Source organism: Aythya marila (assembly GCF_965140915.1).
Source record: "Aythya marila genome assembly, chromosome: 3".
NCBI lineage: Eukaryota > Metazoa > Chordata > Aves > Anseriformes > Anatidae > Aythya > Aythya marila.
Window position 1 is genome coordinate 37,172,976 of NC_139044.1, and position 50,600 is coordinate 37,223,575.

The 50,600-nt window shown below is 42.8% G+C and overlaps 1 protein-coding gene across 7 annotated transcripts; it reads right to left on the bottom strand.

The window, feature by feature from the left end:
* Window positions 1–13,619: 13,619 nt before the first annotated feature.
* Window positions 13,620–46,779, bottom strand: SOCS5 (suppressor of cytokine signaling 5). 7 transcript variants are annotated; one of them, XM_082756293.1, is made up of 5 exons: window positions 42,497–42,608; window positions 41,242–41,342; window positions 28,884–29,415; window positions 25,399–25,491; window positions 13,620–23,011 (listed from the first exon to the last, which is right to left on the bottom strand). In XM_082756293.1, exon 5 carries the CDS (start codon window positions 22,997–22,999, stop codon window positions 21,389–21,391), a length of 1,611 nt encoding a protein of 536 aa, XP_082612419.1. In that variant the 5' UTR covers window positions 23,000–23,011; window positions 25,399–25,491; window positions 28,884–29,415; window positions 41,242–41,342; window positions 42,497–42,608; the 3' UTR covers window positions 13,620–21,388. The 7 variants fall into 7 exon arrangements, with proteins under 7 accessions (XP_082612419.1, XP_082612418.1, XP_082612420.1 ...); XM_082756292.1 differs by lacking the exons at window positions 41,242–41,342; window positions 42,497–42,608 and adding an exon at window positions 46,691–46,762; XM_082756294.1 differs by lacking the exons at window positions 41,242–41,342; window positions 42,497–42,608 and adding an exon at window positions 29,880–29,896.
* Between the last annotated feature and the right edge of the window lie 3,821 nt (window positions 46,780–50,600).

Consider the following 50,600-nt stretch of genomic DNA (forward strand, 5'->3'; position numbering starts at 1 on the left):
TTTTCCTACCAAGGCAGCGGCAGGGTAAATTTGGACTACCTAGCACAGCAGTTGCTTGTGCCTGTTACCTTACTTTTGTTATGAACAATGACTTGCCATGGGCAGAATATACACTGAAATCACTAGCCTTGAAGAGAACAGAAAACAACCAAGCAGGCAAAGCAGAACATAAAGGAGAAAAAAGAAAAAAAAAAAAAAAAAAAAAAGAGTATAAGCAAGGATGAATCTCACAGTGCATTCACTATGCAGTCAAGCCTATAAGCAGGTTGTATATCTACGGGTAGGAAATCACAAAGACATCTCCTGTTCCCTGGAGGAAGGTAAGCAACTTCTGAAATTGCCTTCATAGACTATTATTAGAACCACACCGAGGCTGAAGTAGCCTTTGCCCAAAGCCACATCATGCAAACACTGTGTACATAAAAAGAAACACTCACAGGTCTGCAGTTAATAAAAATGTTGGGCCCATGCTCTGGTACCAGTGTCGTTTGAGAAAGCTGCTGAACAAGTGACGTTCTGGAAAGGACTTGCAAAGAACAAGCTTGGAAAAGGCACAATAATCCAGCTTGAGGGCTGAGGTCAGTAAGCACACATTATTATATGTATTTATTTATTTGTTTTTAAGAGTGTAACTGTTTTTGTTTCTTACTTTACTTATTTATTCATTTCCCTTTTAAAGGGAAATATCAAGAAATTCTAGAGATGGGAACTTCATCTCTGCTCCCAAAATAACAGTACTTTTCTTTTGACCAGAAAAGCCAATTTGGCAAAGGGTGTCAGAGCAGTTCACAGTCTGTTTATGTACCAAAGCTCTGTATACAACTAAGAAGGAAAACAGGCACTGTATGAAACTGTACCTCCAGTCCTCAAAATGAAGAAAGGAGCCAGAGCATAGAGGAGAGAAGTGGGAAGGAGCCTTCTTACCCACCCCACAGCCCTGTAAGACTTTAACAGAAAGATAAAGGGTAGATTTGAGCAATTCAAGGCAGCTGGAAGAGAACTGATGCTCGTGGGTTGCCATCTTCATTATTTAAGATGAAGTTAACAACTGCACAGTGCACAAGGTGCACACATACAGGGATGTTCCTGCTTGCTATGAGCTGACAGTTTCTTAAAAGTGACATTTGTGGTTGGAGTTGGTTTTCTGACAGGCAGTGCTGCCTCCCCCCCCCCCGACTGTTATGGTGCTCAGCTTTTCCCGGTGTCTACAACAGAGAATGGCACATTCCTGGGCTTTGCCAAATCTTTAGCACTAAGAATTGGATTCCAAACAGTTCAGCATCTGCTTTAGCCAAAACAGCTCAGCCATTTCCAGGAATATTATTATGGGAAAATATATTGCTTGGCACACGTTAAATAAATCCAGACAACCTTTTATATGAGGATCTCTAGCTTCAGAAGGGAAATTTTGAAATCTGGCAGAGAGGAGGCCTTTGTGGCAGAAATGTGTCTATCCATGTTAAAATCTACCCACATTTGGCCAGATTACGGAACAAGTTAAAACTGCAGGCAAGGGCTCAGTAAAGGCATTTGAAAACAGCAGTTGTCTGTTACGTCTGCTGTGGGCAAAAAGACCCTTACTTCCTGCACAGCTGCAGGAACATGGCTTGATCTGAGCTGTGGAGGAGGAAGAAGGACGCAGCCCTATCGCATCAAGAGGGACAATTAAAGACCAAGGAGCTTGGGAGCAAGAAAGAGACACAGCCCGATGCCTTGTCAAGAGGAACAGCTGGCAGAGAAGACACCAAAAGAGAGAGGTTTCTTCGTTACACAGCCCAGGTTCAACCTCAGCATAATGAGCAGCAAACAGGCAAGGGGCCGCTGCAGGAAACAAGCTGTGACCACATAAGTCAAGACACTTGTAATACTTATGTACACAGCTGGGAGAATTAATGTCAGGCAGAAAATTTAATTGGTGGCACCTCCGAATTTTGAAGGCTTGAATGTGCAACCTCAGTAAAACTCTGGAAATGGAGATTGCATGCAGTATAGCAAGACTTTCTGGAGGAAACACAAACATAGTCCATAATTCTGCAAAATTTCATTCACTGAAAGCCTTGCACTCAGCATCTCACTGACATTGCTACAAAACCAAGGCCATCCTCTTTAAAAGCACAGACAACAGCATCTGTTCAAAGTGATGTAGTTGTGACTGCAGTAGTTCATTATTCAGACACTTCTTCCTGTATCATGGAAATACAATTTGAGGAGTGGCAGATAAATGCTCTTGCGTGTAGAAGGAAAATATCAGTATTTAAACTGTATCTATAGTCTGAACTGACTGCTGGTCTATGAGAAGGTATGCTTGCAAGGCCCCCATTCATCTCATACAAACGGGTTAAGAGGATTTGAGGATTTACAATGAAAGTACTCGACCATTTGGTAACATTGCAGCATTTCACTAATTCTTCAGTCTTGGCTCCTGGAAAAAGGAACAATCCACCTCCATCTGAATAGGCGTGTTAAATAGAGTTTATCTAGACCATGCTGTTCCTTCATCACCGCCCCCAGGAAACTGCAGCCCCAGGCAATGGTTTCAAGACAAACAAAAAGATACGTGCAAGAAACATGAAGCAGCCACGGGATGAAACAATCGCACCTTTCACAAAAGGGTGTCTTTTCCATAGTCTTCAGCAGACCATAGGGTCCTTCCTGTGGGACCTTAGAAGTTGTTCTTCTTGTACAGAGAGCTGGCACATTAGTGTCATGCTAGAGGACAGGTTCAGTTCCTTAACTGCTGCTGGGAAAAAATTACCATCCCTTTAACCAAAAAAAAAAAGGTCAGGAGTAGCTACGAAGGAGGAATCAAAGGAAAAGTTAACATACCTCAAGCCCTTTCTCCAGGATACATCCACTGTTCCCTTTTCTCATCCCCAAAGCGTCAGCAACTTCAGTCCCCTGATGCATAAACACACTGGAGGTGCAGCACCTGGTGAAAGCCAGGCACGGAGCAGGCAGGCTCAGCAGTGCTGCTGTTCCTGTGGGAGAGCAGAGCCATTCCTCCTGCAGAAGGCCAGGACTCCACGCTGTCTGCAAAAGACACTCAACAAACATTTTTGCTTTGCAATATTCCTACTTGGTTAATGATTTACCCTAAGCAACCAAGCAGAGAATAAAGGCAAGGAATAGGAAAGTTCTCTTTCCAGATATTTGTTGCATTAAGGAGAAAGGGCTAAATGAGGAGCCAATGAGAGGAAGAAACTTCACATCCTAAAGTGCTGCAGTGAAGCCTTCCCAGGAGCACGAACCAAGTTTGTGTGTCACAAAGCAGGAGAGGCCGGAACTAAGGAGTCAACCCAGCAATATGTGGACCTTGCATTATGTTTTTCATTAGCAGAACCCAGATGCTTTACACTGTCATTCTTACAAATGCAGAGGAAGACTGAGGCATAGAAAGCACTGTTGATAGATTTCCAATGGTCAACTGAAGAGCTATGATCACAGCTAAGACCTGTCCTAGCCCCAGGCTTGGGGAGACTGCAAAATCCTTCTTTCGTTTTCTACCTCTGAAAACTGTCTACATGGTTAAGGCAATGTGGCTAGACATTTCTCAGCAGATTTTAAGAAAGTGACATGTTTGTTATTTACATGTTTTTGCCCATGAGACAACTTTGATATGCTTTGTGAAACATGTGCTCTTACAGAAATCTGAGGAGGAAAACCACATAGCCAAGCATTCGGTGAAACATCTTTCTGTTTGCAGCAGGCAACTTTAACAAGCTGGTTTTAATGGGATGAGGATTTAGTAGATATTTTTACATGCTGGCAGCAGTTTTTGCTAGACAGAATTTTATTATATCATTCATTGTATAGATTGCTAATCTACTAGAATAAATCATTTGAGACTCAGCAAAGACTGTTCTGATGGTACAGAAGTCCTGTGGTTTCCCAGATGCAATTTGGGGAGACAATGGCATGAGGTCAAGCCAGTCCTGAGCAAAAGGTCTCCCCAGAGTTTAATTCTTCTGGGTCACATACACCTCCCCATTTGGCTGTTTGAAGAACAGCTTTAGCTTTCCTGTGCCTCCACAGAGGATTGCACAGAATGACCGTGCTCTCATTCCCTTTTGATTTAAGAGTTGCATAAGCACATAAGTGATTCCACGTTCAATAACTAAAATTAAAATTCCCTCTGCCCGTCGTCTCCTGCAGGAATGTGACTATTCTGCTTGAGAAACCACATCCTGTTCTGCATGATATTCAGATGGCTTTCTGTCAAAAGACAGAACCCAAGTTCAACAACCTTCCAGGACTGCTGCTGATCTCTTGGAGTCCACAGCAAACATTTCTGTGCAGTCTCGACAGCTGGGTCAGATCTGACGAGATATAGAATTTCACATCAACCAGGACTGACTTTTTAACCAGAGCAGATGCAAGGGTGTGTTTATGGGCCAGATAGACTCAGGATCCCCTAGGAAAAAGATTTTCTTTTTCATACTCAGAACTTCTGTCCAGATGTACAAGGATTGTCCATGTATGCTTCTGTATGTACAGCAGAGGTTGGAACCATCATGCAGTAAATCCACTCAGGCTTATGAGCCAGCTGGGAATCCAATGCACACACTACAGTGCATATATTCTGCTTCTACAGAGGATAGTGTAACTCTTCTGGAAAGTCTTACTCCACACACAGTTCAAGGCTGCATGGCAACTTTGCGTAAGTCTGATCCTCAGGGAAAGTGAGGCTTACTGAGCAGGTAACAATTCCCACACAAGTAATCAAGAACCTCCCAAAGCATCAGATAATCCACGGAGCACCTGAACCATACTCCTAAATCAGGCAAGAGAGATTTGGCATTTCTTGGACGAGGTCCTGTACTTGCAAACTCAAACAGGTATTAGTACAAATAGTAGCAAACTGGAGTACATTAGCTGACTTGACAGCTTGAAATACTTTCAAAAGTTTTCCCTCCTACTCCCATGCCTTAGCATGTAAGAAAATCAGAGTGAAGTGCCTGACTTCTGCCTTTGGCCAGCTGGTTTGCACAGACCTAAAGCTTTGCAGCTGAGCACCTCCACAAGTGCAATCAGTTGGCAGGGACAGGCAGGCAGGGTGGGCAGTCATGTTGGCACCACAACGATGGATCCCTGGGCCCCACCACACTTCACTTAGAGGGCGTATCATGGATATTTTGACTTGAAGGTGATCTTCATCCCACCTGATGAGGCCAGCAACAGACTGAGGGTCAGGCTCACTTCCCAAGAGTGTGTAAACATCTGCCAGGAATGAGGCAAATGGGGTTTTGCTGTAGAAAAGGAGTCTGACTTTGAGGTCTGCCCTAGCTATCAGTAGGAGACAGAGCTTTCGATGCACAGGCTGCGGCATCACTTCACAAGCAGCTTCAGTCAAACATGTCTATTTATGGTGGCAAGTTAAAGGTGCTATGACTCAGGTGCCAGAAGAGGGATCTCTAATAATACCTTCCAACTATATGTAATATGTAAATATAATCTGTGGGCAGGAAATGAATGAAATAATAAGGCGTTTATTATAATTATTTTAAAGGAACTTTTAAAATATTTAAGTACTTAAAATTTATTTACAGGATGGCAAAAGCTACTGGGAAGAGAGCTGGCGCTGGGTAACATTTTTCCCTAGGTTTCTTACTGGCCACCTGGCAACATGAGATAAACTCTATTTTTCTGCCTCAGTTTCTTTATTTTTACAGCTACACCAGGCAATACTTGGCTGCTAAATAAACTGACTTGACTTGATGGAAAGGAATTTACAAAACCTGCTGTAACTTATAACAATATAATACAGGGATGTTTAAACTGTGGTTTCTCCTGACAAAGCAGACAAATTTCTAGTTTGGTGTTTATAGCACATTAACCTGCATGGAAAAATGCTGGAGTGACAGCAGAGAAGTGCAACTCTGCACCAGCACACGTGGCTCCAGACATGAGCAGGGCTGAGCAGAGAGCCAGGAGCACCGTGGGCACTCCCTGACCCCTGCATGCCCTCAGGAGAAGGTCCGGGGTGACAACAGCCATTGCATGGCTTGGGTATCTGCTCGGCTGAGATCGATGCCTATGCCCATCACTGGCCAAGCCAAAGCTCCTTGGGGACATCCCGCTCTCCTCTCCCCTGCTCTTGCCTGTGAGCAAGCAACATAGGACAGCAAACACCAGAAAATCCATCCAAAACAGCCGCAGCATGGCTGCTTAACAGAAGGGGAATTCCCAATAATGGAGCAGAGGACATTCAGGGGTGTTGGAGGGTGGTCTCTTTTAAGAAGGGTTTGAAACTAAGGGATGTTTTTGGACAGTGACTCATGGTGCCCAGTGCACAGCTGGAGTAGGACTGCACATACGATTACAGTTATTAAATTCAGTCATCTATAAACAACTGCCACTTCAAAGTGGGATCTCAGAAACCACACTTATTTCCCGTTCAAACTGTAGAAGAAAAATGTGGTATTTTTTTGATGCCAGCATGCAGCAGTGTTTGCAACAGCTGTACATGTTCAGCTGAAAGGGAAATGATGTTTTCTGAAAAATTTCACCTCCGATACTAAAAATATGATCAGCACAAGAAGATCCATCAGACACGAGATATATGCATTACAGAGACAACTTTCAGGCCCTTGCTCTCAGGGCAAGCTTTGGACCACTGATGTAGTCATACACCAGTGCACCATCTAGCAAAACCCAGAGTCACCTGCCCCCTCCTTTCTCAGTTAAGGAGAGAACAAAACTCACTGATAGAACTATAACTTTCTAAAGAACAAAATAGCTGGGGAAAGTAAAGCATGTGAGCAAAACATCTGTTGAGGTAAATTCTCAAATGGAACCAAGAGAACCTTTGACAGCAGCTGTGGCTTCAAATTCCTAAAACAAAGAGAAGCAAAGTGAAGCAGTCTCATACCTGGCTCCTTTCCAGACATGCATCTGGATAACTCCTTGGAGGGGGCTGGCATGAAAGCTTCAGTGCAGGTTTTCCACTCAGAGGCCTTCCAGCAGGCACACTGCTGAGAAAAATGTCCTGTACCTACCTTGTGGACTGGACAGAGTCATCAACCAAGAAGAGGCATCAAGTGAGAGGCTTAAGAAACAATCCGACACAATGTGCTTGGGCCTGCTAAGCTTAGGTGTTTCTTGTCCAGTTGGCAACTGCACCTACACTTTGGGTTTTAGCATTTCTAAATAGCTGGTCAAACTGAGATAGGGCAAGGAGGAATAGTTTGAAATAACAGTTGTGCCTGTATCATGCTCTCCAGGTTGCTCTGTGTAAAAATGATCCCTTTTGGAAGGCTTACTACTATTTCTACTGGCCTAAAAACCTGGCTAGGTACAACAGCTACTGAGCTGGACCTTTTACCCCATTAAATTATTTCAGGATCTGATTTTGTTTTGTAGGAGTAACACAAAACAGGTAAACAAAATTTGAAACTTTGAGAAATGTTATTCCAAGGTACTCACAGGAGGTTTTACAGCGAGTCTCTGAACATTTTGGCAACAGATTGATTTTGATGGAGCAATACACTCTGCACTCATTTAGCAGTCCCCTGTTTCTGTTTGGATTTCTCAAAGTCGTTTGGGCTTGTGGGGATTTGAATTCTCTCTGGGTTCTGAGGGGAGGGAAAAAAAGAAAAAAAAAGCACTTTTCTCAGCATTGAGCTCATAGCTCATTTAGCCACCATAACAGGGACAACAGCATTCCTACAACAGCATTACATCTCTGCTTATCTCCACACTTAGTAGAAAACTTTCTCCTCTGCATCAAATCATTCAGCGTATCTTAAAGTATAAAGTATATTTTAGCTAAACCACCCAGGTTCTGCCCTTCAAGTTATCAAGACTGAAGATAAATGTAATTTTTATGTGATGAATTCAGTATTTTCAGGTCTTGCTGGCTTCAGAAGAGACTTTAAAATTTGAAAATAATGCAAATTGCTGTAAAAATAAAAATAAAACTGTGAAGTCTGAAAAAAACACAGTTGTGGGGGTTTGTGTATGTAGAAGCAATCAAGGTTAGATCAGTCTGACTTCGTTCATTATCGCAGATCTCAAAATTTCAACATAAAGACGGCAAATATTTAGACTGTTATCTCTAGTAGCTGTGATAATAAAAATGATTTGGTTAATTCATTTTTTTCCCTTTGTATTTTACTATACAAGCCACTATGATACATTAGTTTTAATATGTTTCTTTACAGATTAGACTTTTCAAGTGTTGCCATTAAGAGATATTATTGTTTCACATGATAAATAGGATTTAGAAACAGTAAATTTCATCACAAATGAGAAGTCTTGTTACAAATGGAAATGTGGGTATGTCACAATTTACAGTGCAAAGCACTAATGTAACAGCTGCTAATTTATAGTTTAAAAACACAGTATCGGAAAGTTTTCTCTTATGTATCCATTTAACGTTTTTAGGCAAAGTAAATTCTATGTAGAGCTTAACTAAACAGATGTAAAACAAATCCCAGCAAGCATCACCACCAGAACAGCAAGTCTAGCCAGTTTAAATTTCAGCAGATCACGATATGAAAAAAAAAAAAAAGAGTGAATTACTTACACTGTCTGTCTCCACAGCATCTTCAAAAAAGTTCATTTTTAAATACATCTACATTTTTAGTCATAACTATACACATAAAGCACAGACAAGAGACATGCAAGGCCTCGTTCACAGGATAGCATGTGGGCGAGCTGCCATGGTGAATGTCTTCGTGACCTGTGGTAATCATCTTCATGAGGCCAGCAAGCCTTTCTGTCACACAAGCAATGGCTGGGATCACGATCAAAACTCCTTGGGGCATGTTCTGAGGGAGGCATTTACACATATCACAAGTACCTAAAACATCAGGCACGGCATTACTAGCTGGGCAAGGGAAGGGATTGTCCTGCTCTGCTCTGCACTGGCGCGGCCTCACCTTGAGTACTGTGTGCAGTTCAGGGCTCCACAGTATCAAAGGACATAGAACTATTAGAAAGTGTCCAGAAGAGGGCTACAAAGATGGCAAAGGGTCTGGAGGGGAAAATGTGTGAGGAGCAGCTGAGGCCCTTCGGTTTGCTCAGCCCTGAGCAGAGCAGGCTGAGGGGAGGCCTCATGGCGGCCTGCAGCTCCCTCACGAGGGGAGCAGAGGGGCAGGCGCTGAGCTCTGCTCTCTGGGGACAGCGACAGGACCCGAGGGAATGGCATGGAGCTGGGACAGGGGAGGGTCAGGCTGGGGGTTAGGGAAAGGGTCTGCACCCAGGGGGTGCTCAGGCACTGGGACAGGCTCCCCAGGGAAGTGGTCACACACCGAGCCTGCTGGAGCTCAAGAAGGGTTTGGATAACACTCTCAGACATAGGGTTTAATTTTTGGGTGGTTCTGTGTGGAGCCAGGAGTTGAACTTGATGACCTTTGTGGGTCCCTCCCAACTCAGGATGTCCTATGATTCCCCACCCTCCATTTGCTGGAAGACAACAGACCGAACCTTTGGCCATCTCAATACAATAACAGTATCAGTTGAGCATGAGGTTTTTGTTGTGGCCAGGTACAACTCTTATTGATTAACATGCTCCAGTATGACTGCCATGTATCATTTGTTCAACTATAAAAGCCTATGAAAGACCTGAGAGAAATGGGTAACACCTGCACCCAATCCTGATTGATTTGCTGAAGGCAAAGAGGTAGCTGACTCAGTCAGCAATGTGATAATATTACAGAGGATGAACACAAGGCAATGTGACAGGCCATCAAATATTCCTGGGTTCCAAGCCAAATGTGGTGAGCAAAGAATAATGGAGGCTCAGGCTTTCCTCCAGCAAATGCAAAACAATAAATTTCTTATTTGGATAAGAAATAATATATAAAATATAAAATAACTTAATGTTAACAGGAGACAAAGCACGACTGTGTTCCAGTGAGACTGTGTGACCACACAGGGGGGGCTGGGAACAGTACTTCTGTTCTGTGGGACATTTTGAGGAAGGAGGTGAGCATGCACCATCTGTAGTCACGTTGCCCACATCATGACATCTATGCAAACAATGTACAAATTCACAGGTTGAAAGGTGCAATAATTTTACAGGCTATATGATTAGGGAACAGGGGCTGCTGGGTGCACCCCAGGAGGTAACCAGTGAACACTCTACAGCCTCAGACAGGCAGTGCTGCATAAGGCAGACCACTGTTTCTGAGTCTAGCTACTCAAATTCCCAGAATAAACCAGAACACCCTCTCAAAGATCCTTCCTAGTTTCCCATTGTAAACTCATACTAGTTTCTTACCTCAAACAACAGCATTTAATTACTGTAGAAAGAACCAATTAAGTTGTTACAATACACAGAAATAATTAAAACCTACAGCTGCAAATTCCATATTTCTAGAGCTAGAAGATACTGTACAGATAGCTGCAGGTGACATGCAGACCCAGTTGTGATTGGCACTTCCAGAATATCACACTGTTTACAAGAAGCTCCCACCTTGCCATTTATACCCACCGCTGAACCATCACACAGATGCCTTCACTATTCCTGTGACCATTTACATGCCCAGCAGCATGCACTTTGCTCACCATGCATCTGGAGCAGGTGCAGTGCATGTATTGCCTCCTCATTGAAGTCACTCTGATTGAATGTATTTTCAGAGCAGGTCACAGAAGCAAGGTTTTGCCAGGAGCAATGTCCAATTCTACTGACTACTCACATGGTAGACAGCCTCACTACCCCTTAGAGCTGCACAAATGATGTGTCTAATGTGTATTTTGCAGCCCTTAGAAGAGCAGTGAGAAGGGTACTGTTCTGCTGAAACCACATTGTACCCGGCAACCTCCACAATAGTACTCTCCTTGGTAAAGGTACAACCACAGTTCAGATACATGCTTTCCTCACTCAGTCACATCTGAGTTTTCCAGCTTTGGTGGTGGCATTTTAACCACATTTGGTATTTCCATCCTCTTATTTTCATTATAGATGGTGTCCCAACCAACTCTTTGTTACCGCAGCCTTTAGATAAAATTGCAGAGCCCTAGGCAGCTGCTGTCGAAGGATCTTCCAGACAGTGTCACAGTGATCAAACAGAAAACAAAAGGTTACTCAATATCCAAGATACAATGTGAGGATTCAGGTAAAAACAACTGCAGTTTTACTAACAAACAAGAAAGAACAGTAATTAGCACAAAGAAACTTACCTCCGCCCAGATAGAAAAGTAAAGGAAAAGCAAAAACTAATTTTGTCAAGATGGAGACAGTACAGGGTGGGTCAGCTGTAAGGGTGTATATTGCTCACTCTTTTCATTTATTTGACAGCCATCAGGAGGCCTGCCATGGCCTCAAAGATCTGATCTTCACAGATGTCTAAACCAGTTTAAATATCCCCTGAGGAAATAGATTTTAAAGTAACATACAGAGGGAAAGGAAAAGAGAACGAAAAGGAATGTTTCTAAATCCTGAAGGTTTCCAGTCATCACAGGATGAAGGTAAGAATCAGCGTTTGAGAAGCAAACATGGCTATACACAAATTTTTATCACACTAAAACACTAGACAGCATGCCAAAACAAAATGGGAGGAATATGTCCCTGGGGAAAAGTGATGACTAAACTTCAAGTGGATAATCCAATTACTTGGTTTTGCACACTGTGGCATTCATTACTACTGTTAATTATGATATCTCACCACAGAAAAGCAAAGCCGTGAATTTACAATGAGAACTATACAACTCATAGACTGAGCACAACGAAGGGGGCTTTGAGTGGAGATGGTGGCTGAAGATCTGTGAGCAGATCTGAAATGCAATGTCAATCACTGCTTGATCAGTGTTACTGATTGGCAAATTGCTCAGTTAGACAAAACCTGTTGCAGCAAAACTAGGGTCTAGGGCAAGCTCTGGAGGGCACCAATGTCTACTAAGTATGTAGTCCAGTAAGTGATGACCTGCTGGAAAGTGACTTCCAAAGCATCTACCAAGAGCAGCAGCCAAGTGGTGTTTCAGGGCACTACTTAACTTTTCTGGGCAACTGTATCTCTGGAGCTGGTGCCAGTCTTAAATTCATGGGAGAGATACCAGACACTTGAGAAATTCAGGAGATCTTAAAGTGAAACAGATACCAGTCCTGGAAATGGTTCTTTCGAAGCTTGTGCTGGAATTATTTGCCAGTACCCTTTCCTTTTGCCTCCAAAGTAAAATAACCTAGCTAAGGTGACCAGGCGTAAGGATTGACACCGTAAAGCATGGAATCAAGATGAAACTAAAGTCTTCGGGAAGAAAAGGCAAAAAAGCTGAAACTGTGGATGCTTCTTAGAAGCTCTTGGCTTAAAAACCCCAGTCACAGAATGCTTCCCATATGCTTTTACTTGATTTTTAATTAATTTATTTTTTTTTATTAATTACAAACACCATTTACAAACACTGGCAAGATTCATTTGACGGTCAAAGATGGCTGTGATGTTAAGAATAGCTTAAACCACAGCCATAGTGCAAAGCCATGCCTGCAGGGATGAGAAAGCAAATTTTCAGCTAAAAGACAAGTTTGATAACACCAACTTGACTGGACAGTTAGAAGAACAAAGGGTGAAGGCATCCTCCAACCAAGAGCACACAGCGCGTATGCCAGCCAGGGGAGCAGGGAAGGAGAGCACCTTTACAAATACTGCTAGGGCAGAAGGACTTGGCTTCGCGATCAGGCACAAGCATGTCCATAGTGTGGTTATACAAGCAATCGTTTGAAGGAGAAGTCTGGCTTTTTTCTTCTTGGCACATAATGAAACTGAAGACAAACGGTGTATAAATAAAACGGCGTGCTTCAGTAGTACAGAATGATAACAATCTCAGCAATTCATTGGCTCATGCCAGGAAATTCTCCTTGCACACAGCTTGCAGGTTATCAGCTTTATCAGATTGGATACAAAAAATAAAATGACAGAAGCGAGGAGTCAAATATAGTGTCTCAACAACAAAGCTTGCAAGGAGAAAACAACACTTCTCATGGGAAAAAAATCATTTGACAAAGGGCTAGGTTAAGAAATAAAGGGCATAAGGCACACAGAACCCTACATACCTGTGTATCACATACATCAAGTCCATAGCAGTCAGCTACCACTTGATCAGAAACATTCAATCAAATATTGAGTAGCCACACGTCAACCTCAGGTCTACCGCTCAGTGAAGGAAAGGTGTCAGAGACTCCCAAATTGCACAGATCAGTTCTATTATGCTGCTCATCGCTGGAGCTCCAGGTCTTTCACAAATGGATCAAGTATCACTATCATTCTTCCTCTGTTAAAGGGAAACCTGAGACAGTGAGCAGCAACATGTCCCACTTACCCCACATCTAGGAAGTCTGACCCTTGGCAGCCCTTTGTGACCTTACAAAGATCTGTCTCCCACTCTTACAAATGAGATGAATTTACATATTCCATCTAACGTAAGAGATGAGAGCTACAAGTAAAACTATTCTGAAAATTAGAGAACCTATATATAGTACTTACTATCCACTTCAGTTAAGAAGAGACTACAGAAGTCCTACTACAGGTTTTTAACCTTGACTTCCCAGATTTCATGGGACATCTGGTGGGACAGCAAAGTGAGAACAATCACAAACAGGTCTTGTCAGCACTGTTTCACCCACGCCTATCCCATTAACTTCTGGGAAGCTCAGATGTGGAGTCATTTTAACACTTTTCACATCGCCAGCTGCTTCAGACATGAAGCAATACCACAATCCCTTTTTTTTTTTTTATGAACTCATTTGTCCCGGTCCTCTGGGTTCAGTGGCAGTAACGCTGCATCAGGAATCTCTACCGTGCAGATTTGGGTGTCCAAGTAAATGTGGACAACTGGAAGGCCCAGGAATATCCCATATAGGTACACGTTCTCTTCCACACAACTAATGCACATAGCCATGTTCATTCTAGGACCTTTCCAATATTTACTGTATGTCTCTATATCCTGTTCTACGTACTTACGGACCTCTTGTTCACTGCACAGCCACAACATGAACAGCTTTCTGAAGTGGACTCCCTCCTCTAGGGAAAATGATGCACAGAACTGATTACAGAAATCTTTCCTTCAGATTACCTGGTGTTTCAACCCCTTTTGAAATGTTTTCGTAAATTTCCAATACAGAACTTAAATATTTTGAGTGTTCAAATAATCATTAGTATTAAGAATAACAATCTCTGCAATAAGTCTAACAGAATCATAGCCTCATGTTTTAAACATGCCATTACAAGAGCTAAGTTAATCTCTCTAACTTTCATTTATTAATCAGCAGTGGATTTATTTCAGCAGAGGTTAAGACAATTAACCTTCCGCATGTTTCAGAGAAGCTAAAACCACAGACAACCTCTACTTAAAACAGCTGAAAACACAGTTTTGTTTTTGGGCTTTTGTTTTCTATGAGTTCATTAGTGATGATCAACTAACATAGGTAAAGGAGCCTAGAAAAGATGTATTTTCAGGAGCAATTGCTAGAAAAATACAATAAAAACTTGAGAAAGCTGAAAAAGTTGCACAGAAAAACTGATCATACTTTCAGGGAATGTCACATTGCCCATGTGCCCATTTACAACTCCTCACAAAGAGGATTTTGCTCGGTTTTCACCATCAGTCCCAAAGGCAAACCTCCCCCATTTTGCAGGAAAACAGCTTAGTTTGTGCTAGCTAGGGTTGTACGCACACATGTGCATCCCAAAATCATGTATACACCACCCATAACTGGGGGGGACACAACAATGACACAGACAGACACTGAGATCTGAGAGAAAGCTCACTAAATTAAGATCTTGCTGGGATAAAACTTCTAAAGAGGATAATTATTGGTCTCTCAATCTCTTCGCTCATTTATTTCAGAAGCTACAGAAACAGACTGATATAAACATGAGTTACTGATTATTTCAATCTAACAACTACTTATCCCTTTGACTGTACAGCAACTAAGTATTTGTAGAAATATCTATTCACAGCATAGATATAAAAGGATTTCTTTAAAACCACAACTTCTTGCTCCCAAACAAACATAGAAGGAAACCAATACGGTAGTTTATACCCCGTTTATTAAGACAGAGCCATCTATTACTTCATACACTGGTTGGGTAGCCATAAATCACATTATTTTCTCACTATTAAGATGCAAGACAGTTCGGCAACCGGTTCACAAAGACAAGCTGGGCAGGATGGAGAAACATTTAAGTTGCAGTGGGATAAAAGCCACCAAAGCCAGCAGGGCCTAGAAGAGCGCCGTCACACGAGGCGCTGGTATGGGGCGAGTGGCACCGCTGGCGCAGGGCGGCCGGGCGATGCCTGGCACGCTCTCGAGCCAACTCCTCGAGTGCCCCGCGGGCCTGCCAGGGCCCCTGCAACTGGAATGTCGGGAAAAGGTCCAGGGACCGTCTGGGTGCCGCGTTTTTGGACGCCCACCAACGACTGCATCACCGAAGCTACAGATTTCTGTGCGGGGATCGCATAGTTTTGTAAGAATGAAGGCTTCTGGTAAGAAAGTTTATAGTGCAATCTGAATTAATTTGTGCCCACAGTGTCATTATTCATTCTCCCAAAACAGTTTAAATATAATCATGTAAGAATTTGCTATCTCCATAAAGATATTACAAAGTAGTGCTTAAACAGTTAGTGACTACACATACTCGTTCTTAATAAATCTCTCATCGTGCTTTTTTGCAAAACTACAATACGAAAGCAAGGAGTGATAAAGCAGCAAAGTACTCTTCTATCTTTCAAAAGCTATTAAAATTCTCAGGACTCTAAAAATATACCTTATCGCACAGGAAGCACACACAATGCTCAGTTTAACAGCTCCTCAAAGAACAAAACCTCATTCTGCTTCCTCTTTGCCAACGTGCCACCAAGTTAGAAATCCTGCTGAGAAATCAGAGCTTGCTTTTCTCCAGACAAGCAAGTTCAGATATGTTTCTGCTTGTCAGTGTAGCTGTGTGCTTTACAAGTATATCTGTAACCTGACCTACATCACACACGCACAATTATGCATTTTTTTCTTTCTGCTGAAGACAGGAAAAAGAATGGTCGAGCACCATAAGCTTCAGCTCATAAATACATTGTGTTGGCCCTCAGAAATCTGATAACAGCTGAAGTTTTAATGCGTATTTACAAAGTGCACACCGAACCAGCTTAAAGAGCAGATACACAATAGTTACCTGGATAACGATGAATTTAGAGAGACTTATTCAGGTTAATGTCCCACTTATATACAGGATTTGTAAATGGAATAGTGTACAGAAACAAGAAAAATGGCAATGCTTCATTGAAATAACAGATTTAAATTTTGCTTCTTAAAAGAGATACTATCGAATCAGTATGGCAACGTGCAAGCAAATTAAGTGAAAGAACAGATTTATTTTTATTCCCTAAATATAAGGTTAAAGTCATCAAGAAGCTTTTCTGGGAAAAAAAAAAAAAAAAAAAAAAAAAAAAAGAATGTTGGTTTAATTCATAGCAAGAGGGGAATCTTAAAAAAGACTCTTCCAGAGATCATTACCTCATAGCAAAACATTTGCTTTAAGTATCTTACTGTGAAGATATCAAGCTATTTTCTTTTTCTAAGTTCTTGCTAGTAGCATTTTTAATGAAAAAGGAAAAAAAAAAAAAAAACATAAAATTCAGATATCTGAAGCCAACTGCATTTGGTAGATGCAACCAACGGCCGAGTTACGTGATTCTTTGTACATCACTTGTGAAAGGGAGAGCACTTGGTGTCATAACATGCTTTGTAAGAATTAACACTTTAAAAGCCAACTGATCTCATTTCTGCCTAAGAATATTTTTCAAAAAAGCAATTAAGAACAAAAAAATCTCCTTTGGTTACAGGCAGGAGACAACTGCTTATAGAAGGGTGGCAACAGCAGCAAAATACACCAAGCTTGTAGGTTGTAATATATAATTACAAGTGAAAGTGCAAAGAAAGTAGTCCTTTCATTTACAACATATGCAAGTTAGGCACAAAGTAAGAGAAATGTATTTAAAAAACAAACAAACAAACAAAACCAACATATTAATGCTCAGGATATTGGTGTGCTTCAGGTAGCTTTTAAAAAGACCCTCACTGCACACATACCTATCCAGGGGCTATGCAGGTTTTTGAAGACCAAGATTTGGTACGTATCATTCCACAGCCATACTTCAGAAGAATGGGAATCAAAAGTATTTTCATCATTTTAAATATGATTTGTTTTAAAAAAAGAGATAAATAGCTATTTTAGAAATAATCACAGAAAATTCGGTTGAGAAAAAGCAGCATGCTCCCTGCAGAATCACTCTGTATGGCACTCAGCACCTTCTGACTTTACACCTCCAGCCCTGCAAGCAATTTTACAGCAGGTACAGGCTTTAAAGCACTCTGCAAGTATTTCGTAGAAGCCTGGCTTGCACGTGGAGACTAAAGCAAACTGGGTTTGTATCAAAGAAAAGCAGAACGTTTGCTTGCTTCCAAATCGTGCAGAACCTTGAATGCAGACTTGGCGATGTGAGCGACTGACTGTCAGGATGAAGTCTAGCACAGGAGGGGGTTACGCAGATACACACACGGGTCTTTCACAGACCGTATGCATCTTACTTACAAAGTGACAGTCTAACTTAGAAGTCTTCAAATACACACAAAAATTTAAGTACATAAACGCAAAAGATGTCTTTATTGCTTAAGATAAGTTTAATTCTGACAAGCAAATTATTTGGACCTGTCCTTATCCTTAAGAGTACTTCCAGAAGAGTTGTCTGCAAAACTGATTCAAAAACTATAACAAAAGACCCTCAGATACAGTCAATGGACTACATTTGTCCAATTCCATGGGTACATGAAAAGAATCCTAAAAAGATTTAGATTTAATGCCCTATTTTTTAAAAAATATATATTATAATGGTCTTCTACAATGATCTAGTTAGAGTAAAACCCTCCACACACATTGTCATTGCCATAGCGATACTATTCTATTTACACAATTTTCCAGTGTAGGGTAACATTATATGGAAATTACAATTATTACAACTTCCTTCTCTTGGTAAAGTAGAACTGCTGCGGAGTTCCTGAAGTATTATGATGGGCGCATTTACACGTAACAAAACCACCAAGTTGTGCTAGTATTCAAAGATCCAAACTCCCACATAGCAGCACCACCACCTTGTTCTTTTTAAAGATGGTAAGCCCACCGAGTAAGCTCTACCCTTATAGCTCTTTCTACAGCAAAAAGAACCACCTCCAAGAACACTTTATGTCATTGAGTACCAAACACTTATCTGTCACGTAAGCAGATCAGATTGGAATCATTACATTGAATCTCTCTGTAAGGAAACTGGCTGCTTGTGCCCATCTTTTTAAAAGGACTTTGTAAGATTTTCTACCCAAAAGCAGAACGTTAGAGCAGAGTCCTTGAGCAGAGGTGCCAAGTATTTGCATTCTCAACATACCAACGTTTCACTGACTTTAGATCTGAAAATAAATGAAATAGTTGATTAGAAAAATAATCTGCAACTTAAGTCAGTTATATTTGTTAAAGTCTGCTTATGCAATTTTTAGCATAAGCACACTATCAAGTTATTCTGTATATTTCAGTGAAGCAAAGCTTTAAAACTGTTGTAGAGATATATATCATTGTTCTCATTTGTGTGTGTCTGCGTGTCTGTCTCGAGGGAGCAATAAATCCTCTCTGTGAAGACCATTTACACAAATGAAAGCCAACTTTGAGATTAGTTTTTATTACCAGTATTTTTCTAAAGATTCACTACATGATTAAAAAAAACTGAATGAATGTGTATTCCTGACCACGTTGATAATGTTGTAACTAGAATCGCATCAGCTAGTTTATGACAAGCAACTGCAACAGGTGTAAACAGAAACCAGGCCCCCACACTGGGACAGAACTTGGTTGCAGGTTGACTGAATGGTACTAATATTAAAAGCAAGATTTTTAAAGTAAACTCGTCTGGAATTCCGATCCGATCAAGGGAACAGTGAGAATGACACGGTGAAGGTACACTTGGGTGCAATTTCATGCTGGTGACTGTTTTCCTCTTTCTACGCAGGTTTTAAACCAGGAGTTGCATATCCAATGACACACACAATTCCAAAAACTGAAGTGACCATCAGCACATTTGTACACATACGTACATAAACTCAGTATTTATATACTTTAAACAAAGCTTCATTTTAACAGTTGAAGTTTTAACACAGGAAAGATCATCTACTACAAAGAATGCATAACGGGATCACAGATTTTCCACAAGCATATAAACACGTCTTAAAGTGCTTCCTGGGTGCTTCAGACGAACCCCTTTCAGTATAAGCTTCTATGTAGTGCTGTTCCAGTCATTACAAAATTATTTAAGTCATTCTTCTTTAGGTGCATTGTGTATTCAGGAAAAAAATGACGACACGGTTGACGTAAAAGTTTTAAGCTCCACCAACATAAATGTATACACTACATAAGTTCCGATGAAGTTGTCAAATACTTTGGTTTATCATAGTGTTTATCATAGTTTAGGATAAATATTTGATAGAACAGAAATTGCACCTCTCCACTCTGATTTCCACTACAAAATACCCCAACGTAAATTGACAGTATTCTTTGGTAAAAACAGGACATTTGGCCAGTTTGTGTGTACATCTATTTATTACAATAGTCTAAAAGTGAACAAATGCCACTGCTGTACTGTCAATTTAGAGGAATAACCATTCCTTGCTCAGTGGGGAGTATCAAAATATTAAGCTTAGCAGTTAGCTATATAACAAGCTAAAACACATTCAGCAACTATTACAGGGGATCAATAATGTTTTAGAATATTTTTTTTTGCTTAACATTTATCCTTTACAAAAAACTTTAAAATGCTCTATGCCTGCGGACAAGTTCATTATTTCGCCGTGACTACAGAAACATTCAATGGTGTACACCGTCGGGTTTCTGATAAGCAACGTAACAAAACCCAGGCAGGAGCATGGCGTGCTGGCCAATATTACCTACACTAAGGACTAAGAAAAGCCTATTAAAAACTCAGTTAACTGCTACAGGTTACGTGAATATATAAAAACAGAGCAGATATACAAGTATAACACTGAACATACTGTACTTTATTAGCACAAAAAGCCAGAACAAGGCACAGCAAGCAGAAAAATACATCAATAGAAGGGTTAGTGTAGCATACAAGAATAACGTTTATTGTACTTGCAGCCAAGATGTTCCCTACCTCGCACAGGTCACTGCCATAGAGAAGTAAGTAATAACGTACTGTAGCAGCTGGTAAAGAAACTAGGGAGCACTCGTAATTGGTACAAAACATGAAACGGGACAGGGCATTCCAACAAAATTTTAGTGCAAAAATGTCTAAGACGGAACTATTTTAAGTCCCATCTCCAATTAAATAAGCAAACAGAACTTAGAATTTTGTTTCCAAGTAATCTGTTGAAACTATTATCAGTGCATATTACTTTAAAACATTTAAAAAAGCGCAAATGGAAAGATATTTACAAATAAAGTGTAACAGTACCTTTGAAACCTGACATTTATTTCAGATATGTCAGATTTTGTATTCTGATTATAATAATTCAACCACTCGTAATTTTCTCCATAAAAATATCAGACACTTTAAATAAAAAACATTGCTTCTCTTCACTATTACCTTCCATTGTAAATGACGAGTGGTCAGGCCACCAAATTCTGCTTTAGAAAAACACACAAACTGTTGTTTCATGGCAGTAATCTAACTCTGTGCCCTGCCACCGAATCAATAATTCACGCTGGAAGGTATTTAACTGTCCAAGACAGCATTACTTTTGCTAACAATGCCACTTAAATCTCCAAGTGTTTAAAATAGAATTACAGTACTGAGCAGGCATATTCAAGTCTTAACGATTAGGAAACCCTATACACTGAGAAAAGCATGATTCATCTGCTAGCATCAAAAGGCCGTTAACTCTTAATGGACTGCAGGCCATCCCTGCTTCTAGTGAACTGCTCTTGATTAAAAGAAAATACTCTTATTCACTACTATCTGCAAAATTATCCGCGAGCTAAATTAGTACTTTGAGAAGTGAAAAGTTTTCAAGAAGGTATTTTAAAAAAATACTTCAAATATTAGCAAAAATGCTCCTCCAATAAAGTCTTTCTTTATTAGCATCACATGAATGCCCCACGGAAAATGCCTCATAGTTTCTTCATCCAATTACTACAGCTATAAAAACAAAATATTCAGGAATTAGCAAAAATATTTTCATTAGGCCTTAATGAAAAACGTGCAGAATTGTGTCTGCTTATTGTTTCCAAGAGGCATCACAACTTAGTTTGATTAACAGCAGGCAGCATCTGACAGGATACTAACACTCAGCTTAAATAGGATATTGCAAAAAAGCTAGACGTTGTTGGTGCGTTCGCTGCAGTTAAACTGTAACACACAAGAAAGCATATTCTGTAAGCTTATTGGGGATTCTGATTTCCGTTTACTTTGCTTTTATAGGTTCCCGCTCCAGCCATCGCACCCTGACTTTTTGCTTATAGTGATACTCCTTTAGAAAGTCCTGCAACATTGAAGGTAGAGGAAGGTCATCGATTCCATCGTACGTAGTGCACCTGCAGATTACTGCCCGGCAGATATACTGCAGACTAAAGGGGAAGGTCCTGTTCAGGGACACGGTAAGCAACGGTTCAAAGAACATGCAAGAGCTAGGGTCTTTGTAGTGTTCCAGAAGCCCTGTGACAGTTGAGGAGTGAAACACACAGGGGTCGTGGGCATCAAAACTGAAGTTGTGATTCCACTGCTCAATGCGTGCGTGTAGCGATCGGTTATAGCGACGGAAGCTCACAGAGAAGAGGTAGTCCTCTTGCGCAGAATCCCTGAGCAAAAAAGTGCCTTCGGGTTTACCCTCCAGAAGTGCTTCTGCCTCGTAGCGGTCCATCACGCCCCAGTAGCAGGGGTTACCTGTGATCTGCAGCAAGTCTGGCACAAGGCAATGGATGTAGTCGATCTGAGTGTGCACCTTCCAAGCCCCCTGCCTGCTGATGTGGCCGTGGCTCTCTCCGGACATCTGACGCTGCTTCTGCCTGCGTGACTGCAGGCAGAGCGTTGTCGTGTCCTCCTCAGAGTCGCAGTTTCCTGGAGGGGTTAGATTTTTGTCCCCGGTCAGCTCAGTCATACCAGGGGCTAGCTTTGGTCCCAGTTTATACAATGGATTAACCTGTGCTGTAGCTTCAAAAGTGTGTATTTGGGCATTGGGAGGGGGATCCACCCCTTCTTCGATACTGAGCCTGCGTCTCTCCCGCAGCCGGTCTTCTTCGTCTTCCGTGGAGACCAAGGAAGGATCAAACGTATCAAAAAAGGTTGAGTGTGGACTCACCGGAGCTGTGTGCTGTTTGATCAGGTGCCACTTCTGAGCCAGATCGGAGCCTGCAGGAAAAGGGCATTTCTCAAGCATCAGTTCAGAGAGGTGGATCTTTCTTTTGTTAGAGAAGAGAGGTTTGGACTGCTTGCTGTAAGTTCTCATGGGAAAGCACAGCCCAACAGTATCCTGGAGACGCTGTCGCAGGGAACGGCTGCCTACTGTCCTGTTCGATACTGCATCCATATCATGGACAGAACTCACCCCATACCTTCTCTCCCGCCTCTGCAAACCACTTCGCGTTCTACCAAATCTCTTTTCCGTATCCAAGGAGCTCTGGGTTTTGGTAGAGCAGGAATGTTTCTTCTTCCCACCCCAAGGAGCATGCCGAGAGTAAGAGTCCCTGCGAGCAAGCCTCGCTCCCGTGGTGATACATGAGTCGTTCTCTTTCTCAATGCTTATTTCAACAATCTGAGGAATTTCTGTGACACAGTTTTGGTTCCGCCTTGCCGAATTCTTGGAAGGACTTAAACCTAGTTGCAAAGCAATGTTTTCTCTCAAAGGGCTGCTGGGTTGCTGTTGGGCCACACCAGTTATCTGGATAGCTTTGTCTTTAGCAGATGAGCAACTACTGGCATTCACAACCACATTTTCACTTTGGCTTCCACCTTCATGACTGAAGAGATTCTGGCACCTGTATTTGAAATTGTTCCACATCTTTCCCACTTTATCCATGGATTATGTTATCTAAATTCAAAAGAAGAAAAAATATTGTAATAGAACTGTTTGAAAAATGAGAGCACACCTTCAGTTATCAATTAAGTTACAGACTGAACACACTACAGCTGAAGTGCCCTCACACTTGCACAAATACGTAGCACTGGCAGGCATCACACCGTTCTGAGACTCAGAAAAATTACCTAGAAGAAAATGTTTTGGAAATTACAAACATTTGATTTACAGCCCCCTCTGTACTTTCATCAGATGATTAAAAATTTAGGTGGAGCTGCATAATTGCACTTGACAGACAGGAAATACGATCTCAAATTCTTCATTTTAGGTGTCACATTTAACATATGACTGCCTGATAAGCTTCAAGTAGGTAGTAATAAAACAAATCCTGACAAAGAACAATTTTGGTGACTCCTAGCTATGAGAACAGTTACAAAAGACAAGATGAAATTGCACAAAAATTGAAATTTGGAGTGTTCAGCATTCACACAAAAAAAAAGTAAGCAATAAAGTATCAGCAAAACTTTAGAATTATAAAGCCTCTAATACATTAGTAACAGCCAGACAGACATCTATGCGTACATACATCTAAAAAACATCTGGCTTTATTACTCAAGTCATGAAAGAGCACAAGAAACTCTTCAATCTTTAGTAAGAGCACTTAAAAAGAAAGCAGCTCTGCAGCAAAAACAGTGATAGTGAATCATGGAGATACAGCAAAGAGATAAACACATTAGCAGTGTGTGTTCTGCAACTGCTTCTTCAGAAACAGTCTGATAACTGGAACAGGACTGCCAAAATCACAGGACTGCCCTAGGACACAGAAACAGGTTAATTCTGTACTGAGAAGTCAGGCGATGCCAAACTAAATTAGATCTAATTAAGTTCTGAGAGAAGTGCTGAACTTAAAAGAAACTAAAACATGTCATCATATTTAACTCTTAATGGAAACTGCTCACTTGTATGGATATATACATGTATTATTTTGAAGTAACATTCCTCTGTTGCTGCTGTTTTTTGTTTGTTTGTTTGTTTTTTACCTCCCCCCCCCCCCCAGCTAGACAAGAATCTAAAACAGAGATCAAACCCACTGGGTCTTGTGAAATAACATGGATGACAGACGAGGAAGCAATAGTCTAGCAATCCAGTCTAGAAGCCCCTTAAGATAGAAGCACAGCTGTAAGCCTATGACTGTAGCAGAATCCACTGGCACTGAGGATAAGTCAGAGGTATGGCTTACATGAGAATTACGAACAGATGACTTGAAATTCTTCCTAACTGCTATGGGAATAGAAAAGATTTTTCCCCCATTCCTTCCTCAAATACTTCAGCAAAACCAGTAAGCTAGGTATCTACATCTAATTACATAAAATAAAACCTTCAAAACTTAGTGTGGACTCAGGGAGGTGGACGGAAGGAGAAAAAAAAAAACAGATGTTAACAGCCTCTGTAGATTGCTGGTGCAAGTTACCTAGAACACAGTGCTGATGATAATCTGAATAAAACCCAAGCGGCTGTTAAGAAGGAAGACACTTTTTCAAGTAACTTTTAGATAGAGAAAAACTAGCTAAGACAGGAAGTCTTACATGTAGCAGACTCTACAGAGTTCTGTGCATATGTTAAAAGTGAAAGTGTGTAAGCACGAGTGAGGAACATCCTCCTAATTTAACAAACTGCTACATTATTTTTTTCTGGAGTGGTCTGGACCAAGCTGGAAGACTGGAGGAGTTTTAAGAGCAGCAGAACTAATTACACCAGACCATGTACAGATTTGTAGGAACTACACAAGCACCTATCATGCCATCACAATAATCAGAGCTGCTTGTGGAGTCTCTCAGATTATCCACACTTACGCAGAAGCAGCATACGTTTGATGTGTCTGCCTGTCAACACCGTATATATAAGGTTAAGTTCTACCCACTTTTCTCTCACATTCTCCATTTCTTCTTCTTTCAAGCCACCAAGATATATAAATTTATCTTTGTGACACCTACTAACCCGTTGTCATAATTCAGCTGAAGCCAGCCAACAAATTTTGAAGTTTTGGGAAGCGAAAATGAAGAGACAATATATAATCTCCCTTCCCTTGGGAAAGAAGGCTAGGAACTATACATATGTTTGTGACAATGACTCAGAATTGCTCTTCTGACCAGTCATACATTATTCACTATTGCTCACTATTGCTCTTCCTTCGCACTATTAGTCTAAAATGCCTTCAGGCTATTGGATGGGTTCGAAGTCCTTTATACGTGCCCACAACTTCCCAAAACAAACAAAAACTCAAAAAAATAAAATAAAATCCATCCATCCACAAAATCCCCACCATATTGGCTTAACAAACTATTTTTTGAAAGTTAAATTTAAAAGGTCAATTACTTTGTCATAGTCAAGAGCATTCTTACCCAGAAAAGCATGAGCCACTGCTGTGTCTTGACTTGAGAAAATACCTCAACATGAACTTGCTAGATGCCTTCTCTCAGTTGTGGACATGATTACTACAAAAAGAAAAAACGGTATTTTTGTTAGTTGTTTGAGTAACTTTTCAATTTGATACTTACGATCTGTCGATGTATTAAAGGGACATTTCACTAATTATGCTTTCCATGTGTGCACGAACTGCCTGCTTACAATAAAGCATAAATAAGTATACAAGTGCCAATAAAAGGCTTCACAGAACTTTTTTCATCCATTAACCACGTTTGTCAGATAGAAGCCTGGGGAGGACCCTCAAACAAAGCTTAAGAAATAAAAGCAAAGTCACAACACCTGGATCACTGCAGTGCCAGACGCAGTGGGCACACTCCAGCCTGTAAAAATGGTTTCCCCACATTTTGGTTTCAAGTCCAAAGCAGTGGTTCCCATGTTGTGGCTGGCAGTGCTGTCAGATCCCCACATACTGCCTCCCCTCCTTGTTTCCAGCTGCTACATCACATCAAAAGGCAGCTAAAAATATACTTTTCTAATATTACTTTTCCAGGTAAGCAACTGCTATACTTGCCACAAGGATGTTACGTGATTGTGAAGCAAGAGGAATACGAACCGTGATTCTAAAAAGGGGAAAGTACGTGGAATGCAAGGCAAGTTCTTTAGTAAAAGAGTAGGTCAGCGCTTCCCTAAAATAATGATCGTATTGTTTTTCAGAAATCCAAGAGGCATTAGGGGATTTTAGCACAGTATGCTCATGCCACTGTCAAGTCTAGCAGGAACAGGACAGAGAAAATAGTTTGCTTCTGCACACCAGAACCAAGCCTAGGACAGCAGGAAGAGTTAACACACTGATGAGTTATTCTTCTCTCCATTCTGCATTTAAGTATTAGCATACTTGAACATGACATATTTACTGAAATAAAAACTACAGGCTTGATCGTTACTACATGGATACAGAAGTTAATGCTCCTCAGCAGAAACTTCAGAGTAATGTCAGAACAGTACCACACATTATTAGCTTCCATTCACCTATGGAAGCACTAAGATTGATTAAACGCTTTTGAAATGAGGCTGGTGAATACTGTCAAAAAAAAAAATAAAAAATCCATAAAAATAAGCTTTCCAGAGAGCAGAGTTACAAGTACAAAACTAAGATTAAGCCAAAGGTGAAGTTCTTTTCGCAACAATGAAGTTCATACACATTCCCCTCCCACCCCCTGTATTTTTCCAGCAAGTCTGCAATAGCTCAGCCACTACAAACTAGTAGAGCTGATTCAGAGCAAGGCCTTGAAAGAGCAAACAGAAGTAAAGCCCTACAATACGGGCCGTACAGTTCTCAGCAAAGCCTTAGCTAAACCGTGGCATCAGCCAGGCCTAGCAGGACATACCCACATTCCAAGCAAAGCCATTTCACTGAGCACCCGTGGCACGGGGGGACGCACACTGACCTCTTAGCTCGTTAAAAACCTTAAAAGTACAGGGAGGCTGATCTTGAAGTTTCATGCTGTACATACGGTTCCTAGTTTAAGCCCTTGTGCCGCTGCCATCGCTCGGTGCCAGCCGGAGCGGCCTGCTCCAGGCGCTGCCTGCGCGAGGCACTGGTTGCTTCAGGAGCCATCCTTTGCTAATGGAAAACAGCTTCCTGAATTTGGGTGACTGTCTCGGTTAAACCTCTCAATCATGTGTTAGAATGCAACTTGAGTCATTCTTAAGGTATTTGGTATTCCATCTAGTAATTTCAAACTGGTTTAAATCAACACGCAACAGACTCGCGGTTTCACGGGTTTCTTGTGGCAGCGCTGAGGTCGACAAAATACAAATTATTTCTGAACTGGCCCTAAAGCCATCCTGGTCTTCCAAAGGAGCACTGCCTGAGAAAGTTATCTTTGGAAAAGGTTATTTTAGCCTGAACAAAAAATAAACTTAATCCCATCAAAATCCACAAAGTGAATTCATCACTTGGTAAGTTTTCTCAGAAAAAGTTATACTAACATTTCCAAAACAATCCCCTTCCAACTAAAAATAAATTGTCTCCCTTAAACTGGCATAAGTTATCTTAAAAATAACAGGTAGTAAGCACTCAGAAGGGATTACAGATGCAGTGACACTATATCCCCTCTTGCAACCAGTTCAGAGACTCATCGAAAGCCAGGAAGTTTGTAGGAGCACCATATCCAACTATTTTGGGTGGATAAATGATGAAACTAAAAAAAAGGTAGGCAAGCCATTAGTTTAATAGCACTTAAGCGCCTCATACCAACAGGTTACAGTGAAAACTCGGGCTGTTCTTCCCAGAAGTGTCGCAGCATCCAGCTAGAGCTGGGGCCACTCTGCGCGCCAGCTGGGCTGTGTCCTAGAGGCAATGTGCTTGTCTCAATCTCACAGCGTTACTTCATTTGAAAAATAGATGATACAGTAAGTTACATTCAAAATAACTCCTAAAAATGTACCATCTTCACAGAAGTCATAACACAATGTGATGTAGGACACCTTAAAAAGGTGCTTATTTCAAAAACAAGAGCCTACCAAATTCTCTGGTTTGCTATTTTCACCTTATAACAGTTTCAACACATTGAAAGACAACAAGAACATAAAACATTGGAAGAGAACGGAGACAGACAACTCCTACGAGTCAAAATTCACCCCACAAGGATGAGAGACCCCATTAAAGAAGACGTTGCCCTCCTGCACCATGGCACGCTTGCTGAGGTGGTTAGTGCCCTATTCTCATACTGCCCAGCACCTGCTATGGGCTGTGCTCCCCCAGCCGCAGGGACAGGGCTGCTCACAGCAGCACTCCCCAGCCTTACTCAGCCAAAACATGAGGAGGGCTGGCCAGCTCCTACCCTCTGAAGGAACCCACGTGAGTAAGGGAGAAAAGGCAATGCTAAGGATCATGAAGCAATTTCCTCCCTTCCAATGCACGTTTCAGAAATAATGAATTGCTGCTGAAATCCTAGAAACGTTTATTAAAAAAAAGAGTAAGTTAGCTGCAGGCTCTGGTTAGTTCAAAGCGCAGTGGTGTAGGGAGAATGATCTGAAGGTCCAAATTCCCCGACCAGAGACAGCCACTATGCCCAAAAAGGTAAAGGATATCAAGCTACAATTCCAACACCACACCAAGGCAGCACTGCACCCAGAAGAAATGGCAGCAGCCCCCTCCTGGCCACACGTGCTGGTACAGGACATGGTCTGTACACCGTGCAGCTGCTCAGCCAGCCAGCTCAAGGAACTGATCCAGACTAAAACTAATTATCAGAAAAAGTCTCAATCATTGATGCCATTTTTTATTTATTTTTTTTTTGACTTCTTTATAAACATTCGTGTTAATGCAAGGGAGGTGCGGATGAGGAGAGGGGAAGTAACAGCCAGGGCAAGTCTGCTTCCTTCCACAGCTGCTCTGGTTCATTCTGTCCCCGCTATTAACAGATGAGATGGGTACTTTGAAAAGAGGTTTCACCTGACGTCTGTATCTTCATCAGACATGGGGCTCTGGTTGCAAAGATGAGGACTGTATTTGAGCGACTTCTCTGAACACTCAGGTTGAAAGTTCAGCCACTGACCAGGTTTATTTGGAACACAAAACACTCTGCAGCCCGCTAAAGCACACTGAAAGCTACAAGTTTCAAGGACTTAACTTGGCAGTGTCAAGTGAAAGAAAAATTATGGTATTTGCCATTGTTTCAACCTGAAAGTAAGCAGTAATATCCTCCCCCTCCTTGGTGCAGGTTCACAATGAGCAAAAAGCACTCTCAGCTTGCATAGCTGATGTTCTGCCACTTTCTTTCCAAGCAGCTACACACGTGGTAACTTCAGTTCAGAAATCCTGCTTTGAGATTTTTTCAATGGTGGGAGGGATAAGTCCTTGTATCCCCTTGTTAGGCTTTGGGGTTCAGAAAGACAGTGTCAGGACTGCATGTGTTCACGTGTTAGATTATAAAACACTGTACAGCTGCCATCCACTTCCCTTCTCTTCATGAGATCCAAAATTCCTAAAAGAGAAAAGCATGAATGGAAGAACAGCATGTGAACAACACTGCACCAAAATAGACAGAAGCTTGTTTCCGAAGTACTTTTTCCTGTACTTATACAAGCCTAGCAGATAATAATACAACTCTGATGAGCAAAGTAATTACACGAGGATCACAGAACTAGGCACTGCAAGCAGAAGCTTCAGGTGTTAAGGAAGAAGTAATGCTGCACTCATCTACTGAGAATACCCACGGCTCCAAGTAAAGACACCCTCACATCACTTAGGCAGTAACCTGATGGCCACTCACCATAACAAAAATCCAAACGAGCAACATTAAAAGGAAACAGTTTCCTTTAAATGACCTCCACACACCGTAAGTAGGAAACAGCATAATGTCACCTTATCAGTTGTAAAAGAAATGGAAAAAGCATTAAGTTGGTAAAGGAAGGTATCTGCTAGAGAAGGGAACTCCAGGTGACTCACTGAAATAATGCTTTCTCTACTGCTACGTCGAAGTATTCCTGAACACACACACACGTATGTATAATTGGTGGTTTGTTTTCAAAACGTGGGCAGAATTGTTCCAGGCGGTGTTCAAGCTAAGCACGGCAGCCCTCTGATGACCCCTGCAAAAGCCATTAGGAGCTTTCTTAGAAAAGGTTACGGACCTCTTCCCCAGCAGGGCAAAATTTGTTCCCACTTTTATAAATGCTAACAAAGCATGCTCTCCTCTGTCAAGTTCTAAAACACAAACAGGTCTCAAACTGATATCAATCATCATCTGATGCTTATTTGTATGTAATTCCAGGGCATTACGAGTTGCGGAAAAGCCTATCTTAATAGCTGTGCCTCTCTAAAGCCAAGGAAATGGGAAGCGAAGTTGAAAAGATGGGTCAGTCTCATAGCACACATCCCTGACTAGCTCAGTAGAAACTGCCAAGTTAAGGTATTTTGTAAATAGAGCATTTTCATTGCAAATCAGCCATCTTGCAGATAGCTTCTCTGTTCTGGGGTCCATTTATACTCTTTCAGTCTTATTTCTTATTCCTCTCAATGTCCTACATTTTTCAAGACCCCAGCAGCCTGCCTACTGTCTCTCGTCACAGTACCTTTACCACCCCCCCAATAACCATCTCCTTTACGCAGCTCTTCATGCACCCAGCTGCTTCCCATGTTCCCTTTCTAGCTGACCCTGTAAAAGACCATACTGCCTAATAGTAACTAGCTGGCTGCTGCATCACAAATTGATTTAAAAGTTTGATTTGTCTTTCTCTAGTGATGCACCTACAACAGTGACTACGTAGGAAAAACAGTATTGATATTCGTGTAATTTGGAAGGCTTATTAGGAACACTGCCCTCTTTTCAAATTTGAGTGAAATGGACCAAAAAGTTCAAAGGTTTCTGCAAACATAAGTGAAGAGAGTGATGGCTTTGCAATTCTTGAGAAATCAGGGCCTATTTCCTAAAACAAAAGTCAGTGTTATACCGAAAACTGAATGCTGCTACATGCACTTAAAAAACAAAACACCTCTCTCACGATGAGATGTTCAGTTCATAAGTTTGCCATTTGTGCTGCAAGAAGCCCATACCCACCGAGGCTTTACGGGTAGCATCTGTATTTTTTGTTCACTGCCAACATTAATGGAACAAAGCACTAGATAGTAGCAAGGTCACATGCACGTGTAAAAGACAACAAGAAAACTCAGGAGAGATCTATGACTAAAAATGAGCTGCAAAGGCAGCAGCATGAATGGCTTGATGGGTTTAAGAAATATGAAAATTTAGCTGCAATTTATGGTACAGCTGTATTAACATAGAGCCACTAAGTCGGTCCATTGTGCCACTGTGATACTGAAGAAATTAAATTTCCAGCAAGGAGGAGGGAAGCACTGGACCAGGCCGGTCTCTTATCTAGCCACAGCCGTGCCGTGCGTCAAGCGGAAAGGTGGCCAAGGATGGGCAGCTCTGATAGCATCCACAATCTGCAAAGTGACCTTCAAAATGATCCAGCTCCCACCCTGCCTTCTCCTGGGGGAGAAGTTCAGGAGTAAATCCTTGCGTCACCAGTTCTCTCCCATCAGTTCCCATATAAAGCATGCTTTCATAACATAGAAGCGTGTCTGGGTAAGCGCAGAAGGAAACCTGTGGCTTTAACCTGCAGACACGTGGCAAGCTAGGAGTTAAAATCCTGCTCAGGACTACCCCACAGCTGCTGTCAGCAGTCAGGCTTGTCAGGAGAAGCTCTGGGCTGTCTTGACAAGACTAATTGGCAGCAAGCACCTGGCTCCCCAGGCCGGGCAGGGGAAGGTAAAAGAATACAAACCCTGCAAAGGAAGAGCAGCGGCTGGAAGGCTGCCAGCAGCTCTAGCCTGTTTCATGCGTTCACTTTGATCCCCAGGCAACTTCATCCTAGGCCACAGCCAGCCAGAGCTATCAGAACCACGCTCCCTGCAAGCTGCCGGCTGAACGGAGCCGAAAGGAGCCCCTGCTTTGCGGCTGGGTACGGGGAACTGTGCCCACCCCACCTCGCCACGGCACAGCAACTGCAACACCAACACTAGCACGACGTTGGCACGGAGCTGAAATTAAGGTTTTCAATCGCCAACGAGAGCCAGCTGAAGTGTATTATGACAACTTTGAAATTACAGGCTCAGACGCCAGAAGAATGGACATACGAAGCATGTGCGATGGCAGTTCTCAGCACAAAGCAAATTGTAGTGCATCTTTAAGGAGGAAAAAAGTTTAAAAACCAAGCATTCTGGATGCTAGCTGAAAGCAGACTGCATGAACAACTTCAAGCGGGACCTCCAGACGTGCGGAAAGACACTTTGAACGCGCTTTGATTTTCATCACGTATGATATTGTGATTTGCAAAAAGCTTCTAATTCACTGAATGCTGCCCTTAATATTTTCATGTTTTTATAGCTTAAGCATAAAAAAAAAAAAAAAAAAGTTGAAGCATTATCCTTACAGGTCCAGCCCCTGAGTTTAAGAGATTTTTCTTACAAATAAGGGAAAAAATGTATCAGTTAGCTTTACCAGTTTTACATTACTGACCCAACAAGTATCTAATTATATATACACATACATAAGTGCATGTATACATGACCTATACATACGTTGCATGAACACCAAAGATTTTCATTATTTGCTCAAGATATTTTAAGTGTAAATATTTGAAGTCAGAACTAATTTAAGTGCTTTGGTTTCACATTTGAATAGTTTTACTTTAGCTAGTCACGAATTCCAACCATGTACAGTAGGGTGAATATTTCCATAACCTAACTAACTAGAGATTTGGAAGTGCCAGTAATTGGACGTAGTCTTTGTATGAAAGATGTTTCAGTCCAAAAGTGTTACTGCAGAATTCTGCAGTTGGTGAAAACAAGAGGTTGTAGTGGAACCTCTTGATGGCCATGAAACACGGGTGCCACTAGGTCAAACTCACCCTAACAGCCAGGGAGCAAGCCCCTTTGTTTTTAATTGACCTATAAAAGCATTATTCCTTTAACTGATAGTGATGTGAAAGAGTGGTAATTAAAAGATCCTTTAGCAATCTTTAAAAGAAAAAGGCTCAATGCAAGGAGATCACAAACCACTAAGTTTCAAGCTACTGCTCTAACAACAACAAAACGTTTCTCAGTGACAGCAAAGCAAAGAATGCAGCTCTTTGCAGTGCTTGCTCTCCTTTTGTGATCTGGGCCTTTACACAAAGACAACTTTAATGAGTTTGCACTCAAGAGTAAGACGACTTCTGTGTCATTAAATTAAAAAAAAAAAAAAAAGAGAATGTTACTCTCTTCTTGTGCCATGCAGAACAGGCACTGGATGCTCACAATTCAAAGCACGAGTATGGCCAAATATCAGGGTGCACCATAAAAGCTTCAAGCAGAAAACCTAATTCCTGCTGTTGCCAAAACATAAGGCTATCACTATGCACAGAGTATGCATCAGAGGCTGAGCAGTCACTGGTAAAAAAACGAGGTCTCTCTTAAAAGCATCAATCCATTGGAACTGCAGCATTAACTTAAATATTATGTTACTAGGTTATCTTTAAGCAGCTGGATTTGTCATAACAAGATGACAAAGAGGTGATAACTCTTGTCAAGGTGTGGCTATGCCTTTCTCCTTGGCCTTACATAACACAATCAGTTACATCAGAACGATGTGAATAAAGCATGTATTCTGGCAAAGAAGCACGGGCGCATGTTAACTGAGCATGCCATCTCTTCCCGCACGGTGAGAGCTTTCTAAGAAAGAGGTATGTGTGTGTTTGATTAGCTCCTACCTTCTTCTGAAGATAAGATGGAAGTGCTCTACTTTTTGATGTCATCTATCTAATCCTAAAGTTGCCTGGAGTTTTCACTGAGGATCGCTCATGCTGTTGCTCCAAGACCTAGTCATAGGCCAGGAACCCACTGGCTCACTGCTGTGCCCTTCCATTAATCCGTAAGAGATGCTCAGCTGCAAAAGGCCAACTCGCTAACCTGCAATGCCAGTCCAATCCCCACCACATTTAACAGCTCATTCAGTATTGGGAGGTGAACAAGTATCTATGGTCTCAGGGCTGATAAGGGTAAGTGTTAAGTTAGAGGCTGCAGGAACTCCAAGATGCAAAGGAACAGACTAGGAAAGTGAATCTTTGCAACAGCCCTACCAACTGCACAAGAATAGTAAAACTTAACCTTTTTTCCCCTTAATCAGGCTTATAAAAGCAGAGATTCACTTGTATGAATGATTTAAGAGCAAGCATTTCATGCAGAAAGCTTGCAGCACCGCATAAAACCGAGCAAACCTAAACCAAACAGTGATTCCCAGATGATGAACTTGACAGAGCAAGCATTGCCAAAAGACAAACAACAAAAAACCACAACGTGAGTGAGTGACGCTATTTCACCACACCGAGTTGAGAAGATAAACTACTGCCCCGCATGTCAAAAGCTACAATCAAAGCTACAATCAAAAGCTATATGTCAAAAGCTACAATCAAAGCTACAACTGTGTAACAAAAAGATAACATGAAGCCTTAAAAACTAAGACTTCCCTAACAAAATACTGTACGTTTTACAGGATCCAAGAGCCATGCAACTCTTACCATTAAATACAAAACTATTTCTCCTCTTTGTTTTTGCAAAAGGGCAGCTCAATGTTACTTAAAACACCAAACACCCTGCATAAGCTTTTCCAAGAAAACAAGCAAAACCTGTTCAATAAATTATTTCAGGAAGCTACGCTCCTTAAGCGTCCTCCATGATGAGAGGAATTTGGTTCTTGAATTAGAAAACACAAATCTCCCAACGATACAGTGAGAAAACATGTGACAGTTTCTACATTTAGCCACCATCACAGAGGGGCCAGGAAATCCTGGTGGAAAGCAAGCAGGGTGATCACAAGAATGACAACTGCCAAATTATCCCTCCTCATTAGCGGAGGAAAAGGAAGAAGTTTTCCTGGAAGGCCTGTGATTAGCCACAGCTTGAACTCCTCCCAGGCCATTAAAGTTCAAGGGTCTGAAGAACTGAAAAAAAAAAAAAAAAAAAAGAAAAAAAAAAGCTACTTTATCCTATACATTATCCACAAGCAATGCCATCTTAAAGGATGAACCAGCCACCTCAAAAGCACCGGAGGAATTCAGCCTCCTCAGTGGGCTTACAGCCTTGTTTCCAACAAGAGGGATACGTCTTCGAAATTCGGCCTTCTTTATTTTTAAACCACTGTCACCTACTGCTTCCTATTATCAGGCCATGTTCACAGGCTTACCACAGCTTACCCATTTGGTCTGAATTTTTCAGCGTGGGCAGCTACCAAAAATAGCCTTTCAAAGCTGAAGCTATTCCAGGAAAAAAATGTCCCAAAAAGTTACATTTCACCCATTTAAAAACAAAAACAGAAAAACCCACCTCCTCACGTTTTAAACTTAGTAAGCATGGACTCTGTGAGGAGTATCTTCTGACATCCTTGCAGAAGTACAGCCAAACGTGGTCCAATTTGAAATCCCTGAAGGAAAAAACCTTTAGGTTCATCGTCTCAGTAGCCTTCCCAGATTTTATCCGGGATCTGTAAGATCTGTAATGAATCAGGACGGAGCTTTTTCGGATGACTGTCAGCAACCAGTACCGACCAAATGTGTTCACCCCAGTCTTAGGAAGTGATTGAGCGCACTCGCTACGAGCCCCAGATGCTCATCAGCAAGAGGAGCAACATCCTTGCCGTGCTCAGCTGCACCACATGCTGGGATCCGTGCCCCACGCTGGATGAAACCATCGCTGTAGGGCACCAGCTGGGGTCTGCAGGTCCTGGGCAGCTGACGAGAGAAAAAAGGAGGAGAGACAAGGCCTGATTCCGGAGCTGCTGCATGCCAGGTCTGTCCCGAGGAGATTTTCCTCCCTGCTTTGTGGCATTACCGCATCCCCACCCCTCACTGAACTTGGGGGACCCGCTCCTTCCTTACAGCTCTGGCTCCCAGGCTCCGCACAGCTCGCTGAGGTCCAGAGGGGCACTTGAAAGGCAAATCCTGCTGAGCACGCAGACTGCAGGCAGCCTCCGAGGAATTCCGCAGAGAAACGCTGGCATGTCCAGAGCAAAAATTTTCAAAAGGAGAATTGGCTCAGTTTTGGCAGATCTTCATATAAAATTAAAACATTACCTCTCTGCCAGAGGTTACCCGCTGACAAATTTCAAGTACATGTTCCAGTTCAGAGGTGCGCTACGATATTTCAAAGAGATCGCCATAAAAAAGGCACAATTATTCTCCTTCGGTTTCTGAAAACAGACGAAGAATTTTGGCTGAACGCTTTAAACAAACTTAAACCCAAGGCAAAGAAAAGGCATCAGGCGTTTCAGTCCAAAAGATTACAGCTCAGCAATGTTATAAACAACCGAACGCAGCACCTCTTAAAAAAAAAAAAACAACTGTCCAAGGCTTCCTATTATCTATGGAAACGGGAGCTGGAGGAAGCACACCGGTGGGACCGATGACTCACGTAGGAGCTCCCGTTCTCGCTCACCTAGCAACACGCTGTGCTGCGGGAGATCGCAGCTGTGCCACGAAACCAAGCACGTCAGCCATGCAGAGCCACGGCTGCCCCAGCCGGCGTTACCTTCCTTTACCTGTAACCACCAGCGTCGGGCTCGGTCAGACACAACGGGACGATCCAGCAGACGCACAGAAAGCAGTCATCTTCCCCTCTGAACACTCCACTGGTTGTCTGCTTATAGGGACAAACGATCCGGTGACACTAACCCCCGATGCAGCAGCAAGAAAAGGCAATGCCCAAAGAGGTTCTTCACTCTCCTTCTTCACTCAGAGCTTCTTCTTCACTCTCCTGCCCCTCTGCCAGGCAGTGCTGGGCATCCCGCTGAACTTCACACCGAAATGAAGACAGGACCAGCCGCGGCCCCTGCCTGCTTACCTCACATACCACTGCTCGACCTTCCACTTTGGGACAATTTCAGCCAGCTGAAATATGATGGAAAGAGAGAAGAGCACTACTTGCAGCCAGCCTAAACTGGGATACTGCTGAATATAGCTACATCTGGTCCACAGTCAGACCCTCCTCCAAATAGCAGCAGGCTGGTTTGCTGGTTTTGCTGTTTTTTGCAAACCCATTTGATGAGCAGTCTTCTGCACGCATTTATTTGACCCCCAGGGCTGGCTCCTGCATAGAGGCAGCGAGAGATTACATTTAACTACCCACACCCAGCTACTCGTCCCAGGATTCGGGTATGAGCCCTCTGAGCCAGGGATTTATCCCTAAGTACCTCCTGGGAGAGGTTCGTAAGCCATTCACAACACACCTTAGCCTGGAAAACCGTTCCTGGGGATACAGGCTTGGTTGTTTGGGATCAGAGCCTTCTTTTAACAGATTTATCTGTTAGCAATAACCTCTAAGGGATCACACCAAAGTTTCCCCAAGCCTCAGACTCTGAGGTACAATCACTTCCATTAAACATCTGTAACCCCCCTATAATCCCTGCTGTAAGGGACCCGTGAGGGTCCCTCCACATCATTCCTTACACCAGTACCAAGTGTTTTGTAACGAGCGAGCACTGAGCACTAGGAAATCTCACCGAGATTAACAAAACTGCATGAAATAAGGATGCTCCAGGCCAGGCACCAGCTGGGTATTTTTGTGCACTGCTCAGCAGTCAGGATGCTGCCTGCTCAGCCCCTCCGCGATGCTCAGCCCCGTGTGTGAATTACCACGGCAGAACAGGAGGAATCCTGTTCGGTGAGTGACCTGTGTCGGCAGCATATTCTGACACCAACAATCCCCAACCTACCGTCCTCTCCCAGTTCAGAAGAGCTTGAAAAAAGACAGAGTCCCATGCTTTCCAGATGACAGCCTCGCTCTTGGCAGGAAGCACGGAGGCAGCAAGCTCTGAAAGTGCTTCAACAGCGATCGGTCTCAAAGAGTTTAAAAACTTCCACAAAATTGCTGTGAGTTTTGTTTTAAAAAACAGAGCTGTACCCTAATAACTTTCTCACTAAATTAAATCAGTTTTACACTTCCTGGAGCACCAGCTCACCGTAGATCTGCAAATTAACTAGGTAACAGTTTTGAAAGCCTTACTAGCACCTACTCTTATGTTCAACTTTGGCAGAAAAAAACAGGTTTTGACTCAATTTTTTGTTCCATTAATCCACAGCCACATTCTTCATAGAAAGACTGCTGGAAAAACTCAACTTGCTGGAAGCAGTAACTATAATTACTGACCCTCATCAAGTCAGCCAAAATTAAATTGCAAAGTAGATTTTTTGGCATTAAAGCTATAACTTCACAGCACCAAGAAAAGCAAGTCTGTGAGTAACAGAACGAACTAAGCCCAACATTTGTGAGATCTCACAAAATGAGATAGGAGCAGGGAGTTTACAGGAAAAAACTGAACGTGTACCCTGACCACAAGTAACCTCTTTCTGGGTTCGTACTGCACAGCAAGGGCAAAACTACTTCGTTTTAGATCTTTGCTGCATCAAACATTTGTCAGATAGAGCACAACATGGAATATAATTTTCTGAAATTTCGTAGAAGTGAACAAATTGTGAGATACAGCTGAACAGCATGTTAACTCCTTACGTCATAACCATCTTTTCTCCACAATTTTCGGGTTCACTTACTTGCTGTTATCTGGGATTCTGAGAAAAAAAAATAAAAATTTTAGTGCCTGTATTTCCTGGGAAAACAGAAAATGTCATCGCAGATGTCCCATTAAGAAACTCGTGTGAAATTATACCTGCCTCTGTCAATTATGAAACTGGCAAATCGAGATTCTTTCCACTTATTACAGGCTTTAAAGCAAACACAGGGGTGACATAGTCCTGAACTATGCACAGATATACTGTTGGTATGCCACGTTAACTTCGCGAGCATTAAGACAATTAGCTGAGCCTGGTGCAAAATTGATTCATCTCCCCTGTTTGACTGAAGTTTTAAAAACATCCTAGAATTAATTCACGGGCTACGTGGATCTTTTGCTTCTTTGTTTCTACTGCTACCCCGACAAACAAGGCAATTATTTGCATAAGTGAAACAAAATGTGATCCCATACCATAACTTTGGAACCTATAAGCAAGAACTTCCAGGACTAAGACCAAAGGCATTTATTTCTTACAAACCATATACAGAAGAGGTACAACAGCAAATCGTCAGCTTATCTGGTGTCATCTGTGACACTCAGCAAGAATATATTTTCTCCCCAAATAAGCCAGCTGAATTGTTGAAAACAGGGCTGTAAAGTTCCTCTGGAGCTCACTACCAGCGAAGATTTCCCAATATCAGTTAAATGCAGAGAGTCAAGAAGAAATTTTTCCATTCTTAGAGCCACGATTAAAACTAGTCACAATAAAATAAAAAACAGCTCTCACCAGAAAAGAAAAAAGTACAACAGTGATCAACAGATCTGGGGATGGACGAACCAAACAAAGCACAAAACCAGGGAGACTTCAGGCTTTTGGGCTACACACGTAGCCTCTAGAAACTAGCTTCCAGACCTAGCCCCAGAGACAAAATTTAACCAACAGAAAGACAGTTTTGCCTGAATTCCTTACCTTTTCACAGCTGACAGTAGAAAAAAAATGCTTTCTCCAAAACTACATGCCATACCATGTCCAAACATTCATTTAAAATACAAGGTGACAACTTTTTCAGACAAACTATTGTACCAGCGTGGACCTCAAGGCCCCTAACCTCTTGCTTATTCTGCTCGTGGCTCCAAGCAGTCCGTATCTGTTCTGCCAAAGCAGCAAGGCCCAAAGAAAAAACTTGCTCTCATTGCAGTGCTCATCGTTCATCTGCATAACCAACTTTGAGCAGCAGGTGAGTGCAATTACTTGGTTGTTTTGAATTTTAGTCACACTCCTGACCAAAATACTAAAAATTCTTTAACCGTTGCTTCACACCCAAAGGAATTTGAGGGAACAAAACCACCTCATCACATGCATGTAGGCCTGACAGCCCTACTGACCACAACGCTCAAATCCTCTAAGCAGATGCTCCAGACCCCACGAAATTCGAGAGCCCAACAGACCCAAACCATCTGCAGAGGAGAACTGACACTGGTCAATCCAGACTCACAAGGCAAAGCAGTCTTCTCCCTGCTGACAGCACAGCCATGTCAGCACTTTTACAATGCTGAGATTCCCAGATCCTCCTTTTACTTTCAGAAAAGAGAAACAGTAGATCAGGCCAAGCCCAAAGAATCCTTGTGCTTATTCAAACAAATAGAGTTGCTAGAGTACAATTCAATGGACATAAAAATACCTGTGGGATATACACCGCCTTGTAGATGTAAGTAAGGAACTTTAGAAAGTGTTAATTGAATCATGAGAACACCACAGAAGACCAAAAGACATGAATTATTTTGAAATTGTCATACTGGAAGACTAAGTGCCAGATTATATTTATTATAAAGAACAATATGATATATGTCTCTAACAATATATATACACACGCACACAAATTTATTTTCCATCCCCAAGCCAGACTGAATCAGAAAGTCTACTTCTACCCAATTTTAGCAATGCACACTACATTAGATTTCCAAAGTAAATTCAGATTTTCTCCAAAAGCCTACTTCAAACATTCTCGAGATGGCTAAAACATCAACAGAAACCAACAAGCACAACGTTATAACCCCAGACGGTTTCTAGAGACGTAAGGCAGCTTTTACTCAAGACAGGGGTTTGTTGACAGCCAAGCCATGCCATGAACTAACAACAGCAGCAAGCACTAACAAGCAGACTTACCAGGCCAACACGTGCCCAGCAAGAAACACAAGAGCTGGTAAAATGTTTCTGTCACATCCCTGACATCACAGAATCACGGAATTTCTAGGTTGGAAGAGACCTCAAGATCATTGAGTCCAATCTCTGACCTAACACTAACAAGTCCTCCACTAAACCATATCACTAAGCTCTACATTCTTTCAAACCATGAGGTATTACTTTAAAATTCTCCAAGACAATATTAACAGTATTTTTAATCTAATCATCAGTCTAAATTATGATATGTAATTTGTCTCACATCCGTAAGAACCAGAGGTCCTGCTGTCAAACTCCTTGCCTTGCTAAACGTAGCATCCAGACCGTAAGGACGGTAATTAGGAGGAGCTTCAGCAGATACGCCATGTACACTTTTAAAGACAGTGCTGACCTGATCCTTTAGTTTAAAATCCATTTTATAACCAAATCTACCCAGAACTATTGCAATCAGTATTAAGGCCTTGGCTTGCAATTAAAATAAATAAATAAAAATAGAGCAAAAATTAGAGGAGCTCATGCTTGCTGCTGAAGCTTTAAGGAGCATCAGGTGGCCCAATGGGTAGAAGTGACTGGTGAGAACTCACAGGGACAGCCTGGCGGCGGGAAGAGGGTGGCGGCAGCAGCATCACTCTCCTGATCACAGCTTCCTCCCAGCCATCCTGCCTACACAGGGTAAATGGACCAGCTGAATAAAAAAAATGGAGAAACTGTTTGGTGGCTTTAAAATACATGAACACCTTCCCCTTCTGAGCAGTAAAACCAATGAAACAGAAGTGAGGACTACTGTAAGGCACAATAGATTTTGACTTCCTGAGCACATTTTAAATGAAAAATATGTCTTGACAAAATTGCCTTTTTTTCACTACTTATGCAGCACATCTGAAGTAATTAAACTGCACACCAATTTTAGATGCTATTTGTGTATTTAATTGAATTCCTCTCCCATCCAAGTGAGGCTTAACATGTTAAAAAGATGTATGTAATTCACCATTCCCCGTCAGAGCGGTGAAAATTAAGGAACTAAGCTAACAGGACAGTGACCAGGCAGCATTAAGAGCTCACCCGAAGCTACCGGCCAAAGCCTCAGCTCCAGCCTGCAGCCTCCTGCTCGGCCGCTTCATCCACGAGAGCCCTCTGACTGCAGGACTGGAACAATTAAAATACTTCCTTCTCCACAGAGGCCAGTCAAATTTAAAAGCTCTCCAAAAACAAAGCTCAGCAGCAGGGTACTTTTTCCATGAGCAAGTCAGTCCATAAATCAAACTGCCTCGCAGGCCCCGCGGCAAAACCAAGGCCCCGGGGGAGGCGGGGAGGGTGCGCAGATAGAAAAGCAGATAGGGCTCGACACGCCAAAAGCTGGAGGAGTCTTGGCGAGGGAGGTCTGGTGCTGAAGCTCTTTGCCAGAAGCAGGGGACTCGCAGGTCTGCCCTAATGAACACTGTCATCCCTAGCTGGCCAAGTTTCACAACAAAAATCACCTCAAACCAGCGCAGGCGGCCTCTGCGCCCTACATCTCTGCTGCTGAAGGACAAACGTTGTAGGAGATGATCCCCAGCAGTTTTACTGTAGTCTTCACAGAGACTAATTCTTTCAGCCACAGCCCTTGTGGGGTTCCTTTGGCTGAGAGAAGCTTAAAAGGTGCCATGTGCCCGGCCCCGGCGTCCCTCACATGCAGGGCTAACAGGACAGGCCGGCCTCCAGTGCTGAGGCCCGAAGGATTTCAGCGGGTACCACACTGACCGATGAATTACTACCAGAACCCTGCTGAGCAGGAACAAAAATCGTCATCTGATTTAGCACTGCAGGAAACCTATTCTATATCGCTCCCAAGATACTTACATTTTTTACGCGATCTTTTAAATTCCACCTCTGTAGGTACGCTTTTCGTTTTCATCACGCGCTTTTCAGAAACAAACTTGTGAAGCACTTCCCAGCACAGCAAGAGCTTCCTCCCGTGTGAAATCAGGGCTTGCAACGCCTGGTCCTGCACTACAACAACACGCTAAGAGTGTTTCAGGCATCTTGGACAGATGAGAGCGTGCGTTAGTAAAACTACCAAAGAAACCTGAGGCAGCACAAATTTACCTTTCCTCTTGGTGCAGCAGAGGAAGGAAGCAGCTCGCTGAAGCGCCCGATTCCTCAGCGCCTCCTGCGGAGACCCAAGCTTTCGTGTGAGAAGGCTGTCGGTTTGAGCACCTCGGGGGGGGTAACACATCAGGGTGTTACCTGACTACGTGCTAACCGTATGCTATAGTTACCTGACTACGTGCTAACCATATAGTCCATATGACTATATGAACGCACCTCATCTGGCTGTGCGCAGAAGATGCTCCAGCGCCCTCGAGAAGCGCTACCTCTCCGGGCAGCCTCCGTCTGCCCTCCTTGCCCCAGCCTTTCAGACAGGCTTTGAGCCTCTTGCAGCTGTCCAACGCGAAGGCTGAAGAACTCACCAACCACAGCTGTGCCAAAGTGCAAGCAAGGTTTCACGAGCTACCATGTTATCCAGGACTAGGTACAGATCCAGGAGAAGTTCCTCACTGCGAATCTCTAACAAAACCTGGCTAAGGCCCCACGAGCAGATAAACCTGTAAGATTACCCTTTTTTCCTTCCAGATAATTCTTCAAAGGGCTTTCTACCATCTAAACTAGTGCAGACGATGCAGAACTACACTGAGTTTTAGCCAACCTCGCTCACAGCCAAAAATATCAGCCGCCACCACCACTGCACACATTTTCTTACTGAGATTTTCAGAAGGTCTGCATAATCTTGTAACCGTGAAGTTAGTGAGCCATTACATATTTCCTGAAACTAAACTGCACATTAGATGATTCACCAATTAGTGTATTCATGAAGCTTTAAAAAGCAATCAAAATTTCATTTTTGTTGAAAAATTTAAGAGAGATGTCCAGCTGTATGCATGGAGAGAGCATGTGGGCTTTTCTCCTTTATTTAACTTAACTAACAGCTACGTTAGCTGGTGAAAAATATTCAGTGTGTCAGAGTTAATTTATAGAGCTGACAAAGTATAAGGGCTCCAGAAGGTATAGCATACATTTGCTAAACTTTAAATACAATTTTTAAACTAGATATAGCTCAAAGATTAAAATAAGCTGCCCAACAGCTAAACCACAGAAAAACACACCGTTTTGGGGCACTTTGAATAGCATGGAGCGACTGCATCTTGGTGCCAAGCACAGGTTAGCATCATCAGGGAAGCTGATAAATCCCTGGTATCCCAACACCATCGATGGGAGCCTTTTTCTGACCGAGGCAGGCACCACCACACGGCGCAGGGCACAGCTGCACGGAGAAGAGGCGCAGCGCACCCAGATAGCGCCCAGCCCGACCCGGCACCGTGGCCTTGGTGAAGCCTCGGGGCACAAATACCACAGCATAAATGCTAAGTGCTAACTTCCCCTTCAGGCTGAAGGCACTAGGGAGCTCCTGGGGAAACAGAGGCAAGTACAGGAGCTATTTTGACAGCTACTCAAGGAGTAGCTCACTATCCAGCCTGATCCAGGAATCAGTATTTTAGGAGTTCATGGTGAAACCCTAGCATCTGAAGGTCTTTCCCTCGTTTCACCAGGTCAGACATGCATAGTTTAGCAAAGAAAGAGGTACCCCTTTGAGTTTTTAGGTTTGTTTTTGCTATCTGTAGCAATAAATAAAGCCACCACTTTAACTAAGCCTTAAGAATTATATACCTGCTGCATGGAAGTTGCACAGAGTTGTCTGAATCTTGTCTCTACTGAAAACCAAGCTATTTAGCAACATGCTGTCACAGGACGAGGTGGTTTACAACTAGTAACAAAACTCATCACTGTCCTTTGATGAGACTAAAATACATCCCTTGCTTAGCTTCAAACACCGTGAATGAGGCCAGAAAAATGCACATCATACCACCTGGGATTATTTGTCCACCAGGGAAACGTGACCTGCCACATCTAACACGATGAACAGCCATCTATCAAGAACCTTGTCACAGAGTGACAGGTTTCACATGTTGCAAAGATTTTTTTTTTTAATTTGTAATTGAACACAGTTGATTCCTAATCCCTTCCATCTGCTCTCTTTCTTCGATGTACCTGCCACCATTACCAGGGTAAGAGAAGAGAAATTCTAGCTATTCCCCCAAGGACTAAAGCAGCCATTTTTCCAGGGCTCTCATACAGATGAAGTCATGTCAAGCTACTGCATGCTCCCAGCTGTCCGAATTTACTAGTTCACTGTACTAATTGCTAACGCAATTCTGAAACTGGGGTAGACACGAGACATTTAGGCAAACTGGAAAATCAGCACAGATCTCAGCAGCTCAGTCCACCAGGTCTCAAACTCATCCTGTTTACTCTTTTTTTACAGTTTGCTTCAGACTGACTCAGAACACATCCTAAAAAGATATTTAACTCATTCTGCCGTAGTTATTCATGTACAAAAAGAGCAGAGAGAATCTGTCCTTACACAGACCCCACTGCTAAGGCTCTTGCTTTAACATCAAGTCCACCTGAGCATCCTAGCTTGCAGGTTAATAACCAAACGAATTAGCAGCTATTAACTTGGAGACCTGCCTCCTTTCAGCAGTTCACTGTGGCTACTTACCTCCTGCCAGTATCTCACGACCGCAACCTCCAAAGTCTGCGTCTGATAAGGTAACAGGGTTATACCCAGGCCAAGCACAGCCCAACAGCTTCAGCAGGAGGCCTCTAACAGCACAAACCTGGGCGATGCAAGACGTGAGCCAGCCTCCAGATTCCTCTGGATGCTGCCTCGGCCATGCACAAACACACTTTGCGGGGAGGAAAGGGACTAAAAAGGTTCTTTGGTAAGAGTGATCTTGGAGCAGCATCCCTCGCTGAAGGGTTTACGTGAAAGGAAGGTAGGAATCACACCCTCAGTCTGTAATTCCTTAACAAAAACAAAAGCATTTCTAGGAAGCCACATTACGACACCGATTCTCTAAACAAGTCCACGCTAAAGGGTCCACCAACTGGGCCCTACCTAATACGATATTAATAAGATTATAAAGAAAGCACCCTGAAATGCAATCGCTCGCCTCTAAGAGACTGAAGTTTAAGCAAAATAACCACACAAAAGATTTTATGATTAAGAACTCTTATCTGAAACAGAACACCCAGATGTACCCGACGCATGTGAATATTCGGATGGCCGTGATAACGCAGCCTGCAGCCTCCTGCACAACAGTTTAAAGCCACAAGGAAACTCTCGGGATTTTCCCTCTCAACTTGACATCCAACGCACATGCTTAGCTCGCTGCCTTCTGGAGGAGACAGGTCAATTACTACGAGAGCCAGCCTTTTTCTGTGCAAATTCAGTTTTAAGTAAGGTTGCAACAACGCAACCTCAGGTAGCCCTTTCCATTCATGTCACCCCCATGCAAACAGCTCCCTTGGACTACGTTTACCCTAAAAAAACACTTTCTTGTAGGAATTCCTACTTCTTGTAGGAATATACCACAGCACCACCAACAAGAATAACCCTGGAGTTGTTGTAATTTATGAGGGGAAAGCTGTGCGTTTACCAAAGCAAAGGGAGCCACACAGACCATAATAAGGGGGTGAGCTCTGGTGGAGAAGCACTGCATTTTTCACCACAGGGCTGACACGGCAGGGCCAGGGCGAGGGGTGCCCCGTGGGACGATTTGGCCGTGCACACACCGCCTAAAACCCCGGGTTACAACCGCAGGGACAACCTCATCAAACTCCAGCGAGCTTTAGAAGAGCAGAAAAAAAAAAAAAAAAAAAAAAGACAAGAGAAACATCCTGGATGTCTTCAGGGGAGAGGGAGCGTAACTCCTGCGTGCTGCCCACCCGCATGCATGCCCTGACCGGGCGGCTGCGATTCCCTGCAAGCACCGAGACACAGCACCAGCACCACCAGCACCAGCACCACGGGGCCGTTCCCCGCAGCACCGCCCCGCGCTGCGCCCCCCGCCGGCTCCCAGCAGCGGCAGCTCCCCGGGGCGGCCACCCCGTCCCCCGATCCCCGTCCCCGACCCCCGCCCCGTCCCCACGTACCGCGGTGCTGAGCCCCGCGCCGTGCCCCCGCCATGTCCCGCAGCCGCTGGGCGCGCGCCGTGCGCTCCGCCGGGCCGGGCCCCCTCCTCTCCTCTCCTCCCTTCCCTTCCCCTCCCCTCCCCCGCCACCGCCGCCGCCGCCTGGAAAATAGCTCCGCAGCGGGCAGAGCGGGAGCGACGCCTCGGCGGCCAATCAGAGGGGGGCTGGCTGGCGGCGCGGCCAATGGGAGCGGCGGGCAGCAAGGGGCGGGGCGTGGCGCGGCCTATCCGGGAGCGGCGCCCGGGCTGAGCCGCTAGGGTGGCTGCGACGGGGCCTCCGCCGCCCACCATCTTGGAGTCGGGCGCGATGCCCAGGCTAGGAAGGGGGGGCCTCGCCGGCGGCCATTTTGGGTTCGGGCGAGGGGCGCGGGGCGGGGCGGGGCGGGAGGCGGAAGCGGCGCGCGAGGGGCCTCGGCCGGGCTCGGGCGGCTTCGGGCGCTCTCGGGCCGGCCGTGAGGGCGCTGTGGCGATGGCTGAGGCGCACCGAGGGCTGTTGGAGCCGCACTGTCGATGTTTTGAGTCGTTTTGAGCCGTTTTGAGCCGTTTTGTCCCTCCTTTCCCTCACGTCTGCCCTGTGACGAGGAGCGAGCTCACTGCTGGCTGTGGGCTTCTCAGGACTATTAAGTGTGGTTAAGCACAGACCTCAAAGCCCCAAATGTGCTGCATCTCTTCTTATTCATAGACCCAAACCTCTTGGTGTTACTGGTTTTGTCAGGATTAAGCCACGGTTTCAGCTAGAACAAGAGCAGTTAGTCCTATGTCCACAAAGATGCTACATCCCTGTAACCAGATTTTCATCAAAATATCGTTTACACCTCAATACTATTAAATATATTCAAGTTTTAGTGCATGTGTAAAGTTTTACGTTCTGAGACAGAAATAATAAAACGGAGGAAAAGCTTGAAACTTCCCACAGAGGGGAGCAATGCCTGGCACCTTTCAAACCATTGCTGCTCTTCAGATGTTCCACATGACCTGGAAGGAACCCCATTTAATATGAACCCTATCCACACAGCATCAGACCTCTTCAGTTTGTCAAGAGGAATTAAGGTCTTCAATCCAGTAATTACTACTTTTTCTTAAAATCCAGCATCTCTCAGCTCTACTTGCGCAAACATGCTTGTCCAAACAACCTCCTTCCTAATTCCTTCCTTTTGTTTCCACAGCCAGGACATCTTTCAGGATGTTCCTTAATTTCTACCTGGATTAACCGCTCCAAGAAAGAAAAAAAAAACCAAAACAAACCAAAACAAAAAAAAAACATAAGTACAGAGATTAACTACAAAACTCCATGCGATTGCAGTGAACTGATGGAGAACTAGCAGAACAGCAAATATTAACTGACAGCCTCTTTTCAGCTTTGGTAAATAAAGTTGTCTACATTTTGTACACCTATGTGTGGTACCCTTGAGGGCATTATATTTCTTCCCTTATATCCTGTTTTATCAAGATATCTGCATTGTTCATTACTCAGAATGGCTTAGGTGGCAGTCATTCAGAAAACTGGTGAAACCAAAGCTTGTAAAGTTTCAGAAGACTGGTATTTAGGCGACAACATCTGAAAGTGAGCTTCACTGCTGCCACTGACAATTTTTAAGTTGTTAGGATTTTCTTTGGTTACACTTTTTTAATAGACTCTTATGACCAAATAAATACATGTATATTGTGTTTTGTTTTGTTTTGTTTTGTTTTCTTAAATCTGATTCTGCAACAATTTATGTGGTCCAGGGGGGTTACAGAGTTACAGGACAGGGAATCAGGGATCCCTGACTTCCAGCACAACCCAAAAGAACTCGTTTAACAGTACAGCAGGCAAGGATATACGCAATGTGTTTTCATACATTATATATCAACATTTGGGTAAATAGCAGAAAGGGAAAAGGGAAAAAAGAAAGGAAGGAAAGCTTATCTTATCCTCAGTAAGTAAAAAAGTGCAAGACTAGCATAATGACTTTAAATCTCCCTGTTAACTGACCATTGCCACACACAGCTGCTTTTTAGGTGGCAGACAGAAGAGGATAGGTATGAAGCTGCTCCTACACAATATGATTTGTCTAAAGAGCTTGCACCGCACAGTACAATGTAAGTAGCATAGCTATAGCCTGTTTAGCCTGTCAAATAAATCCACCATTATAGGACAGGGTTGCACCAGATGACCTTCTGAGGACCTTTACAACTTTAATTGTTCTATGATTCTTTTCTCAATTTTAATACACTCAAAAACACAATCTCAGCTTTACAGATTGTCATTCGCACCTAGAATTGTAACCAAAATGGTACAAAATATGCAGGATTTTACCTACCCTCTCCACCAAACCTACTGACAGCAGAAGGCCTGCTCCAGCTTTTGAGGTCTGTGCCTAAACAGAAAGGAAAGTTAGCAGCTCATCTTACTTACCTTTCTCCCTTCCAAAAGTACAAAATAAAAAATACTTATTGAGAGGAAATCCTGACGGACGAGGCAGTCTCTGCAGAGCATCCACACAGGGAAGCACTTTCCTTGCAGAAAGTTTGTTGGATTTTGTCTTGCTGAAAGCTTGTTGGATTTTTTTTTTTTCCTTCAGCTGTGTTACTTGGTTTAAGAGAATGTGCTACCTCTCTCTGTCAACCTTCCTCCCTCGCCTTGACTTTAAAAGCATTTTGGATCAGGCTCTCTGTTGCTTTCTGAGGACAGCACTGATGAAATAATTACCCGGAGTGAATTTGAGAGCAGAACATCACGGTCTCCTTTCCACAGGGACCATCGCTCCCATTGTTATTTCCCATGGCCTGCACCACTGCTCCACCACAGAAGCTGAAAAGAAAATACAGTGATTTGGCAACCTAAAATCAACAGCTTTCTTCATTTAATGAAAACACCTTCCATTATGCCTTGCTGCTCAGGCAAATAACCAGCAACTGAATAGAGAGAAATAATGCACTGCTTCGTTCTTATTACCCTATGTTTCATTTGGGGAATCTGATGGTGGGATGAAGGAAAAGAAAGAGAATGGGGTGCTGCTTTAAAAGAGAAGACAATTTCCTAATCCAAAGTCCCAAGTCTTGTTTTATGCTGCTTTGGTTGTTTATATTGGAAATTCCAAAATATCTGCAGTATTCATAGAAATATATGTTAATTAAATTCTTTTTTTTTTTTTCCACGAAAGCATTGTTTAGCACTAAGCACTAACTGATCAAATTTGCAGATGTAAATTAAACTTAGACTTACATGTGTTTCAGAATTTAGAGAGTCAAGAGAATAAAGGATCAGGCCTTTTAATTTTTTGAATGTACTTGAATGAATTTTTTGTGTCTGTGTAAAGTCTCGTAAAGCGTTTATCATCAAGGGATTTCTGTTGCGACTAACTTAACTTCTTCTGTGATTTCTTACTTACCCGCACAGACGTTTTACAATAAAAATCCTTCCTGTTATTGAGGATCAGTTATGGGTCTTTATTCTGTCTGAGAGTTTGTCCATCAAATTATGGCACTGGCTCCCACAGGGGATTCAAATGCAAAGATTTCTGTGCAATTACTCTCCCTTCAGTAATAACCATTTCTGTTAGTTCTCAAGCTAGACATCTCACATTACCTGTCAATGACAGCAGCAGGGAGAGTTCAATGTTCTCCCAAATATAAATTGTTCATCTACAAGTTAAAGCAGTCTCTCACTGCTGTGTTAGATTTGAGGAGAAAAAATAGTCAAAAGTAAACAGCAGTCTCGAAGTTCCTAAGGTATAATGACTGTGGGATCAAGCTTTTTAGAAAGTAAAAATTATCTCACACAAATCTACAAGAAATAAATGTGTTTGAGCCAGAGAGTTTTGGCATGGCCTTTGGCACTGCCAAGGGAAAGGCATTTTGCAGGACAGGTAGGCAAAAGACTCACCTGA

Bases quoted from the DNA above. Each gene is read 5' to 3' on its own strand.
- SOCS5 (XM_082756291.1), bottom strand. From the start codon at position 22,999: ATGGATAAAGTGGGAAAGATGTGGAACAATTTCAAATACAGGTGCCAG.